The sequence below is a fragment of the Rhinoraja longicauda genome, chromosome 17 (assembly GCF_053455715.1).
Source record: "Rhinoraja longicauda isolate Sanriku21f chromosome 17, sRhiLon1.1, whole genome shotgun sequence".
In the NCBI taxonomy this organism is placed as follows: Eukaryota; Metazoa; Chordata; class Chondrichthyes; order Rajiformes; family Arhynchobatidae; genus Rhinoraja; species Rhinoraja longicauda.
In genome coordinates this window covers 40,685,684-40,751,343 of record NC_135969.1, presented here as the reverse complement: position 1 = coordinate 40,751,343, position 65,660 = coordinate 40,685,684, and the positions used below count along the sequence as shown (strand labels likewise).

The following is a 65,660-nucleotide window of genomic DNA, read 5'->3' as shown; positions in this document are numbered from 1 at the left end:
GATCCCAGCGCTCAGATTTGGTATGTTGTATCCAGCAAAACTCCGAGTGACCTACAATCAAAATGAATCCTTTTTTACTGACTATAATAAAGCACTGGAATTTGCTCGGGAGATCGAAAGGTCGCTGAAGGCTTGATTACGATTTCACGGCTATCTTAATTGGCAGACATCTGATTGGACTTTAAAAATATTAAAATTCAAAGATTTAAGTTTAGTGTATATACTATACGTATATTAACCGTAACTAATAATTATTAATTAAAAAACATATATATTTTTATTAATCATCACTAATAAGAAGTATAAGTAATATTTGATTTATGTAAACCTTACTTTGAATACTTAATTAATACACTTTAGATAGAAAAATCGATTTATTATAGACTAATTAGTTTCGGGCCTGCCCCGTTTATCTCTCTTTTAAAAAAATAAAATAAAATAATAATAACTGTGTTAAAAAACGGAGCTAGTATTAATTTTTTTTTACATCTCACGGAAGTCCTTAGATTTTTTGCCACCTTAGGGTGGCTAACACTAACTGCACTAATTGTAGTTGTAGTTTTAGTTGTCTCTTCTTTTTTCCTGCACTCTTTTAACCTTTTATATATTGATTTTTTTTTTAGATTTAACTTTTATTATCATGTCATTTTTCAGAAATTATATACTTTTGGGAGATATTTCCGGGAGGCACTCTATGCTGTACAAAAGATCATCCACCCCTCATTCAAGAAAAATGTTGTAGTCCGGGTGCCAGACCATTTGCTTTATTATAGACCATTTATCGGTTAAGATGCAAGATTCTATTAGGAAAACAGGGGTTAAAGGTATTACATTTTGTAGTTGGAATGTCAAGGGTGTTAATGAACCAATTAAAAGAGATAAAGTACTTTCACATTTAAAATCTATTGATGCAGACATAATGTTCCTTCAGGAAACTCATCTAAAAAATGTAGCACATAATAGACTGAAAGGCAAATGGATTGATAAAGTATTTCACTCATCGTTTCCCTTTAAATCAAGAGGTGTTGCTATTTTAATTCGTAAGGGTATACCATTTATAAATACTTCCTCTATAGTCGACACTGAAGGTAGATATGTTATATTAGTGGGAGAACTATATTCTACAAAATTGATATTGGTGAATGTCTACGCACCAAATTTTGATAATCCGTTATTTTTTTTAAAAATATTTAATACCATTCCAGAATTTGGACAATATAACTTGATAATTGGAGGAGATTTAAATTGTACATTAGATTCTTATTTGGATAGATCTTCAACTCAAAGGAAAACAAAATCCAAGTCGTGTGAATTATTAAACTCTTTTATAAATAATGCAAATATAAAAGATGTTTGGAGGATTGATAATCCTTCAGGCCGAGAGTATTCATTTTATTCACCTGTGCATAAAACTTATTCAAGAATTGATTATTTCTTGGTGGATTCCAAACTTATTCCTTATACGTATAATTCGAAATATCATAATATTATTATATCCGATCATGCCCCTTTAACATTTAGGGTAAAACTCCAAGGAGTAACGGGGAAACAGACTAATTGGAGATTTAATCCGCAAATCTTAAATGAAAAAGCATGTTATGACTATCTTAAATCGCAATTTGAGATTTTTTTTAACGCAAATGACCTTCCTGAAACATCTGCGTCCCTGCTTTGGGAAACATTTAAAGCGTTTGTGAGAGGATGTATTATTGCTTTTCAAGCGTCTCAAAACAAGAAGAACCGAGCTGAACAGAATGACCTGGAAAGTCAGATAAAACAGTTAGACATAACAAATGCCATCGCTCCCTCTATTGAAATACATAATAAAATTGCAGTTCTCAAATATAAGTTAAATTATATCCTTTCAGCTCATATTTTAAGGCTTTTTCAATATACTAAACAAAAACATTTTGAATTTGGAGATAAACCACAGAAATTGCTAGCACGTCAACTCCGTAAATTAGAAGATGATTCTACAATTCATAAAATTAGATCAGAAAATGGAGATTTGCTTAAACTACCTAAGGATATTAATCAGAGATTTTTGCAATTTTATCAGTCATTATATTCATCAAAAATAACAGATACTTCTGCGCAGATGCAAAAGTTTTTGCAGGAATGTAATCTTCCTGGTTTGAATGTGAGTGATAGAAATTTACTGGGCGCAGAAATAACTATGAAAGACGTTGAAGAGACTATTAAATCCATGAAAAATGGGAAGACTCCTGGCCCTGATGGCTTAAATAATGAATTTTATAAAAAATTTAGTGGTTTGATCTCTCCACGTTTGCAAACTGTATATAGTCACGCCTTTAAACAACAGAGATTGCCACAAACTCTGACTGAATCAACAATAATCCTCATTCCTAAAAAAGATAAGGATTCTGAAGACCCTGGTTCGTATAGGGCGATAGCTCTTTTAAATACTGATCAGAAGATATTAGCGAAAATTTTAGCTCAGAGATTAAGTCTAGTTATAGACAAATTGATACACCCCGATCAATCAGGCTTTATAGCTAAACGATATTCATTTTTCAACTTGAGACGCTTGTTTAATATAATTTATTCAAATAGACTATTAAATGAAGATTTAGCAATCATCTCGCTAGATGCTGAAAAAGCATTTGATCAAGTAGAATGGCCCTATCTTTTCTCAGTGATGGAAAAATTTCAACTAGGTGAAAATTTTTGTGCATGGGTGAAACTTTTATATACATCCCCAACAGCTAGAATATTAACTAATCAAATGCTGTCATCTAAATTTCATTTAGCTAGGGGTTGTAGACAAGGATGTCCACTATCACCACTTTTATTTGCCCTTATTATAGAACCACTTGCTGAGAGTATTAGATCAAATTCAGATATTCATGGCTACAACACTAAACATACAACCAATAAAATTTCTTTATATGCGGATGATGTATTAATATATATTACAAAGCCAGAAATTAGCATTCCGAATTTATTAAATCTCATAACTCAATTTGGTTCATTTTCAGGTTATAGAATTAACTGGTATAAAAGTGAAATTATGCCAATAATGGAGCATAATCCGGCCATACTTCAACAATTTCCTTTTAAAATTGCCTATGAAAAGTTTAAATATCTTGGAATTTACGTGACTAGGAAATATACTTCTTTATTTAAATCAAATTTTCCTCCTTTACTTGTTAAATTACACAGAAATATCCAATTTTGGAAAACACTTCCTATATCATTAGTTGGTCGTAGTAATGCTATAAAGATGATCTTTCTTCCTACTATATTTCAGCTACTATATTTATTTCAAGCAATTCCGATCTATCTTCCAAAAAAGTTTTTTTTTAAAATTGATTCAATTGTCACTAATTTTATTTGGGACTACAAGACTCATAGAATAAATAAAAGACACTTATGTAAGTCTAAAATTAATGGAGGAATTGCTTTACCTAACTTTTTATTTTATTATTGGGCGGTTAATATTAAAAATATAACCTGCTGGTTGGATGATTCTGATCAACAACCGGATTGGTTAAAGATGGAGAAAGAGGATTGTTTACCATTCGATATTGGTGCGATCCTCTTAGCTCCAATAAATTTAAATAAAAAAACATATGGAGGTAATCCCATTATACATAGTGTTATCCGTACCTGGAAACAATTAAAGCTTACGTTAAAATTGAGTAAATTATCTGTTTTCCTTCCTATTGCGAATAATCCTTCTTTTAAACCGTCTGTCTTAGATAGAGGCTTTGCTCAATGGAAAAGTTATGGAATCAAAAGGGTGGGAGATCTTTATCATAAGGGAACTTTTCTTTCGTTTCAGGAGTTACAGCAGAAGTACGGATTACATGTTAATAATTATTTTAGATATTTACAACTTAGAGATTATGTAAAATCACACATGCAAGAATATAAGTTTAGAGGTCCAGAAACACTTGATGTATGCCTGAATCGATATTATAATTCAAATAAATTAATATCCTTTATTTACAATACTCTCCTTGACACTGACATTCCGTCATCAGAATCTCATAGACGAGCATGGGAGGACGAATTGAATCAATTTATAATGCAAGATATATGGGATGAAAGCTTACAACATATACATCAATGTTCATTGAATACTAGACATTCCTTAATACAATTTAAAATAATACATAGATTACATTATTCGAAGACGAAATTAAATAGGATTTTTCCTAGTATCTCTCCTATTTGTGATAAATGTCAATTTCAAGAAGCTAATTTAACTCATATTTTCGTAACTTGTATAAAAATGCAAAACTTCTGGTTGGAGATTTTTAAAATAGTTTCTAAAGTTATTAATAAAAAATTAGATATGGACCCAAAATTAATTATATTAGGATTATCAGAACATACTACAAATTTTACAGTAAGTCAGGTACATTTTCTTGATTACAGTCTAATAACTGCGAAAAAATTAATACTTAAATTTTGGAAAAAACCAATAACCCCCACAATTAAAATGTGGACTACGGAAATGACAGAGACCCTGTATTTGGAAAAAATAAGGTTTGCCTTAATCGACAAACCTGAGTTATTTTTAAAAATATGGTCTCCATTTATTGAATTTTTAGAAAAGTAAATGGGTTTGGCACAGGACTAAAATAAAAAAAAATTAAATTAAAAGTTGAAACTTGAGTTAGGGGTTGGATGTACAACTGTGGTTATTGTCTCCCGGATCTACTCCCTTTAATTTTTATTGTTAGATCCCTTTTTTTTTTTATATTAACCCTCTTATTCTCTCTCCCCAAGTTTATAGTTTTTTATTTTTATTTTTACTTTCTCTCTTCAAAAATTTAAAAATTGAAGCTATGTAAGAACTTTGTAACAAATGTGTTTTTTCTTATTTCTATTTGTACATATGCTTTTCAAAACTAAAAAAAAATTTTAAAAAAAGAAACATACCGAATAGTGAAAGGCCTGGATAGAGTGGTTGTGGAGAAGAATTTTCCAATAGTGGGAGAGTCTAGGACTAGAGGTCACAGCCTCAGAATAAAAGGGCATTCTTTTAGGAAGGAGATGAGGAGGAATTTCTTTGGTCAGAGGGTGGTGAATCTGTGGAATTCGTTGCCACAGAGGGCTGTGGAGGCCAAGTCAGTGTATAAAGTTAAGGCAGAGAGAGATAAGATTCCTGATTAGTACAGGTGGCAAGAACAGGAAAGCAGACTATTATCTGAATGGTGGCCGATTAGGAAAAGGGGACAAGTCAGGAGAATGGGGTTAGGAGGGAGAGATAGATCAGCGGAGTAGACTCGATGGACCGAATGGCCTGATTCTGCTCCTATCACTTATGATCCAATGAACCCTGAGATCAACACATTTTTGCCTGACATTTAATTTTTGATTTATCATGAAATGTGCTTTTTTTGTTGTAGTTTAAGCAAAACAAGATTGGCAATGATGGATTGTTGAATCAAGCCTTACAGCACCAGAGACCCGGGTTCGATCCCGACTACGGGTGCTGTCTGTACGGAGTTTGTACGTTCGCCCCCTTACCGCATGTATTTTCTCCCGGTGCTTCGGTTTCCTCCCACTCCAATAACGTACAGGTTTGTAGGTTAATTGGCTTCGGTAAAGGTTGTAAATTGTCCCTAGTGTGTTTAGGAGAGTGCTACTTTAATATAATACAGCGGTCCTGCGGCCCACCAAGTCCATGTCAATCCTTGATCCCCGCACACCAACATCACACACTTACATACACTAGGGACAATTTACAATTATACCAAGCCAATTAACCTACAAACCTGTACGTCTTTGGAGTGTGGGAGGAAACCGAAGATCCAGAGACCGGATGGGGATAGACGTTCGGAGGCCGCGTATAGAGTACAGTGCTCAGTTTTCGGCATCATGTTATAGGAAAGATGTTGTCAAGCTGGAAAGGATACAGAGATTTATGAGGATGTTGCCAGGACTAGACGGTCTGAGCTATAGGGAGAGGTTGAATAGGCTGAAGGAGGATGAGGGGTGATCTTATAGAGGTGTATAAAATCATGAGAGGTATCATGAGAGATTAGTATGCAAACTTAAAGCACACGGTATTGTGGGTTCAGTATTGATGTGGATAGAGAACTGGCTCGCAGACAGGAAGCAAAGAGTAGGAATAAACGGGTCCTTTTCAGAATGGCAGGCAGTGAATAGTGCGGTACCGCAAGGCTCAGTGCTGGGACTCCAGCTATTTACAATATATATTAATGATTTGGACGAGGGAATTGAATGCATCATCTCCAAGTTTGCGGAAGACACGAAGCTGGGGGCAGTGTTAGCTGTGAGGAGGATGTTAGGAGGCTGCAGAGTGACTTGGATAGATTAGGAGAGTGGGCAAATGCATGGCAGATGCAATATAATGTGGATAAATGTGAGATTATCCACTTTGGTGGCAAGAACAGGAAAGCAGACTATTATCTGAATGGTGGCCGATTAGGAAAAGGGGAGATGCAACGAGACCTGGGTGTCGTGGTACCCAGTCATTGAAAGTAGGCATGCAGGTGCAGCAGGCAGTGAAGAAAGCGAATGGTATGTTGGCATTTATAGCTGGGGGTTTTGAGTATAGGAGCAGGGAGGTTCTGCTGCAGTTGTACAGGGCATTGGTGAGACCACACCTGGAGTATTGCGTACAGTTTTGGTCTCCTAATCTGAGGAAAGACATTCTTGCCATAGAGGGAGTACAGAGAAGGTTCACCAGATTGATTCCTGGGATGGCAGGTCTTTCATATGAAGAAAGACTGGATAGACTCGGCTTGTACTCGCTGGAATTTAGAAGATTGAGGGGGGATCTTATAGAAACGTACAAAATTCTTAAGGGGTTGGACAGGCTAGATGCAGGACGATTTTTCCCGATGTTGGGGAAGTCCAGAACAAGGGGTCACAGTTTAAGGATAAGGGTGAAGTCTTTTAGGACCGAGATGAGAAAGTTTTTTTTTCACACAGAGAGTGGCGAATCTGTGGAATTCTCTGCCGCAGAGGGTAGTTGAGGCCAGTTCATTGGCTATATTTAAGAGGGAGTTAGATGTGGCCCTTGTGGCTAAAGGGACCAGGGGGTATGGAGAGAAGGCAGGTACAGGATACTGAGTTGGATGATCAGCCATGATCATATTGAATGGCGGTGCAGGCTCGAAGGGCCGAATGGCCTACTCATGCACCTATTTTCTATGTTTCTATGTATATGCGCAGAGTCTCTTGCCCACAGTAGGTGAATCGAGGACCAGAGGACATAGGTTTAAGGTGAAGGGGAAATGATTTAATAGGAATCTGAGGGGTAACATTTTCACATAAATGGTGATGGGTATATGGAACGAGCTGCCAGAGGAGGTAGTTGAGGCTGGGACTATCCCAATGTTTAAGAAACAGTTAGACAGATACATGGATAGGACAGGTTTGGAGGGATATGGGCCAAACGCAAGCAGGTGAGACTAGTGCAGCTGCGATATGTTGGCCGGTGTGGGCGTTGGGCCAAAGGGCCTTGTTTCCACACTGTATCACTCTATGAATCTATGATCCCGGAGATAACCCACGCATGTCACGGGGAGAACATACAAACTCCATGCGGACAGCACCCATAGTCAGGATCGAACTCGGGTTTCTGTCGCTGTAAGGCAGCATCTCTACTGCTGTGCCATTGTGCCGACCTAGTGTACAGGGATCGCTGGTCGGCACTGACTCGGTGGGTCGAAGGGCCCGTTTCCACGCTGTATCCCCAAACTAAACTAATAGTTGACTAGCCACATTTTTAAAAAACTTAATGCTGTGTTCCACTTTATCATGTTCATGTACATAAACCGACGCATTTTACCAATGCTTCCAAAGTGACTTGCACTGTTCTGACGATGACTCCATTATAAATACAGAGAAGCAATACTGTCAGTTTTCGGTCGGCCGCCAGTTCTGCCCACCATCTAATGGTCCTTTCTTTAGTACCAACACCCGTAATGCGTAGAGAAACAAAGGACGATGCAAAGTGTGCTTTTCTTTAAAAACATAAGACTTTTATTATCGAACGTTATAACAGCACAAAATGCTTGATGTAGGCCACTAAAGTCACCTTTTTGGATGCCACAGTAAAAAAAGATGCTGTTTACTACTGGGGGAACAACACTATTCTCTCTGCAGCACCTGTTAACCTCTGCAAATAAACGCTAGCTGTTTCAACTTTTATTTCAAGCAGGTTTACAAAGAAACCTGGTAAAACAAACAAGAAAATCAGATTTACAGAAAATAGAAAAGGGTCTTTCTCATTTGGAAAAATTCAGATTTCCTTCTGACTAATAATTCCATTCACATTTAAATCCGACTTTGTATTTCTATCTTTTCACTTTCAACGCACGTCAGTCACAAAAATAATGGACAGAATGTAAAATTTCTACTGTGTACGTTTTTGATATTTATTTCCCACATTTGGTTCCAAAAATCTTTTTATTTAGTGAACAAAGTCAGTGGGGTTTCTTCATCTATTTGGATGTCGAAAGCTTTGGGGATTTTAGGGTAGGGTATTAAATGTTTCCTCCATTATAAAACAGCATGTTGTTATAATACAGAACCCTGCAGCTTCACTACTGTCCATTTTGAATCTCCATTCGTGTTTCCAGAGAGTCTTCACCATCTGACATTTTTTCATCACCTAGATGAGATTACAAGTAGTGTTACTTTTCATATAAAGATTGCTTAATAGTCGTATGTGCAGACAACTGAACAATCACATTTTTCTTTTATTGATAGGAGCAGAATTAGGCCATTCAGCTCATCAAGTCTATGCCGCCATTCCATCATGGTTGATCTATCTACCTCTCCCTCCTAACCCCATTCTCCTGCCTTCTCCCCATAACCCCTGACACCCTGACAAATCTAACTTGCAGCAGCCTGTAAACACAATACACGGATAATATAACAAAAAAAAAAAAATCAATAAATTAATAAGCACAATACTAGTGAAAAAAATCCTGTAGTCTTTAGTACAACCAAAGACAACCCATAGAAATTCATAGTTTGAGGTTAGTTTTGTGTAGTGCTCAAGAGCCTATGTACTTTCCCTTCTATCAACTTTCTCGATTAAAATGCTCAGACTGAATGAAACTTTAGGAGAACCAACAGAGACACTGAACCCCAATGTGATCACCTGCATCCAAATCATAGTTGTTTAGTTTAGTTTAGTTTAGAGATACAGCGCGGAAACAGGCCCTTCGGCCCACTGGGTCCGCGCCGACCAACAATTCCTGCACACTAACACTGCCCTACACACACTAGGGACAATTTTACATTTTTATACCAAGCCAATTAACCTACAAACCTGACACCTTTGGAGTGTGGGAGGAAACCGAAGATCTCGGAGAAAACCCACGCAGGTCACGGGGAGAAAGTACAAACTCCGTACAGACAGCACCCGTAGTTTGCAAATAGGTATACCCTCTTGGGAACTGTCGGGGCAGAAGACGTTTCCAGTCCGAGTGGCGGACCTGTTGGCAAGGATACTCGACAGGGGAGACCGAAGTCTGGAAGAGCCGTAGTGGTCGGTGACTCCATAGTCCGAGGGACGGACAGAAGATTCTGTGGCAGCAGGAGGGACTTGAGGATGGTCTGTTGCCTCCCTGGTGCCAGGGTTCAACACATCACAGACCGGCTTCAGAAAATCCTAGTGAGGGAAGGCGATCAACCTGAAGTCGTTGTGCACGTGGGCACGAATGACGTCGGGCGGAAGAGGAAGGAGGTGCTACAGCGGGAGTTTAGAGAGTTGGGAAAAGCACTGAGAAGTAGGACGTCGAAGGTGGTTATCTCTGGACTGCTACCGGTACCTCGTGCTGGTGAGGCCAGGAACAGAGAGATAGAGGGTATGAATTTATGGCTGAGGGGCTGGTGCAGAGAGCAGGGATTTCGATTTCTGGACCACTGGGATCTCTTCTGGGCTAGGGGTGACTTGTACAAAAGGGACGGGTTGCATCTTAACAGCAGGGGGACAAACATTCTGGCAGGCAGGTTTGCTAGTGTGACACCTGTGGCTTTAAACTAAGTAGTGGGGGGGAGGGGTTAACAAATTGTGAATATGAAGATGAGGTAAAAGGGAATACAGGAGATATTGCAAAAGACTCTCGGAAGAATGGGAACAGAAGTTCTAGAGCGGAAAAGAAATTAAGGGCAGGGCCAATTGTGAACGATGTGAGAGAGGAGGTAAATACAGAAGTTAAAGTGTTGTACTTAAATGCGCGTAGTATAAAAAATAAAGTGGATGAGCTTGAGGCTCAGTTAGTCATGGGCAAGTATGATGTTGTAGGGATCACTGAGACATGGTTACAAGAGGACCAGGGCTGGGAACTGAATATCCAGGGGTACACAACGTATAGAAAAGACAGAAAGGTGGGCAGAGGGGGTGGGGTTGCTCTGATGGTAAGGAATGATATTCATTCCCTTGCAAGGGGTGACATAGAATCAGGAGATGTTGAATCAGTATGGATAGAAATGAGAAATTGTAAGGGTAAAAAGACCCTAATGGGAGTTATCTATAGGCCCCCAAACAGTAGCCTCGACATAGGGTGCAAGTTGAATCAGGAGATAAAATTGGCGTGTCAAAAATGTAATGCTACTGTGGTTATGGGAGATTTCAACATGCAGGTAGACTGGGAAAATCAGGTTGGAAATGGACCCCAGGAAAGAGAGTTTGTAGAGTGCCTTCGAGATGGATTCTTAGAACAGCTTGTACTGGAGCCTACCAGGGAGAAGGCAATTCTGGATTTAGTGTTGTGTAATGATCCTGATCTGATAAGGGGACTAGAGGTAAAAGAGCCATTAGGAGGCAGTGATCACAACAGGATAAGTTTTACTCTGCAAATGGAAAGGCAGAAGGGAAAATCGGAAGTGTCGGTATTACAGTATAGCAAAGGGGATTACAGAGGCATGAGGCGGGAGCTGGCCAAAATTGATTGGAAGGAGGCCCTAGCAGGGAAGACGGTAGAACAGCAATGGCAGGTATTCCTGGGAATAATGCAGAGGTTGCAGGATCAATTTATTCCAAAGAGGTGGAAAGACTCTAAGGGGAGTAAGAGACACCTGTGGCTGACGAGGGAAGTCAGGGACAGCATAAAAATTAAGGAGAGGAAGTATAACATAGCAAAGAAGAGTGGGAAGACAGAGGATTGGGACTCTTTTAAAGAGCAACAAAAGTTAACTAAAAAGGCAATACGGGGAGAAAAGATGAGGTACGAGGGTAAACTAGCCAATAATATAAAGGAGGATAGCAAAAGTTTTTTTAGGTACGTGAAGAGGAAAAAAATAGTCAAGGCAAATGTGGGTCCCTTGAAGACAGAAGCAGGGGAATTTATTATGGGGAACAAAGAAATGGCAGACGAGTTAAACCGTTACTTTGGATCTGTCTTCACTGAGGAAGATACACACAATCTCCCAAATGTTCTAGGGGCCGGAGAACCTAGGGTGATGGAGGAACTGAAGGAAATCCACATTAGGCAGGAAATGGTTTTGGGTAGACTGATGGGACTGAAGGCTGATAAATCCCCAGGGCCTGATGGTCTGCATCCCAGAGTACTTAAGGAGGTGGCTCTAGAAATAGTGGAAGCATTGGAGATCATTTTTCAATGTTCTATAGATTCAGGATCAGTTCCTGTGGATTGGAGGATAGCAAATGTTATCCCACTTTTTAAGAAAGGAGGGAGAGAGAAAACGGGGAATTATAGACCAGTTAGTCTGACATCAGTGGTGGGGAAGATGCTGGAGTCAATTATAAAAGACGAAATTGCTGAGCATTTGGATAGCAGTAACGGGATCATTCAGAGTCAGCATGGATTTACGAAGGGGAAATCATGCTTGACAAATCTACTGGAATTTTTTGAGGATGTAACTAGGAAAATTGACAAGGGAGAGTCAGTGGATGTGGTGTACCTCGACTTTCAGAAAGCCTTCGACAAGGTCCCACATAGGAGATTAGTGGGCAAAATTAGGGCACATGGTATTGGGGGTAGGGTACTGACATGGATAGAAAATTGGTTGACAGACAGAAAGCAAAGAGTGGGGATAAATGGGTCCCTTTCGGAATGGCAGGCAGTGACCAGTGGGGTACCGCAAGGTTCGGTGCTGGGACCCCAGCTATTTACGATATACATTAATGACTTAGACGAAGGGATTAAAAGTACCATTAGCAAATTTGCAGATGATACTAAGTTGGGGGGTAGTGTGAATTGTGAGGAAGATGCAATAAGGCTGCAGGGTGACTTGGACAGGTTGTGTGAGTGGGCGGATACATGGCAGATGCAGTTTAATGTAGATAAGTGTGAGGTTATTCACTTTGGAAGTAAGAATAGAAAGGCAGATTATTATCTGAATGGTGTCAAGTTAGGAGGAGGGGGAGTTCAACGAGATCTGGGTGTCCTAGTGCATCAGTCAATGAAAGGAAGCATGCAGGTACAGCAGGCAGTGAAGAAAGCCAATGGAATGTTGGCCTTCGTAACAAGAGGAGTTGAGTATAGGAGCAAAGAGGTCCTTCTACAGTTGTACCGGGCCCTGGTGAGACCGCACCTGGAGTACTGTGTGCAGTTTTGGTCTCCAAATTTGAGGAAGGATATTCTTGCTATGGAGGGCGTGCAGCGTAGGTTCACTAGGTTAATTCCCGGAATGGCGGGACTGTCGTATGTTGAAAGGCTGGAGCGATTGGGCTTGTATACACTGGAATTTAGAAGGATGAGGGGGGATCTTATTGAAACATATAAGATAATTAGGGGATTGGACACATTAGAGGCAGATAACATGTTCCCAATGTTAGGGGAGTCCAGAACAAGGGGCCACAGTTTGAGAATAAGGGGTAGGCCATTTAGAACGGAGATGAGGAAGAACTTTTTCAGTCAGAGGGTGGTGAAGGTGTGGAATTCTCTGCCTCAGAAGGCAGTGGAGGCCAGTTCGTTGGATGCTTTCAAGAGAGAGCTGGATAGAGCTCTTGAGGATAGCGGAGTGAGGGGGTATGGGGAGAAGGCAGGAACGGGGTACTGATTGAGTGATCAGCCATGATCGCATTGAATGGCGGTGCTGGCTCGAAGGGCTGAATGGCCTACTCCTGCACCTATTGTCTATTGTCTATTGTAGTCGGGATGGAACCCGGGTCTCCGGCGCTGTGAGGCAGCAACTCTACCGCTGTGCCACCTATTCGGTACCGGCTATTCTCTACATTTGCCTTTTCCAAACTTGCTGAGTTCTCTTTGGCTTTGTCTACAAAAGCTCATTCCAGCGACAGACAGATATAAAAAAATCAAAAGGTGTATCTCAAGTTCAGGTCATAAAGGAGAGTTATTCCCTTCAATGCACCATATTAGCCATTAAATGTTGCTTGTGCTCAGAGGCATTCGGTCGGGCGAGGAGAGGGTCGTCGGTGGACCGGCCGAACTTCTCGAGGGTGACGGAGGAGGCCCTGCAGCAGCCTGAAGCTTGCTTGGATCGGGAGCTGCTCAGGACGTGGACCGCACTTTGGACTTTTGTAAATGGCGCTAAAATACAGCACCCTGTGCACGCATGAGCTGTGCAAAAAGTATTTCACTGCAGTGCAAAAAGTATTTCACTGCAGTGCACACGCGACAGTGAAGGGCCATTAAATAGCCGGGTCACTTCATAAATACCTGAAATAACCTTTTCAGTCAGAGAGTTGTGAATCTGTGGAATTCTCTGCCTCAGAAGGCAGTGGAGGCCAATTCTCTGAATGCATTCAAGAGAGAGCTAGATAGAGCTCTTAAGGATAGCGGAGTCAGGGGGTATGGGGAGAAGGCAGGAACGGGGTACTGATTGAGAATGATCAGCCATGATCACATTGAATGGCGGTGCTGGCTCGAAGGGCCAAATGGCCTCCTCCTGCACCTATTGTCTATTGTCTAACTCGCATGGAAAATTAATTTATATGGAGAAGTCAACAAGATTTGGTACACCCCCTTTATTATCTGGATGGATGCTATTTACGCGCAAAGGCTAAAGCTTTTCACCGTACCTAGGTACACGTGACAATAAACTAAACGGAACTATTATGGGTGGATCTTTACAAATTTATTAAACGTCTTGTTTATTATGCAATCTACTGAGTGCTACATTTACATCTTCAATGTGCTGCCACAAATATGAATTTCATTGGTTTGTTTTGGGACACATGACAATCTGCGTGTATTGAGTTTACCTGACAATAAGACACACTAGACTCCTGATTATGGGTCAAAGACGTTACAAAACCTCCCCCTCCACCGCACCGTTTCCTATGGCTACACAATTCTCAGCTTTTCTATCCCTGAGCTTAACACTCCACACTACGTTGTACCACACCACATGCAAAGGGCACGCAATCAGTCTGAATAATACAGTAAGTCCTTGTTATAACGGACTATGGGGGGGAATGGTGTCCGTTACTGCCGATTGTCCACTGCAACTGAGGGAGGGCTCACTCCACTCACCTGGCGGTCACTCTGTGCAGCAACAGGTTAACAAATACAACGGTTTCTTAAAAACAGCTAAAAATTGATTTTTGTTACTGCAAGCTAAAAATACTAAGGGCGAATTTCAATGCCTTGTCAATATCAATGCCTTGTCAATGTCAATGCCTTGTCAATGTCAATGCCTTGTCAATATCAATGCCTTGTCAATATCAATGCCTTGCCGATGTCAATGCCTTGCCAATATCAATGTTTTGCCGATGTCAATGCTTTGCCGATGTTAATGCCTTGTCAATGTCAATGCCTTGCCGATTTCAATGCCTGGCCGATTTCAATGTCTTGCCTATATCAATGTTTTGCCGATGTCAATGCCTTGCCAATGTTAATGCCTTGTCAATGTCAATGCCTTGTCAATGTCAATGCCTTGTCAATGTCAATGCCTTGTCAATGTCAATGCCTCGCCGATTTAAATGCCTCGCCGATTTCTATGCCTCGCCGATTTCAATGCCTCGCCGATTTCAATGCCTCGCCGATTTCAATGCCTTGCCTATATCAATGCCTTGTCAATATCAATGCCTTGCCGATTTCAATGCCTTGCCAATTTTATTGCCGTGTCAATTTCAATAGCCTCGGCGGTGTTCTTAAAGAGACAGTCCGTAATAACTGAATTCCGCTAGGAAGAGGGCTGTATAAACCAGGGTTTACTGTGCAGATCATCTGCACACAAACTGAACACATGTTTCTGGCTACGAGACATTGAATATCACATGACGGATTCCACCTGCGTTGCACAAATTCCCTTGTGTACACACAGGCGATAACTTACTTTCCAGTGTTTGCTGTAGTTCATGAATCGTGCTGAGCAGAACGTGGAACTGTTTTCTTCTCAATTCAAGCTAGTATCAACAGAATTGTGGTTAGAAATGCTAATTCGAGGGATTTCTTTTTTAAAAAAGCATAAAAGGCATTCTCAGAGCATAACATTACCTTATCTTCAACGCTTTCTTTAATATGAGAAAGATGTTCGAGTTCCTTACCCAGGGCTTCCAATTGCCTGGAAATTAATCATAATACTTAGCAAGGAACAACATTTTCCTAAGACGTTTTAACATGTTCAGAGATTAACAGTGACATTTTTTTAATGTTTTTTCTCAACTATGCTCTTTCACCCTGGTTGTATTTTTTCCTCCCATCTTTGACAGTCCTCGATTAAGTTCATGGCATGATGGATCATGCAATTTACAGCTTCATAACTGCACAACTCTTCACTGGTGGTCTCACCAGTAGACTTTAGAGATAGAGTGTGGAGCAGGCCCTTCGGCCCACCTATGATCACCCCGTACACTAGCATACACTGGGGGCAATTTTACCAAAGTCAATTAACCTACAAACCTGTAGGTCTTTGGAGCGTGGGAGAAAACCGGAGCACCCAGAGAAAAACCCACGTTGCCACAGCACAGTATAAACAGCACCCGTAGTCAGAATTGAACCTGGGTCTCAGGCACTGTATGGCAGCAACTCTACCTCTGTGCCACTGTGCCGCCCATTTCGCCACTGAATATTGTACTACTCATCTTTAGCCAAATGTCTACATGGCCAATTGCTGCCTGCCCATGCATATTCCATTTACCAAATATTTCAGAGCTAGTGATTACTTTTGTTACTTTGCTTTGCATTTGGAAACACAATTGAAAAATACCGAAATTATTCATGCGACTTACTGTAAAGTTTCATGTCTATCAGGATGCTGTTGGATCACTTTTGCTAATGCATCATATTCTGTAAAAATCCAATACAAAAATATTTTAAAGGGATGTTTAAGTAAACAAAATGAAAAACAATAATCTAATTACAGCTCATTCATTTCACAATGAAGTCTGAGGTAGGGTCCCGACCCGAAACATCACCCATCCTTTTTCTCCAACATATTAGTTCAGTCAGATACAGCTTTTCGGTCCACCGAGTCCGCGCCAACCAACAATCACCCCTACACCTGTTCTATGTTATTCCAGTTTCACATCCTGTACACTAGGGGCAATTTACACGCCCATTAACCCACAAACCCGCGCGTCTTTGGAATGTGGGAAGAAACCAGAGCACCCGGAGAAAACCCATGTGATCACAGGGAGAACGCACAAACTCCATAGAGACAGCACCCTTAGTCGGGATCGAACCCTGGTCTCTGGCGCTGTAAGGTAGCACCTCCACCGCTGTGCCACCCACATCAATACCAGTCTGCCATTATTTTCATCAGCATGATCCAACCCATTCTGAAAAGTTTCTATTAAACCCCCCCCCCCCCCCTCCCCGTTATGTTATTCGTGTGCATACCCTCATTTGGTAACAATAGGCCATTTTGTTTAGTTCCGACAATTTATTTTGAATTGTTTAAGAAATATTACCTTGACGATTTTTCCGAATTCGCTTTGCTTGTAGAATGTTTTTTTTACATTCTGTAATCTTGTCGTGGGCAGCTGAAATGCTACTTTCTGAAAGTGACAGTTTCCTCAGTGAGCATCAAAATAAATTTCACGTACATAAATTACTTTGCTCACAAAAGAATAGCTTCTGTGGCAGTTAAGGTTGTAATAAAATGAGAGTAGTTACTCTTTAACCATGAACTATTAGGACACAGTGTACTTGTTGGCAGGATATTTTCTTTAGAAATTCTTGGCACTTCCTTCGAGCTTCCACTAACTACACAATCCCTGATGCATGCAATATAAACTTTTACAGGCGAAAGTTCTAACGTAGTGATGAATAATGCTAATTATCATAAGTAAAGATTAGCGCTCCGAAAGTTCCACTCTGAATTTATAGAATAAATAACTATTAGATCTATTTGGCCTAAAGAGCAGTCTGGACCTCTACTATCTGCCTCATTTGGAGACCCTTGGACTATCTTTAATCGGGCTTTCCTGGATATTATCTTGCACTAAACGTTATTCCCTTTATCTACCAATCAGTGGTGGCCAGTGCCATCTTCTTTGCTGCCATGTGCCGGGGCAGCAGGGCGAAGGCCGAGGATTAACAAACTCATCAGGAAGGCTGGCTCCGTCATGGGGGCGGAGTTGGATTCATGGGAGGTGGTCTTGGAGGGGAGGATGCTCCTCAAACTGCGGAGCATCTTGGACAATACAGCTCACCCTCTCCATGACACGCTGGTCAACCCGAGGAGCACCTTCAGCAACAGACTGGTTCCACCAAGATGCAGCACAGAACGCCACAGGAGATCCATCTTCCCTGTGGCTATCAAACTGAACAACTCCTCCCCCTTCTGTCATGGGGTAGACTGAGACCGCCCCCCCCAATCTTTGCACATCCCCAATCCTTTCCACTCATCACTTTAATTTCATGTTTCATGTATTTTGTGTTTTTATGACTGTTGGCAGATCAATTTCCCTCCTGGGTTAAATAAAGTCCTATTGTATAGTATATTATGGTGTCTGTACACTGTGGACTTTTAGGCCCTTCAACCCAACTTGCCCATGCCAACCAAAATGTGCCATCCACACTAGTCCCACCTGCCCGCGTTTGGCCCATATCCCTCTAAACCTTTCCTAACCATCTATCTGTTCAAGTGCCTTTTAAATGCTGTTATAGTACCTGCCTCAACTATCTCTTCTGGTAGCTCGTTCCATACATCCACCCCACCATCTGTGAAGTTTACGAAATGTCTTAACCCAAATTTCTTGGACAGCTTAAACGAAATACCTACATTGCATAGTTCCCTTTATCCTGTATCTGTACACTGTGAACGGCTTGGTTGTAATCATGTAGTCTTTCCGCTGACTGGATAGCACGCAACTAAAAGTCTTTCCTCTGTACCTCGGTACACGTGACAATAAGAAACTAAACGTTGCCATAATCATTTCCACCAGCTAAAACTCAATAAAGCCACTGCTTTTGTTCCTGTTACCCCTGGCATTCACTTTTCTTCCTGCACTCGAGTCTGTCTCACATTGAGGTAGATGTTTTCAAACCCATCTTCACCTTCAGCACCAGGCCATGCTCCTAACCCTATTTCCCCTTTATTACACGCTGTGTCTTGGTTCCCACCTCAGTTGGTCACTTTTACCCTTCTCTGCTTAAATGCCACTGCAACCTTCATTCACATCTTTGTCAATATACTCTGGACTATAAAACATTGGATGCCAGCTTTCTGATTACAACACTCCATAGACTTCAAACAGGCCTTTCAGCTCACCCTGTCCATGCCGACCAAGTCAGTGTACTGGGCTGGCTCCATTTGGTCCATTGCCCTCTAAACCCTGCCTGTCCAGATCTCTGTCCAAATGTCTTTTATAAGTTGCATCCTCAGGCAGCTGTGGAACGGCTCGATTGTAATCATGTATTGTCTTTCCACTCCGAAGAAAAAGGTCCCAGCCTGTACAACCGCTCCTGACAGTTCACGTGCACAAGCCCAGGTTTTCAGATACCTTTCACACCTCTGTACAATTCCCCAGATTTACCCACCTGACCCCCTGCTTGAACATTGATTCTGTTTGTAAATTATTTCATACATAGGAAAGTGAAAAAAAAGACCATCTAAAATGGGACGGGTCTCGACCCGAAACGTCACCCATTCCTTCTCTCCTGAGATGCTGCCTGACCCGCTGAGTTACTCCAGCATTTTGTGTCTACCTTCAAAATAAAATTCCATCGTCCTAAAACAACTAAATAAATATTTTTTTCCATAAGCAAGTTAACAAAAACAAAAAAACTTCACACCGTGAACTTCATCTGAACCATCCTACCACAACTGGGAAGCAGTCCTGAACTGCAATTGGACCAGACTATCGTGGATCAGACTTTACCTTGCACTGAGCGTTATTCCCTTATCATGTATCTATACACTGTGAATAGCTTGATTGTAATCATGTATTGTCTTTCCGCTGAATGGCTAGCACTCAACAAAAGCTTTTCACTATAGTTTAGTTTTAGTTTAGTTTAGAGATACAGTGTGGAAACAGGCCCCTTCGGCCCACCGGGTCTGCACCGACCAGCGAACCCCGCACACTAACACTATCCTACACCCACTAGGGACATTTTTTACATTTACCAAGCCAATTAACCTACAAACTTGTACGTCTTTGGCCTGTGGGAGGAAACCGAAGATCTCGGAGAAAACCCACGCAGGTCACGGGGAGAACGTACAAACTCCGTACAGACAGCACCCGTAGTCGGGATCGACCCCGAGTCTCCGGCGCTGCATTTGCTGTAAGGCAGCAACTCTACCGCTGTGACTCTGTACCTCGGTAAACGTGACAATAAACTAAACTGAACGGAACTGAAGGAGATAGTGTAACCCAGCACAAACCTACATATGTCCAAGCAGTAACTAGTTGTTGATCAGCATGTTTACGTTGCCATTTTATTGGCCTTTATTTTCTTACCTATGCCTTTAGATATTTTCTCATAGTTGAGCATTTCCCTCAGGTTCATATCATACACGAGCAATGTTTTTCCCATTGAAAACTCACACTGGCCCAAGGTGCCAAGCATCCGCTGGTGCTGACAATACCTAAACAATAGAAGTAAACATTGTAAAGCAACTGGCCATTTACATCAGGAACAGCTGCAGGAATATAAGCTTCATCGAATAAGCTTTTAGGGGGCAGCACAGTGACGCAGCGATAGAGTTGCTGCCTTACAGCGCTAGAGACCCAGGTTCAATCCTGGCTACGGGCGCTGTCTGTACAGAACTTATACGTTCTCCCTGTGACTGCGTTGGTTTTCTCCAGGTGCTCTGGTTTCCGCTCACACTCCAAAGACATGCAGGTTTCTAGGTTAATAGGCTTGTGTAAATTGGCTTCTGTACAAATTGTAAATTGTCCCTAATATGTAGGATAATGCTAGTGTGCGGGGTGATTGCAGGTCGACGTGGACACGGTGGGCCGAAGGGCTTATTTGCATGCTGAAGTGTGCGCAGTTCAATCTAAGCGGAATATCCATCAATAAATCCATCAGAGGGGGAATAGCCCTCAGTGGCTCAGTAGGTTTTGGTGGTGAACGGCTGAGCTAATAGATGGAGCCGCAAGGAACTGCAGATGCTGGAATCCTGAGCAAAACACAAAATGCTGGAGGAACTCAGGGGGTCAGGCTGCATCTGGGGAGGGAATGGACTGGTGACATTTCTGGTTGGGATCCTTCTTCAGACTGTTTGAAATTAGGGAGGGAGAAAGCTGAAAAAGAGACTGGAAGAAGAGCCTGGCAAGTGAGAGGTGGAATTCAGTGAGGGTGGGAGGGGGTGATAGCCAGGTGGCGGGAGGACTGACCTCGGGTGCTGCCTGTGTGGAGTTTGCACGTTCTCCCTGTAATGGCGAGGGTTTCTTCCGGTGACACAGGTTTCCTCTCGCATCCCAAAGACGTGTGGGTTTGTTGGTTAATTGGCCACTGGAAATTGTTCCCAACGTGTAGGGAGTAGATGCGAAATTGGGATAACATAGAACAGGTGTGAACGGGTTGCATAGTAGGAAGGAACTGCAGATCCTGGTTTAAACCGTAGACACAAAAAGCTGGAGTAACTCAGCGGGGCAGGCGACATCTCTGGGGAGAAGGAATGGGTGACGTTTCGGGTCGAGACCCTTCTTCAGACTTTAGTTGATTCCTTCTCTCCAGAGATGCTGCCTGTCCCACTGAGTTACTCCAGCTTTTTGTGTCCATTTTTGATGTGAACGGGGTGATTGAAGGTCAGCAAGGACTCGGGTATGTCGAAGGGCCTATTCTCGTGCTTGTATCTCTAAACGTGAAACATGTAGACCGGTTGGAATGAATACTATGTAACCCCATGCAATGATTTCCAATGTATTTATTCCCTCATCGCAACACTGGTATGTAGAAGTGATGGCATGACGTAGTCACTTCAGATATGCCAATGCCACCAATACAAAGAAATAGCCTTAACTGGCATTATGTTGAGATTCCGATGCCTAATCTTAAGAATTAGCTCTAAATTACAGAATTAAAATACTCCATAACACTAGGTCTAAGTATAATAATTTTTGATGGCAATGGAATCAGATTCTAAAATTATTGCAACCCCCATTTCAAACAAAAATGTTCAAGGGCATAAGTAATTTAGAGACACAGCACGGAAACAGGCCCTTCGACCCACCAAGTCCGGGCCGAACAGCGATCCCCAAACATTAACACTATCCTACATACTCAGAACAATTTATTATTATTACCAAAGCCAATTAACCTACAAACCTGTACGCCTTTGGAGTGTGGGAGGAAACCGGAGGAAACCTGCGCAGGTCACGGGGAGAACGTACAAACTCCGTACAGACAGCATCCGTAGTCGGGATCGAAACTGGTTCTCTGGCGCTGTAAGGCAGCAACTCTACCGCTGCACCACCTTGCCACCCTTAAGTAGTTTAAATAAAACTTAATATCAAGTGAACAAATGTTGGAATCTATTGTAAAACCAGTGATTCAATAGGATTTAATGACTAAAAGAAAATAAATCCAAATCAAACATATATTTACTTTAAAAAAAAATTATATTTCACAACCAGCTTGGAATTCTTTCAAGTTATAAGGTGGAATTTGATGGAGTACATTATGCAAATTTTGAAAGTCATGTAAATAAGCCAACGTGGGTACAGGACTTGAATGAACTCATGTACAATAATGGTTTGATATTCACTGGCGACTAGTATTGGGTCCATAGGGAATCCATGGCCATCGGCAAAGCCTACAGCAGATATAAAGAACTTCAGTGCCTCGACACAGTAGCGTGGAAGTCACAAACGTGCTTTAGACTTTATTTTAGTCTTTAAAGATACCGCGTGGAAACAAGCCTTTCGGCCAACCGAGTCCGTCTGTGCTGACCAGCGATCACCCCGCACTACCCTACACACTAGGGACAATTTTACCAAAGCTAATTAACCTACAAACCTGTTCGTCTTTGGAGTGTGGGAGGAAACCAGAAAAAGCCCACGCAGTCACGGGGAGAACGTACAAACTCCGTACAGGCAGCACCCGCAGGCAGGATCGAACCTGGGTCTCTGGTGCTGTAAGGCAGTAACTCTACTGTCGTGCCACAGTGCCGCCCCTGATTTCTCACTTTGCCCCAAGACTCATCATTGAATCTAGAGGTTAATCATAACCCATGAAATGTAACTGGCTCTTGAACTTTACAGCAGCTTAATAGCATATCTGCGCAAAGCCTCATTCATCCCAGCCTGCCCACGCCGACCAATACGCCCCAACTAAATAAGTCCCGCCTGCCTGCATTTGGCCCAAATCCCTCTAAACCTGTCCTATCCATGTGCCTGTCCAAATGCCCAAATTTACTTGTAATATAAAATATACCAGTCCAAATATACTCCAGTAATAATAATTATTATATAACTACATGATGAAAAAAAATCCAGTTATTAACCTTATTTAATCAACCTAAAACACATTTAAAATTAGTTAATGAGAGGATACAGATCATTATCTATGATAGATTTGATTACAGCCAAACATTATACAAATTGTCTCTAACACATTACAACATAACCTCTTCCTTTGTGATCCTTCCACTAATGGCAGATAAGGATGTGCAACATAATTAAAACTAAAGTCCTACCCCTCCTCTTGAGATCCAGAATTACACCATTTAATGAAGCTTTTCAGAAGCAGGTTAATTCTCCGGTCATCCCCAGCACCATCTCCATCTATCAGAAGCCGCTTACGTATCACTTCATCTGAAAGAGAATTAGTTTTACGCAGGGTGATAACATTCACTTGTTTTCTAATCAGATCAGTCCCATTTTATGTCGAGTTTAATGCATTACCCAATTTAATAGGATTAAATGCATTTGCACTTCCCAGCTGTTATCAGGCAACTGAACCATCCTACCACAACTAGAGAGCAGTGCTGAACTACTATTTACCCCTCTGGTGACCCTCGGACTATCCTTGATCGGACTTTGCTGGCTTTACCTTGCACTAAACGCAGGAGGAGGCCATTTGGCCCTTCAAGCCAGCACTGCCATTCAATGTGATCATGGCTGATCATTCTCAATCAATACCCCGTTCCTGCCTTCTCCCCATACCCCCTGACTCTGCTATCCTTAAGAGCTCTATCTAGCTCTCTCTTGAATGCATTCAGAGAATTGGCCTCCACTGCCTTCTGAGGCAGAGAATTCCACAGATTCACAACTCTCTGACTGAAAATGTTTTTCCTCATCTCAGTTCTAAATGGCCTACCCCTTATTCTTAAACTGTGGCCCCTTGCTCTGGACTCCCCCAACATTGGGAACATGTTTCCTGCCTCTAACGTGTCAAACCCCTTAATAATCTTATACGTTTCGATAAGATCTCCTCTCATCCTTCTAAATTCCAGTGTATACAAGCCTAGTCGCTCCAGTCTTTCAACATATGACAGTCCCGCCATTCCGGGAATTAACCTAGTAAACCTACGCTGCACGCCCTCAATAGCAAGAATTCCCTCATTATGAATCTATACACTGTAAATGGCTCGATCGTAATCACGCATGTTCTTTCCGCTGACTGGTTAGCAGGCAACGAAAGCTTTTCACTGTACCTCGGTACGCGTGACAATAAACTAAACTGAAACAATGCATTTATAATCATTTGCACCTTTTCTTTATTTAAAGCAACTGCTCATCAATACTATACAACGTCATGATTATGACATCCATCATTCAAACACAAGATGTTATTTTTCAAAACAATTATTGTATATTCTTGGCATACTTAGTTTAAAACGCAGTGTTAACGTGATCACAGTGATTAGCGCGGCTGTCAGAGGTGATGGGGAGAAGGCAGGAGAATGGGGTTAGGAGGGAGAGATAGATCAGCCATGGTTGAATGGCGGAGTAGACTTGATGGGCCGAATGGTCTAATTCCTCTCCTATCACTTATGATCTTATGATTGAAAGGTTGGATCAACTCAAGATATCTTTCATACAAAAAATAAATATTTTTTATATTTCTCTTTCGTACGAAAGATATTTTTTGAGTTGACCCGATTTCTATTCAAAATCCACTCTTATTTATTTAGTTTAGTTTAGAGAAACAGCGTGGAAACAGGCCCTTTGGCCCACCGAGTCCACGCCGACCAGAGATCCCCGTACACTAGCACTATCCTAGACACATTAAGGACAATTTACAATTTTACTGAAGCCAAATAACCTACAAACCTGTACGTCTTTGGAATGTGGGAGGAAACCGGAGAAAACTCACTCGGTCACAGGGAGAACGTACAAACTCCGTACAGATAGCACCCGAGGCCAGGATCTAACCCGGTTCTCTGGCGCTGTAAGGCAGCAACTCTACTGCTGCGCCACCGTGCCACCCCAGCAGATATATCTACTTAAAAAATAAAGGAAATCTTTTTTGGGAAGGTGGTTAAATAAAACAGCTTATCATATCATATATCATATCATATATATACAGCCGGAAACAGGCCTTTTTCGGCCCACCAAGTCCGTGCCGCCCAACGATCCCCGTACATTAACACTATCCTACACCCACTAGGGACAATTTTTTTTTTTTTTACATTTACCCAGCCAATTAACCTACATACCTGTACGTCTTTGGAGTGTGGGAGGAAACCGAAGATCTCGGAGAAAACCCACGCAGGTCACGGGGAGAACGTACAAACTCCTTACAGTGCAGCACCCGTAGTCAGGATCGAACCTGAGTCTCCGGCACTGCATTCGCTGTAAAGCAGCAACTCTACCGCTGCGCCACCGTGCCGCACGGCTTATGCGAAGGCAATTTGTATAAATGTGCAAATCTTAAAAGACCATCAAAAATTGCAAATAGGATGCACTTCGAAAGATGTCGCATATCCATTTTTTTCTTAAATCATTGGAAAGACACCATTTTACAATTCAATTGTTATGATTCAAGCTCTAAAATAGAAACACATTTGCTCGGAAGCAAGGATTTTGTCTGAAGTTGACACCATTGGATGAAGGGATTAAAAGTACCATTAGCAAATTTGCAGATGATACAAAGCTGGGTGGTAGTGTGAGCTGTGAGGAAGATGCTATGAGGTTGTAGGGTGACTTGGACAGGTTGTGTGAGTGGGCAGATGCAGTTTAATGTGGATAAGTGTGAGGTTATCCACTTTGGTGGTAAGAATAAGGCAGATTATTATCTGAATGGTGTCAAGTTAGGAAAAGGGGACGTACAACGTGATCTGGGTGTCCTAGTGCATCAGTCACTGAAAGGAAGCATGCAGGTACAGCAGGCAGTGAAGAAAGCCAATGGAATGTTGGCCTTCATAACAAGAAGAGTTGAGTATAGGAGTAAAGAGGTCCTTCTGCAGTTGTACAGGGCCCTAGTGAGACCGCACCTGGAGTACTGTGTGCAGTTTTGGTCTCCAAATTTGCGGAAGGATATTCTTGCTATTGAGGGCGTGCAGCGTAGGTTTACTAGGTTAATTCCCGGAATGGCGGGACTGTCATATGTTGAAAGACTGGAGCGACTGGAGACACCGCTCTCTCTCATCTGGACAGCCAGGGGGGCTATGTGAGGATGCTGTTCATTGACTTTAGTTCAGCATTCAACACAATAGTCCCCAGCAGACTGGTTGAGAAGCTGCTGGAACTGGGGCTTAGCACCCCTCTGTGTGCCTGGGTCCTGGACTTTCTCACTGCCAGGCCCCAAGTGGTCAGGATGGGGGAACACACATCTAGCTCCCTCACCCTGAACAAAGGATCCCCCCAGGGCTGCGTCCTTAGCCCCCTACTGTACTCCCTGTACACACATGACTGTGGGGCCAGGTTCAGCTCAAACTCCATCATCAAGTTTGCTGATGACACTGTGGTGGTGGGCCGGATCTCCAACAACGATGAGAAGGCCTACCGGGAGGAGGTGGCTGATCTGGCACTCTGGTGTCAGGACAATAGCCTCCTCTTGAATGTCACTAAAACAAAGGAGCTGATTGTGGACTTCAGAAGGGCTAAACATCCAAGGACGTACACGCCACTGGAGATAAATGGGTCGATTGTGGATAGGGTGAGCAGTTTTAAATACTTGGGAGTCCGCATCGCAGAGGATCTGACGTGCGCAACGCACATTGCCGCACTGGTGGGTAAGGCTAAGCAGCGCCTTTACCACCTTAGACAACTGAGGAAATTCATTGCTTCTACTCTGGGGCTGTAGAGAGCATCCTGTCCGGCAACATTACAGTCTGGTTTGGGAACAGCTCTGCCCAGGACAGGATGGCCCTGCAGAGAGTAGTGCGTTCGGCAGAACGCACCATGGGAACTACACTCATCCCCCTGCAGGACCTATACATCAGGAGGTGCAGATCCAGAGCAAGTAAGATCATGAGGGACCCCTGCCACCCCAGTAACGGACTGTTCCAGATGCTACGATCAGGCAAACGCCTCCGCTGTCACGCTGTGAAAACGGAGAGGATGAGACGGAGCTTCTTCCCACAGGCCATCAGGACTGTCAACTTTTATAACCCCAGAGACTACATTTTTGTCGACACTAATAGTAACTTATTAACTTTATTTATATGCTGTAACTGTAATTCTTTTTGTGCACAACCCGCAGGCATTGCCACTTTCATTTCACTGCACATCGTGTATGTGTATGTGACAAATAAATTTGACTTGACTTGACTTGTATACACTGGAATTTAGAAGGATCAGAGGGGATCTTATCGAAACATATAAGATTATTAAGGGGTTGGATACGTTACAGGCAGGAAACATGTTCCCAATGTTGGGGGAGTCCAGAACCAGGGGCCACGGTTTAAGAATAAGGGGTAGGCCATTTAGAACGGAGATGAGGAAAAATGTTTTCAGAGTTGTGAATCTGTGGAATTCTCTGCCTCAGAAGGCAGTGGAGGCCAATTCTCTGAATGCATTCAAGAGAGAGCTAGATAGAGCTCTTAGGGATAGCGGAGTCAGGGGGTATGGGGAGAAGGCAGGAACAGGGTACTGATTGAGAATGATCAGCCATGATCACATTGAATGGTGGTGCTGGCTCGAAGGGCCGAATGGCCTACTCCTGCACCTATTGTCTATTGTGAATCTAACTGAGGCAATTACTGATAACATTTCCTTATCCAGTACCATGAAAATCTCAATTTAAATAGTTTCAGCTGCAGCTTTGAATCTGGTTATATTTCATATTTTTACATTGTATGGAAGAAGGGATAACAATTCCACATCACAGAGTGATATGTTAAGACATATTTGAGCTAAACCAATATAGATTTTGCTTTTAATAATAATAAACCAGATTTAATGTGGTAGAGCTTTATTTTGAAACCCAACGAGATTTACAGGAGGCGATGCCTCAAAATAGCAGTCAAATCATTAAATTCAGAAGAAGGCTCTCGACCCCAAAACGTCACCCATTCCTTCTCTCCAGAGATGCTGTCTGACCTGCTGAGTTACTCCAACTTTTTGTGCCTATCTTCGGTTTAAACCAGCATCTGCAGTTCCTTCCTACACAAGACCCATAACAACCTGGCCATACTCACATTTCACTCCCACAATCAAGAAGAAGGTACAGGAGTCTACAAACCGTGACCACCAGGTTCAAGAATAGCTGCTTCCCGACAACTGTCCTGCCCCTGTCAGTCTGAAGAAGGGTCTCGACACGAAACGCCACCCATTCCTTCTCTCCTGAGATGCTGCCTGACCTGCTGAGTTACTCCAGCATTTTGTGAAATAAATACCTTCGATTTGTACCAGCATCTGCAGTTATTGTCTTATACTGTCCTGCCCCTCCTCTCTAACAACTTTCTCCCCCTCACCACCAGAAGGCTCCCGACCCTAAACATCACCTACCCATGTTCTCTGGAGATGCTGCCTGACCTGCTGAGTTACTCCAGTAGATAGACACAAAATGCTGGAGTAACTCAGTGAGACATCTCTGGAGAGAAGGAATGGGTGACCTCCCCCCACCCCACACTCGTACCTCCCCCCACCCCACACTGATACCTCCCCCCACTCGTACCTCCCCCCACCCCACACTCGTACCTCCCCCCACCCCACACTCGTACCTCCCCCCACCCCACACTCGTACCTCCCCCCACCCCACACTCGTACCTCCCCCCACCCCACACTCGTACCCCCCCCCACCCCACACTCATACCTATCCCCACCCCACACTCGTACCTCCCCCCACCCCACACTCGTACCTCCCCCCACCCCACACTCGTACCTCCCCCCACCCCACACTCGTACCCACCCCCACCCCACACTCCCCTTGCTACCTCCACCCCCACACTGATACCTACCCCCACCCCACTCACCTCACTCCTCCTACACCCCTCACTCATACTCCCCCCCCTACACTCCACAAACCCCTCACTCCTTCCACCTCCATCACCTCCCTCCCCCCCTCCCCCCCCCCCCCTCTGTCCCCGTGTCCACCCACAGGCCGGGCCGGGCGGCAGATCCCGGACACTCTCTGTCCCCGCGGCTCCGCTCCTCCCGCCCGGCCCCAACACAAACACAGGCCGAGGCTGCGGCCCGGGCCCGGTCTGGAGAAGGAGCGGCGGCGGAGAGAGAGGGAGAGAGAGAGAGAGGGAAGGAAGGAGAGAATGAAAGGGGGGAGGGGGAGAGACAGAGACAGAGCTCCTTACCGTCGGTCATCGACATGATGGGTCGTGTGGTCCACAATGCACCGCGCGGTACTGGGGGGGGGGGGGGGAGAGAGAGTGAGGGGAGAGAGAGAGTGAGGGGGAGAGAGAGAGTGAGGGGGAGAGAGAGAGTGAGGGGGAGAGAGAGAGAGTGAGGGGGAGAGAGAGAGTGAGGGGGAGAGAGAGAGTGAGGGGGAGAGAGAGAGTGAGGGGAGAGAGAGAGAGAGGGAGAGAGAGAGAGTGAGGGGGACAGAGAGAGTGAGGGGGAGAGAGAGAGTGAGGGGGAGAGAGAGAGTGAGGGGAGAGAGAGAGAGAGGGAGAGAGAGAGAGAGTGAGGGGGAGAGAGAGAGTGAGGGGGAGAGAGAGAGTGAGGGGGAGAGAGAGAGAGTGAGGGGGAGAGAGAGAGTGAGGGGGACAGAGAGAGTGAGGGGGAGAGAGAGAGTGAGGGGGAGAGAGAGAGTGAGGGGGAGAGAGAGAGTGAGGGGAGAGAGAGAGAGAGGGAGAGAGAGAGAGAGTGAGGGGGAGAGAGAGAGTGAGGGGGAGAGAGAGAGAGTGAGGGGGAGAGAGAGAGAGTGAGGGGGAGAGAGAGAGAGTGAGGGGGAGAGAGAGAGTGAGGGGGAGAGAGAGAGAGTGAGGGGGAGAGAGAGAGTGAGGGGGAGAGAGAGAGTGAGGGGGAGAGAGAGAGTGAGGGGGACAGAGAGAGTGAGGGGGAGAGAGAGAGTGAGGGGGAGAGAGAGAGTGAGGGGGAGAGAGAGAGAGTGAGGGGGAGAGAGAGAGTGAGGGGGAGAGAGAGAGAGTGAGGGGGAGAGAGAGAGAGTGAGGGGGAGAGAGAGAGAGTGAGGGGGAGAGAGAGAGTGAGGGGGAGAGAGAGAGAGTGAGGGGGAGAGAGAGAGTGAGGGGGAGAGAGAGAGAGTGAGGGGGAGAGAGAGAGAGTGAGGGGGAGAGAGAGAGTGAGGGGGAGAGAGAGAGAGTGAGGGGGAGAGAGTGAGAGTGAGGGGGAGAGAGAGAGAGTGAGGGGGAGAGAGAGAGTGAGGGGGAGAGAGAGAGTGAGGGGGAGAGAGAGAGAGTGAGGGGGAGAGAGTGAGAGTGAGGGGGAGAGAGAGAGAGTGAGGGGGAGAGAGAGAGTGAGGGGGAGAGAGAGAGAGTGAGGGGGAGAGAGTGAGAGTGAGGGGGAGAGAGAGAGAGTGAGGGGGAGAGAGAGAGAGTGAGGGGGAGAGAGTGAGAGTGAGGGGGAGAGAGAGAGAGTGAGGGGGAGAGAGAGAGTGAGGGGGAGAGAGAGAGAGTGAGGGGGAGAGAGAGAGAGTGAGGGGGAGAGAGAGAGAGTGAGGGAGGGAGAGAGAGTGAGGGGGAGAGAGAGAGAGTGAGGGGGAGAGAGAGAGAGTGAGGGGGAGAGAGAGAGAGTGAGGGGGAGAGAGTGAGAGTGAGGGGGAGAGAGAGAGAGTGAGGGGGAGAGAGAGAGTGAGGGGGAGAGAGAGAGAGTGAGGGGGAGAGAGAGAGAGTGAGGGGGAGAGAGAGAGTGAGGGGGAGAGAGAGAGTGAGGGGGAGAGAGTGAGAGTGAGGGGGAGAGAGAGAGAGTGAGGGGGAGAGAGAGAGTGAGGGGGAGAGAGAGAGAGTGAGGGGGAGAGAGAGAGAGTGAGGGGGAGAGAGAGAGTGAGGGGGAGAGAGAGAGTGAGGGGGAGAGAGAGAGTGAGGGGGAGAGAGAGAGTGAGGGGGAGAGAGAGAGAGAGTGAGGGGGAGAGAGAGAGAGTGAGGGGGACAGAGAGAGTGAGGGGGAGAGAGTGAGGGAGAGAGAGTGAGGGGGAGAGAGAGAGTGAGGGGGAGAGAGAGAGTGAGGGGGAGAGAGAGAGAGTGAGGGGGAGAGAGAGAGAGTGAGGGGGAGAGAGAGAGAGTGAGGGGGAGAGAGAGAGTGAGGGGGAGAGAGAGAGTGAGGGGGAGAGAGAGAGAGAGTGAGGGGGAGAGAGAGAGAGTGAGGGGGACAGAGAGAGTGAGGGGGAGAGAGAGAGTGAGGGGGAGAGAGAGAGTGAGGGGGAGAGAGAGAGTGAGGGGGAGAGAGAGAGTGAGGGGGAGAGAGAGAGAGTGAGGGGGAGAGAGAGAGAGTGAGGGGGACAGAGAGAGTGAGGGGGAGAGAGAGAGAGAGTGAGGGGGAGAGAGAGAGAGTGAGGGGGACAGAGAGAGTGAGGGGGAGAGAGAGAGTGAGGGGGAGAGAGAGAGTGAGGGGGAGAGAGAGAGTGAGGGGGAGAGAGAGAGAGTGAGGGGGAGAGAGAGAGAGTGAGGGGGAGAGAGAGAGTGAGGGGGAGAGAGAGAGAGTGAGGGGGAGAGAGAGAGTGAGGGGGAGAGAGAGAGTGAGGGGGAGAGAGAGAGTGAGGGGGAGAGAGAGAGTGAGGGGGAGAGAGAGAGTGAGGGGGAGAGAGAGAGAGTGAGGGGGAGAGAGAGAGAGTGAGGGGGAGAGAGAGAGTGAGGGGGAGAGAGAGAGAGTGAGGGGGAGAGAGAGAGAGTGAGGGGGAGAGAGAGAGTGAGGGGGAGAGAGAGAGTGAGGGGGAGAGAGAGAGTGAGGGGGAGAGAGAGAGTGAGGGGGAGAGAGAGAGTGAGGGGGAGAGAGTGAGGGGGAGAGAGAGAGAGAGGGGGAGAGAGAGAGTGAGGGGGACAGAAGAGAGTGAGGGGGACAGAGAGAGTGAGGGGGAGAGATAGAGTGAGGGGGAGAGAGAGAGTGAGGGGGAGAGAGTGAGGGGGAGAGAGAGAGAGAGGGGGAGAGAGAGAGTGAGGGGGAGAGAGAGAGAGAGGGGGAGAGAGAGTGAGGGGGAGAGAGAGAGAGTGAGGGGGGAGAGAGAGGGGGAGGGAGAGAGAGTGAGGGGGAGAGATAGAGTGAGGGGGAGAGAGTGAGGGGGAGAGAGAGAGAGTGAGGGGGAGAGAGAGAGAGTGAGGGGGAGAGAGAGAGAGTGAGGGGGAGAGAGTGAGGGGGAGAGAGAGTGAGGGGGAGAGAGAGAGAGTGAGGGGGAGAGAGAGAGTGAGGGGGAGAGATAGAGTGAGGGGAGAGAGTGAGGGGGAGAGAGAGAGAGTGAGGGGGAGAGAGAGAGAGTGAGGGGGAGAGAGTGAGGGGGAGAGAGAGTGAGGGGGAGAGAGAGAGAGTGAGGGGGAGAGAGAGAGTGAGGGGGAGAGATAGAGTGAGGGGGAGAGAGTGAGGGGGAGAGAGAGAGAGTGAGGGGGAGAGAGAGAGAGTGAGGGGGAGAGAGAGAGTGAGGGGGAGAGAGAGAGTGAGGGGGAGAGAGAGTGTGAGGGGGAGAGAGTGTGAGGGGGAGAGAGAGAGTGAGGGGGAGAGAGAGTGTGAGGGGGAGAGAGAGTGTGAGGGGGAGAGAGAGAGTGAGGGGGAGAGAGAGAGTGAGGGGGAGAGAGAGAGAGTGAGGGGGACAGAGAGAGTGAGGGGGAGAGAGAGAGTGAGGGGGAGAGAGAGAGTGAGGGGGTGAGAGAGAGTGAGGGGGAGAGAGAGAGTGAGGGGGAGAGAGAGAGTGAGGGGGAGAGAGAGTGAGGGGGAGAGAGAGAGTGAGGGGGAGAGAGAGAGTGAGGGAGACAGAGAGAATGAGGGGGAGAGATAGACAGAGTGAGGGAGGGAGAGAGTGAGGGAGAGAGAGAGAGTGAGGGGGACAGAGAGAGTGAGGGGGAGAGAGAGAGTGAGGGGGACAGAGAGAGTGAGGGGGAGAGAGAGAGTGAGGGGGAGAGAGAGAGTGAGGGGGAGAGAGAGAGTGAGGGGGAGAGAGAGAGTGAGGGGGAGAGATAGACAGAGTGAGGGGGTGAGAGAGAGTGAGGGGGAGAGAGAGAGTGAGGGGGAGAGAGAGAGTGAGGGGGAGAGAGGGACAGAGGGGAGTGAAGGAAAGGGGAAGAGGGAGGGAAGGGAGAGGGGAGTGAAATGGGGAGATGAGTGGGAGGGAGAGGGGAGGCAAAGGATACGCGGGGGGGGGGGGGTTGTGTGAGGGGAAAATGGGGTGTAGAGGGAGAGATGCATCAGCCTTGATCAAATTGTACAGTAACTCAATGGGTCGAACGACCTAATTCCGCTCCTGTCACTTATGAACATGAGGGAGAAAGATGGGGAAGGATGAGTGGGGGGATGAGTGGGGGGATGAGTGGGGGGAGGAGGGGGAATGAGGAGGGAGGCGGTAGCGAAGGAGTGAGGCTGGGATTATTAGGGGATGGGAGGGAATGGTGAGGGGGAGGGATGAATTAGAGGCGGAGGTGAGGAGAGAGGGTGGGCACACAGGAGCTGTTGTGTGTGGATGGAGGTGGGGAGGATGAGTACATTACAGGGTGGGAGGATGAGAGAATGGGGGTTGAGGATTGGGGTCTCGAGGATGGGAGCGTGGGTTAGTGGCGGGAGGGTAAGGGGAGGGAATGGGAATGATCAGAGAAGGCAAAGGATGAGGGGTGGTGCGGAGAGGAGGAGCGGTGGGATTGGAAGGAAACTGAAAGTTTAGGGAGAGGTGGGGCGTTGGTGAAGCCAGGGGCTTGGGGAGAAGAGGGACGAGAGGGAAAAGGTGGGGAAGGGAGAGAGGGAAGTTTGGATAGGTGATGTCTGAAGAAGGGTCCCGACCCGAAACGTCACCTATCCATGGTCTCCAGAGATGCTGCCTGACCCGCTGAGTTACTCCAGCACTCTGTGTAAACGCCATCTATCCATGTTCTCCAGAGATGCTGCCTGACCTGCTGAGTTACTCCAGCACTCTGTGTAAACGCCACCTATCCATGTTCTCCAGAGATGCTGCCTGACCCACTGAGTTACTCCAGCACTGTGTAAACGCCACCTATCCATGTTCTCCAGAGATGCTGCCTGACCCGCTGAATTACTCCAGCACTCTGTGAAACGTCACCTTTCCGTGTTCTCCAGAGATGCTGCCTGACCCGCTGAATTACACCAACACTTTGAGTCCTTTAACGATGTGTGATGGACGATCAAAAAGAGGGAATTGCAAGAACAACACTTAGTCCTGCCAGAGCTCAGTGCGTGAATGTCACGGATAAGGCTGAAACATGGCAAGTTCAAGTTGTTTTTACATAGAGGGTGGTGGTGAATGACTGGAATGTGCTGCCAGGGTTGGTGGTGGAGGCAGATACGATACTGGTGTTTAAGAGACTTTTCTATGGGTACATGGATGTGCAGGGAACGAAGGGGTGGGCGGTGTGTATTAGGTGCAGGCAGATAAGACTTGGTCTTGGTATCACAAAATGCTGGAGTAACTCAGCAGGTCAGGCAGCATCTAGGAGAGTAGGAATGGGTGACGTTTCAGGTCGAGGCCCTTCTTCAGACTGATCTCAGGGGGGCGGGACAAAGGAAGGATATAGGTGGAGACAGGGAGATAGAGGGAGAACTGGGAAGGGGGAGGGGAAGAGAGGGACAGAGGAACTATCTAAAGTTGGAGAAGTCAATGTTCATACCGCTGGGCTGCAAGCTGTCCAAGCGAAATATGAGGTGCTGTTCCTCCAATTTCCAGTGGGCCTCACTATGACACTGGAGGAGGCCCATGACAGAAAGGTCAGAATAGGAGTGGGAGGGGGAGTTGAAGTGCTCAGCCACCAGGAGATCAGGTTGGTTAAGACGGACATGGTCTTGGCATTATGTTTGGCACAGACATTGCGGGCAGAAGGGCCTGCTCCTTTCTGTTCTATTTTCCATACGCATCAATTTAAGATCAGAATACTGAGGCGTTGATATATCGAGGTGTCCACGACGCATGCAGCTGTGTGAGAAGTCAGTATGCAACCAATTTCATTTACTCCACAGGATATTAAAAGCCAAATTGGAGCGCATCCAAAAGCTGTGGGATTCAGATAATGTTCCAGCGATCATACTGAAGATTTGCAATTCAGTACCCCAGGTGCCACATTCTGAGTGGATCTGGCACTGTAAACACTGTCCAACAATGTGGAAACATACCAAGGAGTGTCCCATATATAAACAGCACGACCATTCCAACTACTCAATACTCTACCAATATACTCGAAATGATGTGCAAAGTGATGAAAGGTAATTGTGGGTATTTATTCACAAAATGCTGGAGTAACTCAGCAGGTCAGGCAGCATCTCAGGAGAGAGGAATGGGTGACGTTTCGGGTCGAGACCCTTCTTCAGACTGATGTCAGGGGGGCGGGACAAAGGAAGGATATAGGTGGAGACAGGAAGATAGAGGGAGAACTGGGAAGGGGGAGGGGAAGGGAGGGACAGAGGAACTATCTAAAGTTGGAGAAGTCAATGTTCATACTACTGGGCAGCAAGCTGCCCAGGCGAAATATGAGGTGCTGTTCCTCCAATTTCTGGTGGGCCTCACTTTGGCACTGGAGGAGGCCCATGACAGAAAGGTCAGACTGGGAGTGGGAGGGGGAGTTGAAATGCTCGGCCACCGGGAGATCAGGTTGGTTAAGGCGGACCGAGCGAAGGTGTTGAGCGAAACGGTCGCCGAGCCTACGTTTGGTTTCGCCGATGTAAAGAAGTTGACATCTAGAGCAGCGGATGCAATAGATGAGGTTGGAGGAGGTGCAGGTGAACCTCTGTCTCACCTGGAAAGACTGTTTGAGGATCAAGCAACCCCATCCTGCTCACAATTTGTAGAAACAGAGAACGGCAGGTGCTTGTTTATACCAAAGATAGACACAGAGTGCTGGATTAACTCCGCAGGCCAGGCAGCATCTCTGGAGAAGAAGGATAGATGACGTTTTGGGTCCCCTTCCCCTTGCGGTTTGTACGTTTATTGTCACGTGCATCGAGGTACAATGAAAAGCTTTTGTTGCCTGCTATCCAGTCAGTAGAAAGACAATGCATGATTACAATTGAGCCATTTACAGTGTATAGCTTTATGATAAGGGAATAACATTTAATCAATAGTCAATAGTCATTTATTTGTCACATACACATAAATGTGCAGTGAAATGAAAAATTACCCGCAGTTCAACAATAAGACCAATAAGAATAATCAATAAAAATGCAATAACACATGCAATCATAAACCAACACCAAACAAAAGAAACATCCATCACAGTGAGCCTCCTCCAGTCACCTCCTCACTGTGATGGAAGGCCAGAATGTCTTTTGTCTTCCCTACCGTCTTCTCCCGCGGTCAGGCTGTTGGAATTGCCACGTCGGGGCAGTCGGGGCTCCCGACATTGAAGCCCCCGCCGGGCGGAGAAAATCCCGCGGGCTATTTCAGGCCACGCCGGACGGTGAAAGGCCCGTAATTCGGGGCGGGCGATGACGTTGCCGCTGCAGCTGTTGGAGCTCCCGATGTCGGCACCCACCCAGGGGCCTGCGGGCTTCCGACGTCCAGGCGGCCTGCACCGAAGCCTCTGGAGGCGAGTCGCAGCCGCTCCCGCAGCCTCCGAAAGCAGCCAGCGCCGCAGGTGGTGAGTCTGGGCCGCGGGCTCTGCGAACCAGAGCCCAGGTGGTCCCAGCCGGAGGCCGCCAGCTCCAGGTGCATGGCCGGTGGTAGGCCGCATCGGGAACGGAGACACGACACAGAAAACAAAGGTCGGGTCTCCGTTCGGGAGAGACAATGTTACAGTTCCCCCCCCACATAACACACAACCACAAACACTACATCATATTTAAACTACAATTCAGACAAAAACAACAAAAAACACAAAGACAAACGGACTGCAGGCAAGCCGCAGCTGCGAGGGCAGAACAGGCTCCTCCTGATAATGCAAGGTTTAGCCGGCAAAGTCCGATCAAGGATAGTCCGAGGGTCACCAATGAGGTAGATAGTAGTTCAGCACTGCTCTCTGGTTGTGGTAGGATGATTCAGTTGCCTGATAACAGCTGGGAAGAAACTGTCCCTGAATCTGGAGGTGTGCGTTTACACACTTCTGTACCTTTTGCCCGATGGGAGAGGGGAGAGGAGAGAGTGGCCGGGGTGAGGCTCATCCTTCCATTGCCCCCCTCCCCACCATCATCACAATCAGTCTGAAGAACGGTCCCGACCAAAACAACATATTTTCGATGTTTCAAAGTAAAACTTTATGAGGAACCCTTCAGTTTGCCAGGTGCTGCCTACCCAGAGCTCAGTCTGAAGAAGGGTCTCGACCCAAAACGTCACCCATTCCATCTCTCCAGAGATGGCTGCCTGTCCCGCTGAGTTACTCCAGCATTTTGTGTCTATCTTCGATTTAAACCAGCATCTGCAGTTCTTTCCTACACTCCAGGTTAGTTTTGTTCATACTCAGCTCTGGTTCTTTATTTTTGCTCCAAATTATTGGCTCATTTTATTTGTTATAACTTTAGATATTCCGTATATTCGCCAATTAATTGTTTACTGATCTTTGTTGAAATGTGTAACACACCTGCATCAATTACAACTGAAGGAAATTTTATCTACTTAAATTGTATATTGACTTAAAAATGCAAGGTATAGTAATGAATGTTTAATGACTTGGAAATTTTAGTATCCTCCATTCCATTTGGGGCAGCACAGTGCCACAGTGCTGAGACTTGCTGCCTTACAGCGCCAGAAACCCGAGTTCAATCCTGTATGTTCTCCCCGTGACCTGCGTGGGTTTTCTCCGGGTGCTCTGGTTTCCTCCCACACTTCAAAGACGTGCAGTTTTAGACGTGGAATTAAGAAGGATGAGAGGAGATCTTATCGAAACGTATAAGATTGTTAAGGGGTTGGACACGTTAGAGGCAGGAAACATGTTCCCAATGTTGGGGGAGTCCAGAACAAGGGGCCACAGTTTAAGAATAAGGGGTAGGCCATTTAGAACGGAGATGAGGAAAAACCTTTTCAGTCAGAGAGTTGTGAATCTGTGGAATTCTCTGCCTCAGAAGGCAGTGGAGGCCAATTCTCTGAATGCATTCAAGAGAGAGCTAGATAGAGCTCTTAAGGATAGCGGAGTCAGGGGGTATGGGGAGAAGGCAGGAACGGGGTACTGATTGAGAATGATCAGCCATGATCACATTGAATGGCGGTGCTGGCTCGAAGGGCCGAATGGCCTCCTCCTGCACCTATTGTCTATTGTTTTGTAGGTTAATTGATTTGGTAAAATTGTAAATAGTCCCGAACGTGTGTGGGATAGTGCTGGTGTACGGGGTGATCGCTGGTCGATGTGGACTCGGTGGGCCAAAGGGCCTGTTTCCGTGCTGTATCTCTAACCTAAACTAAACTAGTGTACAGTTGACCTCTGGTAAGTGCAGACTCGGTGAGTTGAAGTGCCTGGTTTCCACGCTGTATCTCTAAACTCCACTAAACCAAATGTGCAGGGAGGAACAGCAGATGCTGGTTTACGCCAAAGACAGACACAAAATGCTGGAGTAACTCAGAGGGACAGGCAGCATCTCTGGAGAGAAGGAATGGGTGACGTTTCGGGTTCAAGATCCTTCTTCAGACTCTAATGGGTGACCTTAGGGTCAAGACCCTTCTTCAGACAAAACTAAACTAAAGTAAACATTCCTTTCATAGATGCTGCCTGACCCGCTGAGTTACTCCAGCATTTTGTGTTTTGCGTTAAACTAGCTCAGGCAGTTTAACACTAGGTGGAGAGAGAAGGGTTAGGGTTCCACTGAAGGTTTGATGAATGAACACTGCCTCCTTGTGGAGACAATGCGTCGCACATGCTGCTACTTTTATTGCCCCGTGCAGTCTGACTCCTTTCCCCTGTGACCAATCTGAATGTAAATGGAGAATGTGAAACTACTTCAGTGTTGAATGGCATATTGCCAGGCTCTTCAGGAAACCACTCAATATAAAAGCTGGCCAGGCAGCTTGTAGTTCTTCATCTAGTGACGTATGTCATCTAGTGACGTGTGTGATCAGAGGCTGATACGCTTAAGATGAAAGCATTAGGTGTGATTATTTTTACTTGTGCCCATAAAACCAATTCAGGGCAGTGTGAAATAAATTCATCTCCACAATTGTAACTGATACTCTTCCATTATTTTAATCACATGAAATGTCACTTTTTTTTAAACCGGTCTTGAATGAAATGTAAAATTCCTTCGGATTAGACAGGGGCTGCACAGTGGCACAGCGGTACATTTACTGCCTTACAGCGCCGGAGACCCAGGTTCGATCCTGACTCCGGTTGCTGTCTATACGGAGTTTGTACGTTTGTACAGAGCTGAAACGTCACCCATTCCTTGTCTCCAGAGATGCTGCCTGTCCCGTTGAGTTACTCCACCATTTTGTGTCTATCTTGAGTTTGTAAGTTCTCCCTGTGACCACGTGGGTTTTCTCCGGGTGCTCCGGTTTCCTCCCACACTCCAAATACGTACAGGTTTGCAGGTTAATTTGGCATGGTGTCATTGTAAATTGTCCGTAGTGTGTAGGATACTGCAATGGGGTGATCGCTGGTCGGCACGGACTTGATGGGCCGAAGGGCCTGTCTCTGTGCTGTATCTCTAAAGTAAGCTGAAGTAGTTCATTCATTTGGCCAAAGATGTCGATGATTTCTTGTGTCCTGAGGCACAAAGTCCTATTAAGAAACAATTTCGGAGCTAAGAGCTAACTCTTGGACTCAATTTCAAAATTGGCATGAATTCAGGTCAATTCATGAAAATGATTTGAATGATTTTTGTAATCATTCGAATCATTATGGATTTATTTGACTTTGGGCAACGATGTGTATGATTTCTTTGCGAATGTGCAAGGAGATCAGGGTAACCAGGCAAAAAGACATTATGGGAAAACTGATCAATGTATTCCTGAAAGTTGAGGTAATTAAATTTGATTTTTAGAATAATTATGTACAAGTGGTAAATTCAGTTGTTACTATGGATGGAAATTTTTCTGATGTATGATATACTAATGCCAGAACTGAGTTACGTTATTTAATATACATATTTTTCAGTGTGTTTACCTATTTTTAATAAACAGCTAATTTTCACATGGATTCATCTTTAAATGCTTACAACATTTTAATGGATTGCAACGTTCTCAGTATGCAGGCATCTAAGGTATTAAATAAGACAAAATCATAGAAAATGTTGATTGAATATAATAGCAGTCTTTCATTAAAAAACACACCTTTATTGCCATAACATGTAATGAAAAGGAACTGCAAATGCTGGTTTATACCAAAGATAAATGCAAAATGCTGGAGTTACTCAACAGGTCAGGCAGCATCTCTGGAGAAAATGGGCAGGTGACGTTTCAGGTTGGAATCAGGTTGATTGTAGGAGGGGAAGGGGGGAACTGAAAGCTAGAAAAGACCAGGACTAATCAGGGCGGGCAACACAGTATCCCTCTTAGGATCACACTTTGGAGTTTAGATGAATGAGGGGGAACCTCATTGAAACATGCAGTATAGTGAAAGGCTTGCATAGAGTGGACGTGGAGAGGATGTTTCCACTAGTGGGAGAGTCTAGGACTAGAGGTCATAGCCTCAGAATTTTAGGAAAGAGATGAAGGGACATTTCTTTAGTCAGAGGGTGGTGAATCTGGAATTATTTGCCACAGAAGGCTGTGGAGGCCGTCAGTGGATATTTTTAAGGCAGAAATAAACGAGAACCTTCCTGCCTGAGGTCATCTGTTGCTGGCCCAGATTTGTCCTGGTTTAGATTTAGATTTTTTTTTAGATTTAGAGATACAGCGTGGAAACAGGCCCTTCGGCCCACCGGGTCCGCGCCGCCCAACGATCCCCGCACACTAAACACTATCCTACACACACTAGGGACAATTTTTACATTTGCCCAGCCAATTAACCTACATACCTGCATGTCTTTGGAGTGTGGGAGGAAACCGAAGATCTCGGAGAAAACCCACGCAGGTCACGGGTAGAACGTACAAACTCCGTACAGACGGCTCCCATAGTCAGGATCGAACCCGAGTCTCCGGCGCTGCACTCGCTGTAAGGCAGCAACTCTACCACTGTGCCACCTGGTCTTTTCGTGCTTCCATTTCCCACCCCCGATTTGCTCCCCACCCCCACTATCAGTCTGAAGAAGGGTCCCAACCCAAAACGTCACCCATCCATTTTCTCCAGAGATGCTGCTTGACCCGCTGAGTTACTTCAGCGCTTTATGTCTATCATGCCTTTACTGTCCTTCTTTGTGTTTTTACCATGTAATCAAAGGCAAGCTAATCAGCTAACACAGTGGTGCAACAGGTAGAGCCGCTGTCTCCAGGGCTGGAGACCTGGGTTCAATCCTGACCTCGGGTACTGTACTGTCCAAGTGGAGTTTGCAGGTTCTGCCTGTGACCATGTGGATTTCCTCCCATATCACATACACGTGTGGCTTGGTGGGTTAATTGGCTGCTGGAAGTTGACCCCAGTGTGTGGGAGAGCAGTGGAATGTAGGGGAAGTTGAAGAGAATATGGGACGAAGTTCAAAAATGGGATCGTTGCAGGTTTACTATAAAATGGCTGGTTGAAGGTCAGGAGAGACTCGATGGGCTGAAGGGCCTGTTTTCATCCTTTATGACTCGATTAACATCCTGATTACATTTACCACAATAGTCAGATTTTGAACAACCTCACACACACAGGGTGGCACGGTGGTACAGCGGTAGAGCTACTGCCTTACAGCATTGGAGACCTGGGTTCGATCCTGACCAAGGGTGCTGTCTGTACGGAGTTTGTAAGTTCACCCTGTGACCTGCGTGGGTTTTCCCCGGATGCTCCGGTTTCTCCCACACCCCAAAGACATACAGGTTTGTAGGTTAATTGGCTTTGGTTAAAAAAAAAATTGTCCTTAGTGTGTATGGGGTGATCGCTAGTCGGTGCGGACTCGGTGGGCTGATGGGCATGTTTCCACTCTGTATCTCCAAATTAAACTAAAAACATCAGACATGATTCTTTTTATACCATAGATAAGCTGGACATACGGTAAATAGAATTTTGAAATCCAAATTTTCTTCATGGTACAATCTTTTGCCACTTTAATTAAAAAGTGAATTTGGGTAGCTTTCAATGTATTAGGGCAATAAGAATAAAATCAGGAATCCTTTTCCCAGGGTAGGGGAATCAAGAGGTAGAGGGACAGTTAGTGCTGGGGTAACTCACTGGGTCAGGAAACACCTCTGGAGAACACAGATAGGTGACATTTTGGTTCAAGACCATTCTACATACTCAAGGGTCCTGACCCAAAACATCGCCTGTCCATGTTCTCTAGAGAATGCTGCCTGACCCGCTGAGTTACTCCAGCACATTGTGTCCTTTTGTGTAAACCAGTATCAGCAGTTCCTTGTTTCTACAAGTAGATTTCATGAGAGGAATCAATGATTTCATGAGAGGAATAGATGCACAAAGTCTCTTGCCCAGTGTAGGGGACCAGAGGACATAGGTTCAAGGTGAAGGGGAAAAGATTTAATAGGAATCTGAGGGTTAACTTTCTCACACAAAGGGTGGAGGGTGTATGGAACAAGCTGCCAGATGAGGTAGTTAAGGCTGGGACTATCCCAATGTTTAAGAAACAGTTAGACAGGTACATGGATAGGACAGGTTTGGAGGGATATGGACCAAGCGCAGGCAGGTGGGACTAGTGTAGCTAGGACATGTTGGCCGGTGTTGGCAAGTTGGGTCAAAGGGCCTGTTTCCACACTGTATCACTCTCTATGACTCTAAGTAAAGGCCCTAGGTTTAGGTGGAAGGGAAGGATTTAAGAGATTTTAATTTACATTTTTAGAGGTACAGCGCGGAAACAGGCCCTTTGGCCCACCGGGTCCGCGTCGCCCAGCGATCCCCGCACATTAACACTATCCTACACACACTAGGGACAATTTTTTTTTTTTAAAACATTTGCCCAGCCAATTAACCTACATACCTGCACGTCTTTGGAGTACAGGTAAGAGATACCTGAGGGGCAACTTTTTCACTCAAAGGGTAATGGGTGTAAGGAATCAGCTGCCAGAAGAGGTAGTTGAGGCAGATACAGTTACAACATGTAAAATACTTTTGGACAGGTACATGGATAGAAAAGGTTTAGAGGGATAAAGGCAGGGCATGGGTAAATGGGACAAGTTCAGATAGGGTATCTTGGTCCATGTACATGAGATGGACCGATGGGTCTGTTTCTGTGCTACATGACTCAGACTCCAAGAAGACAGCCACATAATTGGAAAAGAGAAAGTTTCCTGAAAGTGCAATTAACAGTGAAGTAATTTATAGTTGCTAGTTAGTTATTGAAAATGGTGACTGTTGATATATAGATATTTGTACCTTTAATGCTACTTTTAAAATAACTGATAATAAAAACAATCTGTTGTTCAGTGCCTACAAAATATTTTATAGATCAGGATATAGGATCTTAAAATTTAACACATTTAGAGTTGTAAAATAGTGATTTGGTTTTATACCATATTTTTTTACGGTGCACTGGCATTTGAAGAATGAGCAATATTTTACGTTTTAGTGATCCATTCCTAGATTTTTTTTAAATTCCTAATGCACAAAGTCTATTAACAGCCAACATCAAAGCTAAAAGTTAACTTTAAGAGACAATTTCAAAATTGGCATGAATTCGGGTCAATTCACGAAAATGAATTGAATGATTTTGGTAATAATTCAAATCATTATGGATTTATTTGACTTTGAATCCATTTTGCTGGCAAACTTTAGACTTTAGAGATACAGCGTGGAAACAGGCCCTTCCCACCAAGTCCGTCCTGACTAGCGATCACCCGATACACTAGCACTATCCTACACACGAGGAACAATGCACATTTTTTTTACCAAAGCCAATTAGCCTACAAACCTGCACGTTTATTTGTCACATACACATACACGATGTGCAGTGAAATGAAAGTGGCAATGCCTGCGGATTGTGCACAAAAAAGAATTACAGTTACAACATATAAATAAGTTAATAAGTTACTATTAGTGTAGACAAAAATTTAGTCTCTGGGGTTATAAAAGTTGACAGTCCTGATGGCCTGTGGGAAGAAACTCCGTCTCATCCTCTCCGTTTTCACAGCGTGACAGCTGAGGAAGTTCAGAGTGTCTCTGAGGATCCTTCATTGCTTCTACTCTGGGGCTGTAGAGAGCATCCTGTCCGGCAACATTACAGTCTGGTTTGGGAACAGCTCTGCCCAGGACAGGATGGCCCTGCAGAGAGTAGTGCGTTCGGCAGAACGCACCATGGGAACTACACTCGCCCCCCTGCAGGACCTATACATCAGGATGTGCAGATCCAGAGCAAGCAAGATCATGAGGGACCCCTGCCACCCCAGTAACGGACTGTTCCAGATGCTACGGTCAGGCAAACGCCTCCGCTGTCACGCTGTGAAAACGGAAAGGATGAGACGGAGTTTCTTCCCACAGGCCATCAGGACTGTCAACTTTTATAACTCCAGAGACTAAATTTTTGTCTACACTATAGTAACTTATTAATATGTTGTAACTGTAATTCTTTTTTGTGCACAATCCGCAGGCATTGCCACTTTCATTTCACTGCACATCGTGTATGTGTATGTGACAAATAAACTTGACTTGACTTGACTTGTCTTTGGAGTGTGGGAGGAAACCGGAGCACCCAGAGAAAACCCACACGGTCACAGGGAGAACGTTAAAAACTCTGTACAGACAGCACCAGTCGTCTGGATCGAACCCAGGTCTCTGGCGCAGTGAGGTAGCAACTCTACCACTATGCCACTCCTAAACAGTAATCCATTCCTAGATTATTTTTATTCCCAAGGCACAAAGTTCATTAAGAGACAACATCAAAGCTAAGAGCTAACTCTAAGAGACAATTTCAAAATTGACATTAAATTGGGTCAATTCATGAAAATGAATTGAATGATTTTGGTAATAATCAAAATCATTGTGGATTTATTTGACTTTGAATCCATTTTGCAGCAACTGAACTAAAAACTAAACTTTGCCCTCTCCCTGTTGAAAATACCAATTCATGAATTGATTCTTCAAATGGAAGAACAGAACATTTGTAGAAGACCCTGGGGTTACTTTCAAGGGTTTATTGCTTCCAAACTGAGATCATGTCAAGATGACCCAAAAGGAATATATCTCCACAGAGCTTCAAAGATTTATCCCAAAAAGACATATTACATTGCATACTTGACATAGACTTTACACCCGAATTAGTATCTTGTATTTTTAATTTGATTTGATCGGATCATCTGCTTTTATAAAAATTGAACCATTCGAGAGAAAGGATAAGAGATTTTATTCCAAAATCAGACTTGGAATAAATAGTAATAAAAAGGAACTGCAGCTGGTTTATACCGAAGATAGACACAAAATGCTGGAGTAACTCAGTGAGTCTCGACCCAAAATGTCACCCATTTCCTTCTCTCCAGAGATGCTGCCTGTTGTGCTGAGTTACTCCAGCTTTTTGTGTCTATCTAAGGAGTAAGAGATTGTTTTATACCGGAATGGGCCAGAAAATAGATTTGGACTTCTGCACAAGGAATTAATTGTATAGAAACATAGAAACATAGAAAATAGATGCAGGAGTAGGCCATTCGGCCCTTCGAGCCTGCACTGCCATTCAATATGATCATGGCTGATCATCCAACTCAGTACCCCGTACCTGCCTTCTCTCCATACCCCCTGATCCCTTTAGCCACAAGGGCCATATCTAACTCCCTCTTGAATATAGCCAATGAACTGGCCTCAACTACCTTCTGTGGCGGAGAATTCCACAGATTCACCACTCTCTGTGTGAAAAAAAACTTTCTCATAGAAAATAGGTGCAGGAGTAGGCCATTCGGCCCTTCGAGCCTGCACCGGTCTCATCTCGGTCCTAAAAGACTTCCCCCTTATCCTTAAACTGTGACCCCTTGTTCTGGACTTCCCCAACATCGGGAACAATCTTCCTGCATCTAGCCTGTCCAACCCCTTAAGAATTTTGTAAGTTTCTATAAGATCCCCCCTCAATCTTCTAAATTCCAGCGAGTACAAGCCGAGTCTATCCAGTCTTTCTTCATATGAAAGTATCTGTGCTGTATCAGTATTGCTGGGAAAGTGTAATTTTAATAACCAGAAAAATAATTTACTCTTGAACTAATTGGGATTTTCAGAAGGCCTTCGATAAGGTGCCGCACGTCAGGCTGTTAGGGAAGATGAGAGCTCACGGTATTAAAGGGGAGATACTAGCATGGATAGCGGGTTGGCTGAATGGCAGAAGGCAAAGAGCTGCAATAAAAGGCGCCTTTTCAGGTTGGCCCCTAGTGACTGGCGGAGTTCCGCAAGGGTCGGTGCTGGGGCTGTTACTCTTCACGTTGTATATTAATGATTTGGGTAAGGGGATTGAAGGCTTTTTGGCCAAGTTTGCAGATGATGCTAAGATAGGTGGAGGAGCAGGCAGTGTAGAGGAAGCAAGAACTCCTGCAGAAGGACAGGGACAGGTTAGGAGAGGTGGCAGATGAAATTCAGCGTAGCAAAGTGCATTTTGCTGATAAGAATAAAGACGTAGATTATTTTCTAAATAGAGAGAGAATTCAGAAATCGGAGGTGCAAAGGGACTTGGGAGTGCTGGTGCAGGACTCCCAGAAAGTTAATTTGCAAGTCGAATCGGTAATAAGGAAGGCAAATTCAATACTAGCAAAATACAGAGCGGAGGTGCAGAACCTGGCGGACTGGTGCTCTGATAACAACCTGTCCCTAAATACCACCAAGACCAAGGAGCTGATTATCAACTTCCGTAGGTCACACAACGGGGAATACGCCCCGATCTTTATCAACGGGGACAGTGTGGAGAGAGTGTCCAGCTTCAAGTCTCTGGGCACTCACATTTCGGAGGACCTAACATGGTCCAATAACACTGCTGCGCTGGTCAAGAAGGCACAGCAACGACTGTTCTACCTGAGAACACTGAAGAAGTCTGGTTTACCCCAACAGCTGCTGACGACATTCTACCGCTGCACCATAGAGAGCATCCTAACGCATGGCATCCCTGTGTGGTATCTCAGCTGCACGGAGGCAGAGAGGAAAGCGGGTAGTCCATAGAGCTCAGAGGACCATCGGAACACAGCTACCAGCCTTGGAGGGCATCTACAACACATGATGCCTCAGAAAAGCCACCAGCATCCACAAAGACTCTTCACACCCCTGCAACAGTCTGTTTGAACTCCTTCCATCGGGCAGACGATACAAGGCCTTCTACGCCCGCACCTCCAGACTCAGGAACAGCTTCATCCCCAGGGCCATAGCTGCTATGAACCGGTCCTGCTGAGCCGGATGGTCACATCGCACAGTGAACCGGCACAGATCTACTTGCACTTTAATCTGTTTTAAAACTGTTACAATTTGTTTCATTGGGTTGTTTAAATTAATACTGACGAGCTAATTAATTTATTGCATCGTATGGGAGGCGCATTCCCAATCTCGTTGTACCCCTGTACAATGACAATAAAGATATATTGTATTGTATTGTATTGTATTGTAAAACAAGAGGACTGGAATACAAAAACAGAGATGTAATGCCGAGGGTCTCGTGTAAAGTCACTGTAAAGTCAGGCCGCAATTTGAGTACTGTGAGCAAATTTGGACCCCATATCTGAGGAAGGATATGCTGGAGAGGTTCCAGAGGAGGTTTTCAAGAATGATTCCAGGAATGAGTGGGTGAGCAGATGATGTGCATTTGACTGCACTGGGCCTGTACTCACTGGAGTTTAGAAGGTTGAGGTGGGACCTCATTGTAACTTACAGAATAATGAAAGGCATAGATAGAATGGATGTGGAGAGGATATTTCCACTGGTGGGAGAGTCTAGGACCAGAGGTCATAGCCTCAGAATTAAAGGGCGCTCTTTTAGAAAGGAGGTGAGGAGGAACTTCTTTAGTCAGAGGATAATTAATCTGTGGAACTCACTGCCACAGAGGGCTGTGGAGGCCAAGTCAGTGGATATTTTAAAGACAGAGATAGACAAATTCTTGATTAGAACGGGTGTCAAGGGTTATGGGGAGAAGGCAGGAAAATGGGATTAGGAGGCAGAGATCAGCCATGATTGAATGGCAGAATAGACCCTATGGGCCGAGTGGCCTAATTCTACTCCTATAACTTGTGAACTTTGATAATATCAAAGTGATAGGAACGAGATAGGAACAGACCAAATAAATAATTGGGAATAAACAGCATAATTTACTCATTTGATTCAGATAATTGTACACATGGAATCATAGATTTTATATTTTATTTCCTGTTGGACTAATTTGATATAAATTCCATCCTCTGTGCTTTACTAACCTTCCACTTGACATTTAAAACAAAAACAATGTATCCAACTGGAGGCAGAAATACCTTGTACCACTCTTGTACTAATATATTCAGTGCTGAGGAACACACAAACAAATTGCAGGCAAATCGAGAAAGCTCCGATTTGTCATTCATTGCCCCATTTTGGAAATTATATTTGATGATACCCAAGGGGTGCAGAGATTGAAACGATATTCTTTCACTTTAAACGTCTGGGTCTAAAAGCAGCTTAAATCCAGACACCAGTTTAGAATAATGAAATATGATCGTACTTTGTAAGGAATACAATACAATACAATACAATACAATATATCTTTATTGTCATTGTACCCAGGGGGTAAAACGAGATTGGGAATGCGCCTCCCATACGATGCAATAATTTAAGTAATTAACAGCAACCCAACGAAACGAAACAATTGTAACAGTTTTTAGACAGGGTAAAGTGCAAGTTGATCTATGCGTTGTGGCCATCCGGCTCAGCAGGACCGGTTCATAGACGCATATGTCGAGACAAAAGAGGAGCTGGCTAGCCACATGCAGGGCGGAGATGTGTGATGTGTCCATCACCGTGCCCGTCAGAAACCAGCATTACCGCGTCGCTAATGTTTTCAGCGATTTTAACTTAAAAATTGTGTTACCAGAATACAGCTTTCATTAACATTGTAATGTAGGAATACTTGGTTGGTGGATGGCATGAGAGATATCATGGGAATTTGCAGGATTCCACAGGGAATTGTTCTCTTGATATGGTCGTGAGGTCTTTGTGGAATGGACGCCAATTTAGACTGACACAAACTCCTTTGAGAAGTTCTGAAGTTTCAAACATTGAGTAAAGATGTAAAGGGTTTTTTTTTTTTTACCATTTATTCTCCTTTCACCTCAAAACCAGTCAATAACTTGTTATTTCAAGTGACGTTTTAGTTGCACTACGTGAAAATACAACAGTACTTTGCATGTTCTGAGAAAGAGCAATAAAAAGAATAACTGCTTTGGATGGAGAGATGAATGTTGTATCTTAATGTTCACAAGTTATAGGAGTAGAATCAGGCCTTTCGGCCCACAATTTCACTCCCTGAACCCACCCCTCCAATGCCCACGTTATTTGTTGTAGTTTTTTCACCTTTTATAGACAATAGACAATAGGTGCAGGAGGAGACCATTCGGCCCTTCGAGCCAGCACCGCCATTCGATGTGATCATGGCTGATCATTCTCAATCAGTACCCCGTTCCTGCCTTCTCCCCATACCCCTGACTCCGCTATCCTTAAGAGCTCTATCTAGCTCTCTCTTGAATGCATTCAGGGAATTGGCCTCCACTGCCTCCTGAGGCAGAGAATTCCACAGATTCACAACTCTGACTTAAAAAGTTTTTCCTCATCTCAGTTCTAAATGGCCTACCCCTTATTCTTAAACTGTGGCCCCTTGTTCTGGACTCCCAACATTGGGAACATGTTTCCTGCCTCTAACGTGTCCAACCCTTTAATAATCTTATAATCATTCAATCGTGGCTGATCTCTGCCACCCAATCCCATTTTCCTGCCTTCTCCCCAAAACCCTTGACACCGTTCTAATCAAGAAATTGTCTGTCCCTGCCTTAAAAATATCCACTGATTTGGCCTCCACAGCCCTCTGTGCCAATGAGTTCCACAGACTAACTACCCTCTGACTAAAGAAGTTCCTCCTTTCTAAAAGAGCGCCCATTAATTCTGAATGTTTAATCTTTTAATTCTTTCATGTTAGGGTAACATCTTTCTCTTTTTCAAGCATGGATCCTTTACACAAAGCACAAAGTGCTGGAGTTACTCAACCAGTCAGGCAGCATCTCTGGAGGGCATGGATAGGTGACGTTTTGGGTCGAGTCCCTTTATCAAAATGTTAAGAAGAGTTCTAACCCAAAGCTTTATCTGCCCATTGGTCTGAGGAAGGGTCCCGACCTTTAATTCTGAGGCAGTGTCCTCTGGTCCCAGCGGGAACATCCTCTCCACATCCCTTCCCTCACTCTCTCTACTGCTTTCCAGTTCTGATGAAGGCCTTCGACCTGAAACATTCAATCTTAGTTTAGTTAAGCTTCGAGGTACAGCGTGGAAACAGGCCTTTCTGCACTGACCAAGGATCACATTAGTTCTATGTTATCCCAGTTTTGTGTCCCACACACTCGGGTACAATTTTCAGAAGCCAATTAACCTTCAAACCTGCACGCCTTTGGAAATGTGGGAGGAAACCGGAGCACACGGAGAAAACCCACGCGGTCACGGGGAGAATGTACAAACTCCATACAGACAGCACCCGTAGTCAGGATCGAACCCGGGTCTCTGGAGCTGTGAGGCGGCAACTCTACCGCTGAGTTGCTGCCTCACAGCGCCAGAGACCCGTGTTCGATCCTGACTACGGGTTTTACCTTTCAACAGAAGACGTCAGATTTGGTAGGTATTTTCAGTATTTCCATTTTTATTTTAGATTTCTGGCGTCCGTAATTTAAAAAAAACCCATTTCAATTGAAATGAAACCCATTTACACGTCCTGTGTGAAGGATTTTGCTTTTCCATTACTGGATCTCTACAGGCATCTTGGAATGAGACCTGCTCACGATCGGCCGAGATATAATCACTGCTGGCGATCAGGTTTAATTTAAATAAGTATTAACAAAATTCACACAGCATATCCTAATTTGCAATGTTGGCTGATCAATTTGGAAAGGACAAAATCACAAGTGTGTTAAAAAAATTAACTACACCGATGTAACTGTACAGAAAGGGCTAGAGCAGACTTTATCTGCTAAGGAGACTCAGGTCCTTTGGAGTGCAGGGGGCACTCCTAAGGACCTTCTACAACACGGTGATTGCATCGGCCATCTTCTATGGAGTGGTCTGCTGGAGCAGCAGCAACTCAGCGGTGGAAGGGAAGAGACTCGACAAGCTGGTCAGGAAGGCCAGCTCTGTCCTGGGTTGCCCTCTCGACAGTGCAGGTGGTGGGAGAGAGGAGGATGATGGCAAAGCTAACATCGCTGCTGGACAACGACTCCCACCCCATGCAGGACACTGCCAGTGCACTGAGTAGCTCCTTCAGTGACAGACTCCTTCACCCCAAGTGCGTGAAGGAGAGATATAGGAGGTCCTTCCTTCCCGCTGCTGTGAGACTCCACAACCAGCACTGCTCCCAGCAGACGAGTCAACAATAACAGCTAAGAACACACAGAAAACTGATGACAATTTAGGTATCGTTTATTTATAATGAATGATCTCTTGCTCTCTTGCTATCCACTTTGCTGCTGTAACACTGTAAATTTCCCCGGTGTGGGACGAATAAAGAAATATATTACTCATAGTCTTAGAGTCATGGCGTGATAAAGCATAGAAACAGGCCCTTCGGCCTAACTTGCCCACACCGGCCAATCTGTCCCAGCTGCCTGCGTTTGGCCCACATCTCTCCAAACCTGTCCGATCCATGTACCTGTCTAACTGTTTCTTAAATGTTAGGATAGTCCCTGCCTCAACTACTGTTGAGGATAGACAAAATCCTGGAGTAACTCAGCGGGACAGGCAGCATCTCTGGAGAGAAGGAACGGGTGACCTTTTGGGTCGAGAACCTTCTTCAGACCCAACCTGAAACGTCACCCATTCCTTCCCTCCGGAGAAGCTGCCTGTCCCGCTGAGTTACTCCAGCATTTTGTCAATACCTTCTGTGTAAACCAGCATCTGCAGTTCCTTCCTACGCAGAGATATAATCAGGTTTAGTTTAATTAATGGGAAACCAAATTCACACAGCATATCGCAATTTGCAATGTCCTCCGATCAATTTGGAAATGGCAAAATCATGATCGTGTTAAAAAATTGAATACTGTTGAGAGTTGTTCAGGATTCAAGTTCCATCATTACATAATGCTAGCTGGTACACCTTAGTCTCCAAGCTGTGATATGATGTTACATTTGTAAGACCACCTGCCAGTGTAATTCATTGGGAATTCTGAGACCACACATGATCCATAATACATGAAGCAGCTGTACACAAAATATATGTGGGTATTAATGTACTGTGTCCTTAAACACGGTGGTGCAGCAGGTGGAGCTGCTGCCTCACAGCGGCCAGAGACCCAGCTTTGATCCTGACCTCCAGCTCCGTATGTGTGGAGTTAGCACATTCTCTACTAATGTCATCCGTTTCCCCGGGTTCGTAACTTAATCGGCCTCTGTAAAAATTGCCGCTAGTGTGTAAGGAGTGGAGGTGAAATTGGGATACCATAGAACTAGTGTGAATGGGTTATCAATGGTCGCCGTGGGCCGAAGGGCCTGTTTCCATGCTGTATCTTTCAACGAAAAAGACCATTAAAAAAAATTGAACAGTTTTATTCAAAAGACCATTTCAACAATGGCCTTTGAATAAACGTGTTCAATATTTGGTCTGTGGTTGCTATTTTTAGAAACATAGAAAAACCATAGAAACATAGAAAAATAGCTGCTGGAGTAGGCCATTTGGCTCTTCGAGCCAGCATACCATTCAATATGATCATGGCTGATCATCTAAAATCTGTACCCACTTTTTGCCCACTAAAGGCATAATTTATGCATAAATTATGTATTTCCGCATTTGTATTTCCACGATAAATAAATGAGGAACAAAGAACCTCATTTCACAACGACATAAACCAAGGAACCCATTTAATGGCAAGAAAGAACTGAACAACTTATAGATTTATGTTTAGAAATACAGTGTGGAAACAGGCCTTATGGCCCACCGAGTCCGCACCGATCAGCATTCACCCTGAATGCATTCAAGAGAGAGCTAGATAGAGCTCTTAAGGATAGCGGAGTCAGGGGGTATGGGGAGAAGGCAGGAACGGGGTACTGATTGAGAATGATCAGCCATGATCACATTGAATGGCGGTGCTGGCTCGAAGGGCCGAATGGCCTCCTCCTGCACCTATTGCCTATTGTCTATTATCTATTGTCACCCCATACATGCGTTCAATCCCACACACGGGATAATTTACAGAAGCCAATTTACTTACAAACCTGCACGTCTTTGAGATGTGGGAGGAAACCGGAGCGCCCAAAGAAAACCGATGCATTCACAGGGAAATTGTACAAACTCAGAACAGACAGCGTCCATAGACAATAGACAATAGACAGTCATAGCCAGGATGGAACCCGGGTCTCTGGCGCTGTAAGGCAGCAGCTCAACCGCTACACCCGATAAAGATAATTGCCGTTACATTAAAATTATTGATTGTGAAATACAGACCCATTTTGCCAAATTTCAGTCCCAATCTAAAATGATATTGCGTATCATTAGGCCACGATTCAATGTGTACAGAGTTCGCTCCAAGACTTAGGAAAAAGGAACTGCACATGCTGGTTTACAACTTTATTGTTTGCTACACTTTGCTGCTGTAACACTGTAATTTTCCCCGGTGTGGGACGAATAGAGGTATATATATAAAAAAAGATACAAAGTGCTGGAGTAACGCAGTGGGTCAGGCGGCATCCATGGAGAACATGTTTTAGGTGTCGTTCCGGGTTTCAGACTGACCAAAACATCACTTATCCATGTTCTTCAGAGATGCTGCCTGACCCATTGAGTTACTCCAGCACTTTGTGTCTTTTGTTCCTCCAAGAATTGACTGGCTAACCATTCCTCATGTGGTTGCCTAAACCCATCAGACCAGGCCAAGTGCCAATACTTCTTTTTGCCTATGAATCCAAAGGTTGGTTGTTATGGGTCCCAGTCCATAAACTTGAGTCCAGAATATACTTCAATAACAGAGGCTTCTTCTGTTCCTTTGATGAAGTACGTCAAAAAGATTGTAGTGTATTCAATTTAAACATACTTTATTAGCTGTTAAGCATTTTGTAATCTGCCGAGGGTAAGAATTTTGAGAGTTATATATCTCGTGGCAAAAGGAGTGGTTTTGTAGGAAAATTATTAAATAGTAGTACCATCGTGTGATTTGAAGGAATCGCTGCATCAAGTTTCAAAAGTCACAGATGTCACACAGATGTAGTTTGAATGAGGCAGAACAAAGGACTGGCAACAGACAGACAGAGAGCAGGCTCAAAGGATGAATGAGCTATTTAAGGAATAAGCTGGTAGACCTGCTGCCTCACCGCGCCAGTGACCCAGGTTCAATCCCCACCCTCGGGTACTGTCCGTGTGGAGTTTGCACGTTCTCCCTGTGGACCGCGTGGGTTTCCTCCGGGTGCTCCGGTTTCCTCCCACATCCCCGGAGGTGGTGAATCTAAGAAATTCATTGCCGCTGGAGGCAGTGGATGCCAAGTTAATGGATATTCTAAAGGCAGAGTTAGATAGATACTTGATCAGTATGGGTGTCATGGGTTATGGGGAGAAGGCAGGAGAATGGGGTTAGGAGGGAGGGAGGGATAGATCAGCCATGATTGAATGGCGGAGTCGACTTGATGGGCCGAATGGCCTAATTCTGCTCCTATCACTTATGAATCCTAAAAGACGCAAGGTTTGAGGGTTAATTGGCCCTCTGTAAATTGGTCCTGATGTGTAGGCAGGATGCGAAAGTGGGATAACATGAAACTAGTGCGAACGGGTGATTGATGTTCGGCATTGATGGTGGACTGAAGGGCCTGTTTCTGTGCTGTATCCCTTAAAAATAAAAACTAGACAATAATCCTACCATCCTACCAAGAACAAGAGAACAGTCCTGAGCTACTATCCACCTCTTTGGAGACCCTCGGACTATCTTTGATCGTAGTTTACTGGCTTTATCTTGCACTAAATGTTATTCACGTTATTCCCTTTATCATGTATCTGTACACTGTGGACAATTTGATTGTAATCAGGGCAGCACGGTGGCACATCGGTAGAGTTGCTGCCTTACAGCGCTTGTGGCACCAGAGACCTGGGTTCGATCCTGACTACGGGTGCTGTCTGTACGGGGTTTACATACGGGTTTGTAGGTTAATTGGCTTGTTATAAATGTAAATTGTTCCTAGTGTGTGTAGCGTAGTATCAGTGTGGGGATTGTTGGTCGGTGTGGACTCGGTGGGCCGAAGGGCCTGTATCAATAGACAATAGACAATAGGTGCAGGAGTAGGCCATTCAGCCCTTCGAGCCAGCACCGCCATTCAATGCGATCATGGCTGATCACTCTCAATCAGTACCCCGTTCCTGCCTTCTCCCCATACCCCCTCACTCCGCTATCCTTAAGAGCTCTATCCAGCTCTCTCTTGAAAGCATCCAACGAACTGGCCTCCACTGCCTTCTGAGGCAGAGAATTCCACACCTTCACCACCCTCTGACTGAAAAAGTTCTTCCTCATCTCCGTTCTAAATGGCCTACCCCTTATTCTCAAACTGTGGCCCCTTGTTCTGGACTCCCCCAACATTGGGAACATGTTATCTGCCTCTAATGTGTCCAATCCCCTAATTATCTTATATGTTTCAATAAGATCCCCCCTCATCCTTCTAAATTCCAGTGTATACAAGCCCAATCGCTCCAGCCTTTCAACATACGACAGTCCCGCCATTCCGGGAATTAACCTAGTGAACCTACGCTGCACGCCCTCCATAGCAAGAATATCCTTCCTCAAATTTGGAGACCAAAACTGCACACAGTACTCCAGGTGCGTTGTATCTTTAAACTAAACTAATCATGTATTGTCTTTCCGCTGACTGGTTAGCACACAACAAAAGCTCTTCACTGTACCTCGGTACACGTGACAATAAACTAAACTCATAAAGGAGAAAAATTGACTACTAAGCAAATAATGGAAACTAGAGTTTTTAGATTTAGATTCAGAGATACAGCGCGGATACAGGCCCTTTGGCCCACCGGGTCTACGCCGCCCAGCGATCCCCGTACATTAACACTATCCTACACACACTAGGGACAATTTTTTTTTTTTTTACCCAGTCAATTAACCTACAAACCTGTACGTCTTTGGAGTGTGGGAGGAAACCGAAGATCTCGGAGAAAACCCACGCAGGTCATGAGGAGAATGTACAAACTCCGTACAGATGGCGCCCGTAGTCAGGATCGAATCTGAGTCTCCGGCGCTGCATTCGCTGTAAGGCAGCAACTCTACCGCTGCGCCACCGTGCCACCCAAAAATGCCCCTTTTCCGACTTCTCTAACTTCAAGTAACCGCTGCAGTCCCTCTCTCTCTATCCCTCCCCCACCCAAGTCACACCAGGTTCCCCTGTTCTCACCCAGCCAACAGCTAACAATGGCCTGTTTCCTTTAACATCGTTACTTGTTTGCATATCCTTCATTCATTTGTTCTTAGTCTCTCTATCTGGTTCTGATTGATTACTGCGCAAACACCTCATAAGTGGTTATCCTGACCAGGTCTCGACATCATCGTCTATATCTCTCGTTTCCCTTTCCCCTGACTTGTCTGAAGAAGGGTCCCGACTAGAAACGTCACCCATTCCTTCCCTCCAGAGATGCTGCCTGCCTGTTGAGTTACTCCGGCATTTTGTGTCTACCCCTTTTCTACATATCTTTATAACCCCAAGAAAGTATAAGAAGATCCTTTAGCTTTGGCTGTTGAGTTCCCTTCCTTTCACAGCTACAATCATTTCAAGATTTCAAGATCAATTTATTGTCACATGTACCAATTAAGGTACAGTGAAATTTGAGTTACCATACGAAGTAAAAAGCAAAAAGACACACAGCAAACATAAATTAAAATTAACATAAACATCCACCACAGCAGATTCCACATTCCTCACTGTGATGGAAGGTAATAAAGTTCCAACATCTTCCTCTTTGTTCACCCGCGGTCGGCGCTGTTGAACCATCCGCAGTGGCCGCTGCCAATTGTCCGAGACCCTCGCGTTGGGATTTCTGTGCTGTATCTCTAAACTAATCTAAAAGGGAACTCAAGGTAAAAGAGCCATTAGGATGCAGTGATCAAAATATGATGTTTTACTCTACAAATTGAGAGGGAGAAAGGAAAATCGGAAGTGTCAGTATTACAGTATAGCAAAGGGGATTACAGAGGCATGAGGCAGGAGCTGGCCAGATTTCACTGGAAGGAGGCCCTAGCAGGGAAGACAGTGGAACAGCAATGGCAGGTATTCCTGGGAACAATGCAGAAGTTGCAGGATCAATTCATCCCAAAGAGGAGGAAAGATTTTAAGGGGAGTAAGAGGCACCCGTGGCTGACAGGGGAAGTCAAGGACAGGATAAAAATAAAAGAGAAGAAGTATAACATAGCAAAGAAGAGCAGGAAGCCAGAGGATTGGGACTCTTTTAAAGAGCAACAGAAAAAAACGAAAAAGGCAATACGGGGAGAAAAGATGAGGTACGAAGGTAAGCTGGCCAATAATATAAAGGAGGATAGTAAAAGTTTCTTTAGGTATGTGAAGAGGCAAAAAATAGTTAAGGCAAATGTGGGTCCCTTGAAGACAGAAGCGGGGGAATTTATTACGGGGAACAAGGAAATGGCAGACGAGTTGAACCGGTACTTTGGATCTGTCTTCACTAAGAAAGATACAAGCAATCTCCCAGATGTTCTAGTGGTCAGAGATCCTAGGGTGATGGAGGAACTGAAAGAAATTCACATTAGGCAGGAAATGGTGTTGGGTAGACTGATGGGACTGAAGGCTGATAAATCCCCAGGGCCTGATGGTCTGCATCCCAGGGTACTTAAGGAGGTGGCTCTAGAAATAGTGGACGCATTGGTGATCATTTTTCAATATTCTATGGATCCAGGATCAGTTCCTGTAGATTGGAGGGTAGCTAATGTTATCCCACTTTTTAAGAAAGGAGGGAGAGAGAAAACAGGAAATTATAGACCAGTTAGTCTGACATCGGTGGTGGGGAAGATGCTGGAGTCAATTATAAAAGACGAAATTGCGGAGCATTTGGATAGCAGTAACAGGATTGTTCCGAGTCAGCATGGATTTACAAAGGGGAAATCATGCTTGACTAATCTTCTGGAATTTTTTGAGGATGTAACTAGGAAAATTGATAGGGAAGAGCCGGTGGATGTGGTGTACCTCGACTTTCAGAAAGCCTTCGACAAGGTTTCACATAGAAGATTATTGGGCAAAATTAGAGCACATGGTATTGGGGGTAGGGTACTGACATGTATAGAAAATTGGTTGATAGACAGAAAGCAAAGAGTGGGGATAAATGGGTCCCTTTCAGAATGGCAGGCAGTGACTAGTGGGGTACCGCTAGGCTCAGTGCTGGGACCGCAGCTATTTACAATATATATTAATGACTTAGATGAAGGGATTAAAAGTAACAATAGCAAATTTGCAGATAATACAAAGCTGGGTGGTAGTGTGAACTGTGAGGAAGATGCTATGAGGTTGCAGGGTGACTTGGACAGGTTGTGTGAGTGGGCGGATGCATGGCAGATGCATGGCAGATGCAGTTTAAAGTGGATAAGTGTGAGGTTATCCACTTTGGTTTTAGATTTAGATTTAGAGATACAACGCGGAAACAGGCCCTTCGGCCCACCGAGTCGGCGCCGCCCAGCGATCCCCGCACACTAACACTATCCTACACTAGGAACAATTTTTACATTTACCCAGTCAATTAACCTACATACCTGTACGTCTTTGGAGTGTGGGAGGAAACCGAAGATCTCGGAGAAAACCCACGCAGGTCACGAGGAGAACGTACAAACTCCGTACAGACGGCGCCCGTAGTCAGGATCGAACCTGAGTCTCCGGCGCTGCATTCGCTGTAAGGCAGCAACGCTACCGCTGCACCACCGTGCTGCACTGATATTCAATAGCAAGAATATCCTTATAGGCAAGAATGGCCTACCCCTTATTCTTAAACTGTGGCCCCTTGTTCTGGACTCCCCCAACATTGGGAACATGTTTCCTGCCTCTAACGTGTCCAACCCCTTAATAATCTTATACGTTTCGATAAGATCTCCTCTCATCCTTCTAAATTCCAGTGTATACAAGCCTAGTCGCTCCAGTCTTTCAACATATGACAGTCCCGCCATTTTGAGGGAATTAACCTAGTAAATCTACGCTGCACGCCCTCAATAGCAAGAATATCCTTCCTCAAATTTGGAGACCAAAACTGCACACAGTATTCCAGGTGCGGTCTCACTAGGGCCCTGTACAACTGCAGAAGGACCTCTTTGCTCCTATACTCAACTCCTCTTGTTATGAAGGCCAACATTCCATTGGCTTTCTTCACTGCCTGCTGTACCATGCATCCTTTCAGTGACTGATGCACTAGGACACCCAAATCTCGTTGTACGTCCCCTGTTCCTAACTTGACACCATTCAGATAATACTCTGCCTTCCTATTCTTACCACCGAAGTGGATAACCTCACACTTATCCACATTAAACTGCATCTGCCATGCATCCGCCCACTCACACAACCTATCCAAGTCACTCTGCAAACTCATAGCATCTTCCTCAAAGTTCACACTACCACCCAGCTTTGTATCATCTGCAAATTTGCTAATGGTACTTTTAATCCCTTCATCCAAGTCATTAATGTATATTGTAAATAGCTGCAGTCTCAGCACCGAGCCTTGCGGTACCCCACTAGCCTGCCATTCTGAAAGAGACCTATTTATCCCCACTCTTTGCTTTCTGTCTGAGTGCTTTCAAGAGAGAGCTAGATAGAGCTCTTAAGGATGGCGGAGTCAGGGGGTATGGGGAGAAGGCAGGAACGGGGTACTGATTGGGAATGATCAGCCATGATCAAATTGAATGGCGGTGCTGGCTCGAAGGGCCGAATCGCCCCCTCCTGCACCTATTGTCTATTGTCAATAAAAGGTTAAAAAAACTACAACAAATAACGTGGGCATTCGAGGGGTGGGTTCAGGGAGTGAGATTGTGAGCACAGGGAAGAGATTGCTGGGGCTGAGCAGGATGTCCATGAAGTGGTCTTACACAAAGCTAGATGCGATTTACTCTCTTCACCACAAGTGGAAACATTCTCACTTCATCCACTCCATCGAAACCTTTCACCTTTCAAAGACTTCTGCTAGGTCAATTGTATTTTCTCAAGAGAAAAATATATCTTCAGTGGTTCAATGACACTTCTTTGTCACGCGCTCTGAACTAAAGCAAAATTCCTTTTTACAGTCCAGTAAAAGTATTACGGTACAAAAGCGCATCATAGATTAAGTAATCTTTAGGAGAGCTCCCCCTCCTCTCACTCACTATCAACAACATCCCATTCATTGTGATAGACAATAGACAATAGACAATAGGTGCAGGAGTAGGCCATTCAGCCCTTCGAGCCAGCACCGCCATTCAATGCGATCATGGCTGATCACTATCAATCAGTACCCCGTTCCTGCCTTCTCCCCATACCCCCTCACTCCGCTATCCTTAAGAGCTCTATCCAGCTCTCTCTTGAAAGCATCCAACGAACTGGCCTCCACTGCCTTCTGAGGCAGAGAATTCCACACCTTCACCACCCTCTGACTGAAAAAGTTCTTCCTCATCTCCGTTCTAAATGGCCTACCCCTTATTCTCAAACTGTGGCCCCTTGTTCTGGACTCCCCCAACATTGGGAACATGTTATCTGCCTCTAATGTGTCCAATCCCCTAATTATCTTATATGTTTCAATAAGATCCCCCCTCATCCTTCTAAATTCCAGTGTATACAAGCCCAATCGCTCCAGCCTTTCAACATACGACAGTCCCGCCATTCCGGGAATTAATCTAGTGAACCTACGCTGCACGCCCTCCATAGCAAGAATATCCTTCCACAATCAATAACCCGTGCCTGCCTTCTCCCCATATCCCTTGATTCCACTAGCCCTTAGAGCTCTATCTAACTATTTTAAATTCATCCAGTGAATTGGCCTCCACCGCCCTCTTTGGCAGAGAATTCCACAAATTCACAACTCTCTGGGTGAAAACTTTTTTTTTTCACCTCAGTTTTAAATGGCCTCCCCTTTATTCTTAGACTGTGGCCCCTGGTTCTGGAAGTTAATTAAGTACAAGTGTATAGGAATAGTACACAGAGACAGTATATAAGAAAATAACTGCAGATGCTGGTACAAATCGAAGGTATTTATCACGAAGGCTGGTACAAATCGAAGGTATTTATTCACAAAATGCTGGAGTAACTGAGCAGGCCAGGCAGCATCTCAGGAGAGAAGGAATGGGCGACGTTTCGGGTCGAGACCCTTCCGCAGACTGAAGAAGGGTCTCGACCCGAAACGTCGCCCATTCCTTCTCTCCTGAGATGCTGCCTGACCTGCTGGGTTACTCCAGCATTTTGTGAATAAACACAGAGACAGTATAGATGCGCCATTTTCATGTTCAGGTTGTTACCGGTACAGAGTTCTTAACCTGACCATGAAGGCCGGTTGTCCTGAAGGCCCATCAATGCCTCTACTTCCTTGATTGAGGGGGTTCGGTAAGTCGTTGGATACTCTCTTGAACTTGTACAGGTGTACAGTGCGGAGCGTATTGACTGGTTGCATCACGGCATAGTCCGATAACTCGAACGCCCAGAAGCGAAGGAGACTACAGAGATTGGTGAACACTGCCCCATCCAGCATAGATTTCTGACCTCCCCACCATCGAAGGGATCTACAGGAGGCACTGTCTCAAAAAAGGCAGCCAGCCTCATCAGAGACCCACACCACCCTGGCCACGCTCCCATTTCACTCACAGAAACATCATCATCGGCGGTCACACGAAGCGAGTATGACTGCCCTCTCCATAGGGTCGGACACCTGTGCGTGACTTTGTTTAACATGGGGAGACTGGTGCACAGACAGCTACCACATGGTCCTGGACAGATCAGGGTCGGGATCCAGTGGATCCACGGAGAAGCATAGAAACATTCCTGCCATCGGGAAGAAGGAAGAGCCTGGAAACTGCAACGTTCAGGTTCAGGAGCAACTTCTTCCCGATAACCATCAGGTAATTGAACACTGCAAAATACCAACTAAACTCCAAATTATGAACCGTTATTATTGCACTGAGAACTTCAGGCTTTCGTTTTGTTTTGTACTAATATAATTATTTTTAATTGCTTTGTTTATGTTTATTATGTTATCTATTGAGAACTGTTGTTCACAGACCTGTTATGCTGCTGAAAGTGAGAATTTCATTATTCCATTTTGGTGACAATTAAACACTTTTGACTCTTGAGCTTGGCTTAATTGTATTTATGTACATTATTATCTGATTTACACAAAAGGTAGACGCAAAAAGCTGGAGTAACTCAGCGGGACAGGCAGCATCTCTGGAGAGAAGGACTGGGTGACTACAGAAGGTAGTTGAGGCCAGTTCATTGGCTATATTTAAGAGGGAGTTAGATGTGACCCTTTTTGCTAAAGGGATCAGGGGGTCTGGAGAGAAGGCAGGTACAGGCTACTGAGCTGGATGATCAGCCATGATCATATTGAATGGCGGTGCAGGCTCGAAGGGCCGAATGGCCTACTCCTGCACCTATTTTCTATGTTTCAGGTCAAGACCCTTCTTTAGAGAGTTCATTTGGACAGCATGCAAAACTGCAAAACAAAGCTTTGCACTGTTCCTCGGTGCATGTGACAATAATAAATCTAAATCTAATAATATCAGAATGACTGGAAATAAAATGTGTCAGACATTAGAAAAACTAAAATGTTAAGGTTAACCTTTCATAAGATTCATTTCATAAAATTAACCTTTCATAGACAATAGACAATAGGTGCAGGAGGAGGCCATTCGGCCCTTCGAGCCAGCACCACCATTCAATGTGATCATGGCTGATCATTCTCAATCAGTACCCCGTTCCTGCCTTCTCCCCATACCCCCTGACTCCGCTATCCTCAAGAGCTCTATCTAGCTCTCTCTTGAATGCATTCAGAGAATTGGCCTCCACTGCCTTCTGAGGCAGAGAATTCTGCCTCACACCCATAATTTAGTTATGGTTTGTTTATTATGGGTGTTGTCAAATGGAAATCTAAGGACGTTCCTTCAAAATGGAGATGAGGAGGAATTTCTTTAGCTAAAGAATGGTGAATCAGGGGAATTCATTGCCACAGACGGCTGTGGAAGCCAAGAAATTGGGTGTTTTTATGGTAGAGATTGATAGATTCTTGATTAGGAAAGGCATCAAATACCTCGACGGAGATGCGATTTTTCTCCGTATCGTATCTCCGTCCCCACTGCGGCCTAACATAGAGGAGTTGGCGGCCTTTCCCAGAGACCGGCCCGTCGCTTCAAGCCGCGGGCACGGCACAGACTTTAACATCGTAGAGCTGCGATCCTGTGCTGAGGATCGACTGTGGAGAGCTCCAACCGCGGGGCCTGTGGACTTTAACGCCGTGAAGCCCGCAATCTCTGGTGAGATGAGGCCGACTCGGGAGTTCCACGCCGCGGAGAGTGTTTCAACCGTTCCGACGCCGGAGTTTCGATCATCCCGACGCGAGGGCCTCGGACAGTCGGCAGCGGAGACTGCGGACGGTTCAACAGCCCCGACCGCGGGTGAACAAAGAGGAAGATGATGGAACTTTATTACCTCCCATCACAGTGAGGAATGTGGAATCCATGGCGGATGTTTATGTTAAATTTCACATTATGTGGCCGTGTGTCTTGTTGCTTTTCACTTAGTATGGCTGTATGGTAACTCAAATTCCACTGTACCTTAATTGGTACACGTGACAATAAATTGATCTTGAAATCTTGAAATGTTACAGGGAGAAGGGGGTTGAGAGGGGAAAATAGATTAACCATGATTGAATGGCAGAGTAGTCTCGATGGGCTGAATGGCCTAATTCTGCTCCTATGTCTTATACAGTTAAATGGTCAAACCAATAGTCAATAGTCAATTTATTTGTCACATACACATAAATGTGCAGTGAAATGAAAAATTACCCGCAGTTCATTAATGACCAATAAAAATAAGCAATAAAAATGCAATAACACATACAATTATAAACAATTAAGTTTTGGTCACTACTCTTTCTTTGTCCACGGCGTCTAAATTCTGGATATTTATTCACAAAATGCTGGAGTAACTCAGCAGCTCAGGCAGCATCTCGGGAGAGAAGGAATGGGTGACGTTTCGAGTCGAGACCCTTCTTCAGACTGAATTCTTCAGTCTAAATTCTGGAACTGTGTGACAAAATAACACTCTGCGATTTCCTTCACCAAACTCTGGTTCGAGAACGGTGCAAGGGGTGCCACTTTTGCATGGGACAGCAGCAATAACGCCGGGCTTGGCAGCAGCAGCAGCAACAAGATCCTAAATAATAATACACAAAAGCAAGGAAGAGTAAATAGCTCGTGTTGTGGCGGGACTTTCATATGTTGAAAGACTGGAGCGACTAGGCTTGTATACACTGGAATTTAGAAGGATGAGAGAGGTTCTTATCGAAACGTATAAGATTATTAAGGGGTTGGACACGCTAGAGGCAGGAAACATGTTCCCAATGTTGGGGGAGTCCAGAACAAGGGGCCACAGTTTAAGAATAAGGGGTAGGCCATTTAGAACTGAGATGAGGAAAAACTTTTTCAGTCAGAGAGTTGTGAATCTGTGGAATTCTCTGCCTCAGAAGGCAGTGGAGGCCAATTCTCTGAATGCATTCAAGAGAGAGCTAGATAGAGCTCTTAAGGATAGCGTGTATGGGGAAAAGGCAGGAACGGGGTACTGATTGAGAATGATCAGCCATGATCACATTGAATGGCGGTGCTGGCTCGAAGGGCCGAATGGCCTCCTCCTGCACCTATTGTCTATTGTCTATTGTTATTTTTACTAATAAGAATTGTCTTTTATTGTCTGCGCGTTTTGGGAAGCAGACTGCATCGTGATTTATTAAATGGGTTGTGTTTTTTTTTGTTTTTTTGGTTAATGCTCGCAAATGTGTTTTACTTACTGGATGTTTCAAGTCCTCCAGCTGTTTGCTTTGCTGACGGTGTTAGTTGGGAGAGTCCCCTGCAACACAGCGCCAGCGGTGACGCTTGTTTAGAGCGTAGGCGCCTGGATATTGACGCGCGCGTTTGAGGAAGTGCAGCACACAGTCGGGTTAGTGCAAAAAAAAATAAGCAACCACCTGCCTACACGCCAAGCAAACCCTGAGCATTTAAGGCTGGCCGGGAGAGTAAAACAGTTTCCGGCCATTTACACCCACGTAGCCAACTTTTAAAAAGAATCGGAAGATTTCAATGTCAATGGCTTTGAAAAGTCGAGATTCAAGGCACTATGCCAGATGCTAGTTTAAAAAAAAAAAAAGTTTGATACAATGTGCATTCAGAATAACTTGCCCATAACTTGCCCATTTACCTTAACTATAAAATGGAAAACGGAGAGCATTTTTTTTTAACATGCCCCCCAAAAAAGTCGTTCATAAATTCATAAGTTCTAGGAGCAGAACAAGGCCATTCGGCCCATCGAGTCTAATGAACGAATGAATTAATACGTTTATTGGCCGAGTATGTGCATATATACAAGGAATGTGCCTTGGTGCTCCGCTCACAAATGACAACACAAACATAGTTAACAATTAAGTATAAAGCACAAAACACAACAAAACAATGAGGATACAACATTACGGTCTAAACATGTGGGTGAAAATAAACCAGAGCAAAAATTAAACTACAGACTTTGGTTATTGAGTAGAACTACCACTCATGGGGAAAAAAAACTGTTTT

The 65,660-nt window shown here is 45.0% G+C and overlaps 1 protein-coding gene across 2 annotated transcripts; it reads right to left on the bottom strand.

The window, feature by feature from the left end:
• Window positions 1–8,370: 8,370 nt before the first annotated feature.
• thoc7 (THO complex 7) lies at window positions 8,371–64,960 on the bottom strand. Of its 2 annotated transcripts, none has more exons than XM_078413891.1 (8): window positions 64,886–64,960; window positions 22,981–23,098; window positions 19,796–19,923; window positions 16,802–16,888; window positions 16,121–16,178; window positions 15,387–15,453; window positions 15,226–15,295; window positions 8,371–8,620 (listed from the first exon to the last, which is right to left on the bottom strand). In XM_078413891.1, exons 3-8 carry the CDS (start codon window positions 19,902–19,904, stop codon window positions 8,553–8,555), a joined length of 459 nt encoding a protein of 152 aa, XP_078270017.1. In that variant the 5' UTR covers window positions 19,905–19,923; window positions 22,981–23,098; window positions 64,886–64,960; the 3' UTR covers window positions 8,371–8,552. The 2 variants fall into 2 exon arrangements, with proteins under 2 accessions (XP_078270017.1, XP_078270016.1); XM_078413890.1 differs by lacking the exon at window positions 64,886–64,960 and adding an exon at window positions 28,981–29,015.
• Window positions 64,961–65,660: the final 700 nt, after the last annotated feature.

Bases quoted from the DNA above. Each gene is read 5' to 3' on its own strand.
- thoc7 (XM_078413890.1), bottom strand. The intron at 19,924-22,980 runs GTAGGACTTTAG...TCTATTGTTTAG, and splicing joins TCTGGATCTCAAGAGGAGGG to GTATTGTCAGCACCAGCGGA. The intron at 15,454-16,120 runs GTAAGTCGCATG...ATTAATTTCCAG, and splicing joins GATAGACATGAAACTTTACA to GCAATTGGAAGCCCTGGGTA.